The sequence below is a fragment of the Aquarana catesbeiana genome, linkage group LG01 (genome assembly GCF_042186555.1).
Source record: "Aquarana catesbeiana isolate 2022-GZ linkage group LG01, ASM4218655v1, whole genome shotgun sequence".
Classification (NCBI taxonomy): domain Eukaryota; kingdom Metazoa; phylum Chordata; class Amphibia; order Anura; family Ranidae; genus Aquarana; species Aquarana catesbeiana.
The window spans coordinates 290,062,456-290,134,544 of record NC_133324.1 but is presented as its reverse complement, the minus strand read 5'-3'; the positions used below and the strand labels follow the sequence as shown (position 1 = coordinate 290,134,544).

The 72,089-nt window shown below is 41.7% G+C and overlaps 1 protein-coding gene across 9 annotated transcripts; it reads right to left on the bottom strand.

Moving 5' to 3' along the window:
• Nucleotides 1-14,093: 14,093 nt before the first annotated feature.
• On the bottom strand, nt 14,094-65,632 carry MSI1 (musashi RNA binding protein 1). 9 transcript variants are annotated; one of them, XM_073629310.1, is made up of 16 exons: nt 65,573-65,632; nt 62,844-62,884; nt 62,546-62,627; nt 62,373-62,457; nt 49,125-49,166; nt 47,845-47,937; nt 44,189-44,237; nt 36,343-36,425; nt 31,684-31,801; nt 26,423-26,482; nt 25,858-25,938; nt 25,503-25,559; nt 18,419-18,475; nt 17,951-18,105; nt 17,383-17,444; nt 14,094-15,383 (listed from the first exon to the last, which is right to left on the bottom strand). In XM_073629310.1, the coding sequence occupies exons 1-15, from the start codon at nt 65,608-65,610 to the stop codon at nt 17,403-17,405; spliced, it is 1,083 nt and encodes a 360-aa protein (XP_073485411.1). In that variant the 5' UTR covers nt 65,611-65,632; the 3' UTR covers nt 14,094-15,383; nt 17,383-17,402. The 9 variants fall into 9 exon arrangements, with proteins under 9 accessions (XP_073485411.1, XP_073485405.1, XP_073485406.1 ...); XM_073629304.1 differs by lacking the exon at nt 65,573-65,632 and adding an exon at nt 65,188-65,342; XM_073629305.1 differs by lacking the exon at nt 65,573-65,632 and adding an exon at nt 65,188-65,342 and having other exon boundaries at nt 17,951-18,084.
• Between the last annotated feature and the right edge of the window lie 6,457 nt (nt 65,633-72,089).

The following is a 72,089-nucleotide window of genomic DNA, read 5'->3' as shown; positions in this document are numbered from 1 at the left end:
TCCTAGAAGACACATTTCGACTGTCAATGGGATCTGAATGGTAGTGACAGATAAAATAAATGTGATGACCTCATTCCAATTTTTTTTTTTATTCGGGGATAGTTCCAGAATACATGGATAAAGTCTGCTGAGGGTGAAGCACACCTCCAGCAGGAGGCTGGAAAAGATGGGTATATTTTGTGTAAACGCATGGGTGTGAAGTAGTAAGTTCTGTGCATAATTTTGAACTGAATTTGTCTTTAGTGGAAACCAGTTGTGAGAAAGAACACTCCCACATTTTTTCCCAATCTTCCATATCCAGTGTAGGGAAGTCTCCCACCCACTTGGCCTTGAGAGTAAGTTGGGTAATAATTCTTTATAGATGTTAGACAAAGGCTTGACCATAGACTCGTCTCTGAGCAGATCCTCCAGAGCCGAAGTACAGAAGTCACACGAGAACTCTCAAATTGAAAATGTAAAGCATATCTAAGCTGTAAAAATCTGAACAGGTAAGAGTTAGGCAAACCATAGTTCTGTTTTAACCCATCAAAGGTCTGCAGCCGCCCCCCAGTACATATCTGATTCACATATTTAATACTTTGAGTGCCCACACACTGGAATCAGGTATTGACATGAACTCTGACAGCTTCTGATTAAACCAAAAAGGATTTTGTGGTGAGATGTGCCTGGGAGGTATGGGGTGTAAAGAATTAGCTGTGGACCATGCTTTCAGAACAGTTTTCATGGCCATCGTCAGGGGGAAAGCTGTGTAGGGCCCACTAAGATTCCTTAGTGCTTCATAGGAGCCAAAACAAGCTGCCTTCAGAACCACTTATGCATTGGACTCGTCTGAAATTAGGCAGTTGTGTGCATGTGACAACTGGGCAGCCAAGAAAAATTTTACACTAGGGTCTCTATAACACCGTCGGCTTAAATCTTGACCTGGGCCCCAGAGAAGGGAGATCAAGATAGTTTTGATTAGGCGAAAAACTTTTTTAGGTATTGTCACGGAACGCCCCACACTCCGCTTGAGTGCTTCCGTCTGTATACCGCTTCCTAAGTTCTGGAACACGAGTCCAATGGAACTGGCTATAGAAACCCCAAGAACTAGACAACACCAGTCTTGGAGTACATCAGAACTGCCTTTTATTTTGAGATTTCACAGACCTTTATACAGCAGGGATGTCTCAAAGCTAACCTAATTAACATGAGCTAATTTACTACAAGATGTACCCAGACCAGATGACAGACTTGTAGGCACCGAGCTCTCTCAATTAACATAAACAACAATGGGTGAAAAGACTCTTAGAGCCACACTAAACACATTATAGCAGAATTGATGACATTAGCATTTAACAGTACGAGTCACCATTCTAATATGGCATATAAAGGGTTCCAGAGTCTGTGTGTTTTGGGGGGACATGGAGCTGAATCCATAGTAACATCAACCCCAGGGTCCCCAGGTATACAGCTCACAGAGAGCACCATTCCTCCAAATGCTAGGGCCCATAATCGGTGGGCAACAGGCTTGCATACAGTCCTCTCCAACAGCCTCTGTTCTGGCTCTGTCTATGACATTTCTCCCCTTTCGGCAGGAGACTAACACAGGAGGAGACCCCAGACGGGTTGACTCCGAAGTTAGTCCATAGTTCCAGTCCTCTACTGCCTGTACCCACACCGTACCCCAAATAAATTATTCCAAACAGAGTATCACTCACCCAGCCAACCTCTCTGTCATGCTGTTGGGGATCGGGGCCCACTGCCCAGCATCCCTGGGGTATACAGGAGGAGACTGAAGTCCCATCCACCTTCACAGGAAATCCATCCTCTGTTAGTTGAGGGCAGAGTCCAGCAGTCCTTGGCCCTGTTGCCAGCCCTTCTGCTGGAAACTCCACACCATCTGTTCCGGCTAACTGTTGGAGAGGGAGGCCGACTGCCCCGCCTCCCTGGAACTCTGTAGTTGTTGCTGGTGCTGGGCAGAGGTTGGTAGCACTCTGCCCTGTTGCCAGCACTTCTGCGGGGGACTCCGCATCCTCTGCTCCAGCTAACTGTTGGGGCAGGCAGCTGGCTTCCTCCCCTCCCAAACTGTGTAGCTGCCATTGGGGAGGTGAGCCGGCTGCTTCCTTTTCCATTCCCTCATCTGGCTGCTGGGACGACATGTCGATGGTACTGTCTCCCAGGTACACGGATCTTTGCTGGGGAGGAAAGCCCACTTCCTCCACCCTGGCCAACTGTTGGGGAGGGACAACACACACCTCCTCTCCCTTCTCCCCCTGTATCTGCTGCTGGGAAGTGATTGCCATCTTCTCACCCTGAGCCTCCACAATTGCTGCAGGTGTGGGGCAGAGGTCTTGGACCCTCTGTCCGGTTGCCAGCACTTCTGCTGGGGGTTTGCTAGGTGGTTCCTCCTCTACAGAAATGTCTATTAAATCCCCAGTCTCTGGAAGTGGTAAAAGTGTGGGACAGAGGTCTTGGACCCTCTGTTCAGTTACCAGATCTTCAGCTGGAGAAGTTTGTTTTAACTCCATAGATGCTGCTGGCAGAAAATCACATGTCCCTGTCAGTGTTGTGGGAGAAAGGCCGACTACCTCTTCTCTCAGGAAGGCCGAAGCCACTGTTGGTGCTGGGCAGAACACAGTGAACTTTGGCCCTGATAGCAGCTCTTCTGCTGGAGGCTCATCAGGTTGTTCTTCCTCAGCAGAAAAGTCTATCAAATCCCATGTCTCTGCAACCGATGTCTGGGAATAGAGGTTCACCATCTCCTGTCCATGGAACCCAGAAGATGTTATCATTTCTGGACAGAGGTTAGCAGAGCTCTGCCCTGTTGTCAGCACTTCAGGTTTGGGGACGGCAATCTCTGGATTTTCCACTGCCGATTCTCTGGCATGCTGCTGAACTTGTTCTAGCAGTTTCCTGTATGCCCTTTCCAGATGCTGTTCCTTCCTTAGCAAATGGTCCAGATCAGGTTTGAGCTCTGAGACCCCTGCAAGACCGAGCATAGACTCTCTATAGTCTCTCATGTCCTCAAGGTCAGGTTCCCCCTCATCGCCAAACATAAAAAGATCTGTAAGGTTCTCCCACAGCAATCCAGGGCCGCCAAAGTCATATCCCTCCGGAGAGCATTCTGTTGTCTCCCCTAAATATCCCTCCTCTGCGTGCCATTGCAGAGCCCGATAACGATTGTCCAGCTCTATCTCCTGCTGGACCAACCTGTCCAACTCAGTCACCCATTGCTCCTGGGGCTGCTCTCCCAGGAATGCCATCCGCAATGCCCGTTGGTCACTGGCCCGTTGCTCTTGGGTTGGAAAGCACTTGCCCTGTTTTATACCAGCGAGACGGAGGGCTGCATTCCAGAGCTCCACCCGAATCAGCTGCCTGAGCTCCAGGTATTCATCCTCAGACACAGTCCTGGTGTACGTTGAAAGGATGATCCGCAGCAGCCCCGGGAATTCTGATGCCAGGTCCATATCTCCGCTGGGGTGACTGAAGTCTGCTATGCTGATCTTGGATCCAGTTGGAGGTTTGGATGTCCCAGACTTCAGGAAGCTTTCCCGCTGCTTGCCACCAATGTCACGGAACGCCCCACACTCCGCTTGAGTGCTTCCGTCTGTATACCGCTTCCTAAGTTCTGGAACACGAGTCCAATGGATCTGGCTATAGAAACCCCAAGAACTAGACAACACCAGTCTTGGAGTACATCAGAACTGCCTTTTATTTTGAGATTTCACAGACCTTTATACAGCAGGGATGTCTCAAAGCTAACCTAATTAACATGAGCTAATTTACTACAAGATGTACCCAGACCAGATGACAGACTTGTAGGCACCGAGCTCTCTCAATTAACATAAACAACAATGGGTGAAAAGACTCTTAGAGCCACACTAAACACATTATAGCAGAATTGATGACATTAGCATTTAACAGTACGAGTCACCATTCTAATATGGCATATAAAGGGTTCCAGAGTCTGTGTGTTTTGGGGGGACATGGAGCTGAATCCATAGTAACATCAACCCCAGGGTCCCCAGGTATACAGCTCACAGAGAGCACCATTCCTCCAAATGCTAGGGCCCATAATCGGTGGGCAACAGGCTTGCATACAGTCCTCTCCAACAGCCTCTGTTCTGGCTCTGTCTATGACAGGTATCCACACTGGGGAGTGTCTAAGAATACAAAGGATTGCAGACAAGAGCGTCATCTTGAATAAATTGTTTTGCCCGATCAGGGAGGAGGGAGATGTGCCCAGGCTTTCAGCCTAGCCTTCATAGTTTGTATTACTGGAGCTAGATTTAGTGTATAATAGTTGGAGGTAAATAATGAAATGTAGATACCAAGAAGATTAATTTTGAAAGAAAGATTGGGGTCTATTAGAGATCTCGCTGCACTGTCAATTGGTAATATTTGGGATTTGTCTCAGTTAACTTTGAGTCCTGAGCAGTCAGTGAAACTGGAGAGAATGTTTAGGGTCTCTTTAGGAGAAGGCACCGGAGACTTTTAAGAAATTGATAAGGTCATCTGCGTACATGGCCAACTTTTCATTTATAGAACCAACTCGGAACCCCTTAACCAGGGGCAAACGGCTACATCACCAGGGCAAAACGAACTGGTGACAACGGGCAGTCTTTCCTCAAACCTCTTCTAACTGTGAAAAGGGACAAGAGAGCACCTCCCAGTTTAATCCGTGTTGTCAGGTATTTATATAAGATTTCAATCCACCTGCGAAATTCAATCCCAAAACCCATTACTTCTAGGACCGAGGACATATAGGGCCAGGCCACAGAATCAAATGCCTTCTCAATGTCTAACGCTACCAGCACCTTAGTGGAGGTCTCAGATGGAGGCCGTTGCACATGTGTAAAAACTCTGCGTAAATTAATATCAGTCGACTTCCCTGGTATAAATCCAGTTTGGTCAATGTTGACCAGAGATGGGAGGGTCGACTGCAGCCTGGTTGCCAAGATTTTATTCAAAATCTTGAAGTCATAATTTAGCAAAGAAATTGGCCTATAAGAGGCACATTGAAATTTATCTTTGCCAGGTTTAGGGATGAGGACAATATGGGCCTGGTACATAGAAGGGGGCAAGAACATTTGCTCTTTACAATTGAAATATACCTGCAAAAGTTTAGGTGCGATTAAGGCTGCATATATTCTATACCATTCGCCGGGAGACCGTCCGGGCCCGTCGCTTTGCTGCTGGGAAATGAGCGAATTGCCGCTTCAATTTCCTCAGCAGTAAAATCTTTATCTAAAAACACGAGATCATCCTTCGAGAGAGTGAGTGAGTGTAAGGATTTCAAGTACTCACTAAGCCGTTCATCTGGCCAACCAGGAACTGCTTTGTAAAGGTTTTCATAAAAGGTTCAAAACTCATTCAGGATTTGTTTTGAGTCAGAGACAACTGAGCAACAAATTTCAGACACCACCATTTGCATTTTGGAGTCAGCGACTAAATTCGCTAGGAGTTTGCTGTTTTTCTCCCCAGACTCGAAGATCCTTCCAGCCAATGAACTAAGATCTAAATGTGAAGCTGAAGTGAGATGTAGAGACTCGCATCAGCTAGTTGACTGCTAGTTGACTGAAATGATCCAGAGTCGGGAATCAGAAAAAGCCTCTGCCGCCCTGGATTCACTGTCTTCTAGCTGTTGCACTTGAGAGGACATCTCAGAGTAAGCCGCTTAAATAGTTGAGATGTATTCTCCCCTCGTTTCGGCCTAAAGGCCTCCCAGACCACGAGTCAAAGCCGTGCCTTCATTAAATTCCCAGTACTGTTGCAATTTAGGAGAAACCGTCTCCCCAACCTTGGGGTCTTGTAGTCACTTGACAACACCAATTTAATGTCTAGAGGTGCATGATCTGAGAGGCCCGCAGGTAAGTAGGAGACTTGGTCTGGTGCTTCCATCTCCAAATTTCAGTATAATTAAAGGCTTGCGCCCATTGAAGTAAATCATGGGTATAAACTCTATTGGTTAAAATCCCCAGCTATGCATAATCTGGAGAATTGTAAAGTGGCTAGTTTTCCATACACAGTGTACAAGACCCGCTGGCTAAAAGGAGGGGGAACACATACATTAACCAGAGCATACACAGTCGCTTTACTCTCAAGCAACAAAATAATGTATCTTCCTTCTGGGTCGGTTACAAGGTGTATGACCTTATATGCAATTGACTTGTTTAGTAGGCTGGCCACTCCCCTTGCATAACTGGAATAGGTTGCATGGAATAAATGTTGTACCCAGGGTCTATGAAGAGCAAGAATCTTGTTGCCCAGGAGATGAGTTTCCTGCTGGAACAAAATATGAGGCTTATGTTGATTCAAATACTTAAACATCAAAGTTCTTTTAATTTTGTCATTCAGACCCTGGACATCCCATGAAATAAGTTTTAGTTCCATAGCTATGGTAAGAAAAGAGCTAGGTAATACATAGCTGTGGGACTTCAGCCCACTTGATAACTGAGAGGGAATGCAATGCAAAGCAGCCCTGAGTAAGGTAGTTACCAAAATATTATAATAAAATAATCAATCTTCCAGTAGACATAGAGCGTACAAAACAAGAAAACAATAAACTGTAAACTCCTATACTGACCATGAGGTGCACCAACAATAACTAGGTCAGTATTATACCTGAAACCTGTTCACTAACTCTTCTTTGGTAGCGAGATCCTACCAGAATCAGTCATCTCCTGGGTAAAACACCTCCAAAGGTGGAAGGTGATGAGTTCTTTCGGTGTGTAAGAACAGTACAGTGTCACTGTGTGTTTACTGAACAATCAAAGATAACTTGGAAAAAATAATGAAGAAAAGTGAGCAGACTGACCACTGGCATAACTGGCAAGTAAAACTTCCGAAAAAATAGCATCAGACTGCTGGCAACAAAACAGTTTCTCCATGAGGACAGGCAGGTGACTCTCTTTACACAAGGGCGCCATTCAACAACAATAAGGCCCGTGAATAGACTGAGAGCCAGGTATCTGCTTCATCAGAGGTATCAAATAATTTTGTCGTACCTTCGCGCTGGACCCGCAGACGACTTGGATAAAGCATACTGTACTTCATGTTACGTTCATAAAGACATTGGCTGACATCATTGAAGGTCTTGCGCTTCTTCTGGAGCTCTTGTGAGAAATCTGGAAATAGCGTGACCTTTGTGACCAGCAAGAAAAACCCAAGTTACCACAGAAATCCACAGGATATGTTCAGGATGGCAGGAGCTCACCACAGGCACGTCTACTCAGGTCTTCATCCGGCCACGCCCCCCCCCTGCTGAATTTTAAAGCTCAGAGAGTTCAGAAAAAAGGGGGCAAAGAGCAGAAGTTACACTTTGCAGAAGTCAGTGAGAAAAGCTATGACAGCTGATTAAAGGGAAGGGACACACCCCCTTCATACAGCACACAGGAACAGAACCAAGGATGTCAATCAGCTGGAGATCCCTCCCTGTCACCATTTTTCTCTTTGTTTCAGGAAAACTTATCAGAAGTGATTCATGCTGAGAGTAGAGGTACAAAGCAGCAGACAAAAATGACACTTAGTGCTCTTAATTGAGGCAAGTGCACACTAAAGAGAGATATGGTTTGTTCATATTTAGGCCTTATGTACACTGGACGTATAATAAGGTTATAAAAACACCAGTAGCTTTTCAGTGAGTTTTTCAACGTTTTTGCAATAACGCTTTTAGAGTTTTTTAGCGCTAGCGTTTTTTTTTTTTTAATGGGGTCAAAATGTTAAAAAATGCTGGTGAGTTTTTAGACGTTTTTTGACATTAGAGCGTTTTTACATTTGAAAAACTCCTCTCAGAACCCACTAGTTAGTTTTTTGTTTTTTTACAGCCAAAAACAGTTGATAACAGCCTATGTGTGCATGAACACTTAGGATAACATGCTGGGGAGTTTATTGACTAGAAAAAAACACCTGAAGCCAAAAACTGCGGCTGTAAACACGTAAAAAAACGTCCAGTGTGCACGAGGCCTTAAAGCAGAGTTCCACTTTAAGCACTTCTTGCCCCTTTACATGCCACATTCGGCATGTAATTTTTTTTTGGGGGGGAGTGGGTACCTTCTTTTTCATGGGACTTTCTGTCCCACTTCCTCTTCTTGGCCGCCTAGGCGACTCCTCTCGCCCTAGGCAGCCCCTTCCTGCCAGCAATCTTCTGGGACACGTCACAGGTCCCAGAAAATTGCCTGGCCAATAGTTGAGGGCAGCGCAACTCGCACATGAAGCCATAAGCTGTCACGCCCGGATGCCCACAGTTGCTATGACAGCGCCGTGGAGAGGACCGTGAACCGTGGGACAGGTAAGTATCTGTTTATTAAAAGTCAGCAGCTACAATTTTTGTAGCTGCTGACTTTTAATATACTAAAAAATGGGTGGAACTCCACTTTAATGTCTGAGGTTTACAACTACTTTAAGTAGATACTAGAGGAATACACAAGACAATGAGGGGGCTGGAGCTAGGCCATATTAAGACAGCCACAGATACCAAAATTTTCATAGTTTTTTGGGACAACTTATCAGCATAAGTCAATATTTTCCTTACCAGGTTGTAATTTACTGCATCTTTCCATTATACAAATGATGCGGGAGTAGGTGCCATTCATTTCTGTGCAATTAATGTGCGGGCAAGAAAAAAGTTTGGGGACATTAGGTTGTCTAGTATAATGCTAAGAAGAGCTATTTTAGGTTCTAAAGGTAATTGAAGAGAACACAGAGCATTTAGTTATTACTTGAAAGAAAGAGGACCACTATCAAAATAACTTGGGGCAGCTCCATAGCTTACAGTGCCAAAAACCAAACACAACCAAAAACGTAAATGTATTTTGTTGGGACATTATGTAATAGACCAACACAAAGTGGCACATAATTGTGAAGTGGAAGGAAAATGATAAATGTTTTTCACTTTTTTTACAAATAAATATCTAAAAAGTGTGGCATGCATTTGTATTCAGCCCCCTTTACTCTGATACCTCTAACTAAAATATAGTGGAACCAATTGCCCTCAGAATGTCACCTAATTAGTAAATAGAGTCCACATATATAATTAGTAAAAGTCCACTTATGTAATTTAATCTCAGTATAAATATAGCTGTTCTGTGAAGCCTCCAGAGGTTTGTTAGAGAACCTTATGAACAAACAGCATCACAAAGGCCAAGGAACACACCAGACAGGTCAGGGATAAAGTTATGGGAAAGTTTGAAGCAGGGTTTTGTTCTAAAAAAATATCCCAAGCTTTGAACATCTCACAGAGCACTGTTCAATCCACCATCCGAAAATGGAGAGTATGGCACAACTGCAAACCTACCAAGACATGGCCGTCCACCTAAACTGACAGGTCGGGCAAGGAGAGCATTAATAAGAAAGCAGCCAAGAGGCCCATGGTAATTCTGGAGGAGCTGCAGGGTTCCACAGCTCAGGTGGGAGAATCTGTCCACATAACAACTATTAGTCGTGCATTCCACAAATCTGGCCTTTATGGAGGAGTTGCAAGAAGAAAGCCATAGCTGAGAGAAAGCCATAATAAGTTCTGTTTGCAGTTTGTGAGAAGCCATGTGGGGGACACAGCAAACATGTGGAAGTAGGTGCTCTGGTCAGATGGGACCAAAATTGAACTTTTTGGCCTAAAAGCAAAACATTATATGTGGTGGAAAACTAACACTGCACATCACCGTGAACACACCATCCCCACCATGAACCATGGTAGTGGCAGCATCATGTTGTGGGGATGCTTTTCTTCAGCAGGGACAGGGAAGCCGGTCAGAGTTGATTGGAAGATGGATGGAGTCAAATACAGGGCAATTTTAGAAGAAAACCTGTTAAAGTCTGCAAAAGACTTGAGACTGGGGCAGAGGTTAACCATCGAGCAGGACAACGACCCTAAACATACAGCCAGAGCTACAATGGTACGGTTTAGATCTAAGCATATTCATGTGTTAGAATTACCAAATCAATGTCCAGACCTAAATCCAATTTAGAATCTGTGGCAAGACTTCAAAATTGCTGTTCACAGATGCTCTCCATCCAATCTGACAGAGCTTGAGCTATTTTGCAAAGAAGAATGGGCAAAATTTCACTCTCTAGATTTGCAAAGCTGGTAGAGACATACTTAAAAAGACTTGCAGCTGTAATTGACTCAGGGGGGCTGAATACAAATGCACGCCACACTTTTCAAATATTTATTTGTAAAACATTTGGAAAACCATTTATTATTTTCCTTCCACTTCACAATTATGTGCCACTTTGTGTTGGTCTATCACATAAAATACCAATAAAATACATTTACATTTTTGATTGTAACATGACAAAATGTGGAAAATTTCAAGGGGCATGAATACTTTTTCAAGGCACTGTATGTATTAAGGTACCCATTTCTTTAGAGCACTTAGGGCAACAAATGGATACTGCCCAACCTTCCAGAAGTGTAGTTTTTATGGAGTAAGATAAACCCTATGAATTATAAATAACTGTGTAAGCTTTTGAGAAGGGGATAAAGAGACATTTAAGACAGTTTCCAAAGGCTCTGACCCTTTTCAATAGGTCCAGTGTCTCATCTCCACACTGTGGCTGTATCTTATAGCTGGTCGCTAAAAGAAGAGCAGAGTATAGATCTCCTATCAGACTTTTTTAAGTCAAATTAACAGAGGCCACCATTTTAAGAGTTGGAGAAAAGTTATATACTAAAGGGTTACTACGAGATTGTGCCTGTAAGGCATGACAAAGTTGTAAGTATTAGAAGAGCGAGTAGATTGTATTGTGTTGATGAGATTTGGTAAGGTATAAGAACATCATTGTGATACAGCTAGTGAAGAAAAAGTATTCCAGCTTTTTTCCAATTATCAAAACCATCCAATCTGGATAAATAAGGGAGAGACAAGTTACTCCAAATTGGTGTACAGTATATTGTGTATAATTATTATGTGCAGTAATTGTCTGAGTAGCCTCCCAGACTGGATGTATAAGAAGGAATGTGGGACATTGCTTTTTTGATTGGAAATGCCCAGCCTCTAAAAGAGGGAATAGGGGGGTCCTGAGGTAAAAGAGAGATGGTCAGCCTCTGGATAGGTTCTTTTAGATTCAAAACTTCCCACCCTGCAGCCTGCTGTAGCTGGCATGCTAGGAAGTAAAGCCTAGCATTAGGTAATACTAACCTACCTCCATCTATTGGGAGTTGCACAGTGTCAAGTCTACTTCTGGGTCGTTTCTGTTTCCAAATCAGATCTCTGAATAGGGTGTCCACTCGCTGGAAAACCCGTTATCCAAATTGGGGAATTATGAAGAACATATAACAGTTGAGGCATCCATATAATTTTCACCTAATTTGACCTTCCTATAACAGCCAGGGGTAATTTACATCAGGTCTTGGAATTTTTCATTAACTTCATCTATGTTCAAAGCAATATAGTCAGTGTGTATGTGAGAAACATTTATCCCTAAATATTTAAAGGCTACTAAAACAAATTAACCAACTACTGCAGGTAGGTTACCTGTAATGGGGTCAAGTGGCAAGTAGATTTGTTCAAGTTTACTGTGAAACATGAAAACTGACTATAGGTAGAGATTAAAGCCATAACAGATGTTAAAGACTGGGTGGTCCTCTAGAAATAGCAATGCATCATCTGCTTAACAATTTTGTCTTCTCCAGTAGCGCCCACAATGTCAGGTGATTGCCTTATGGCTGCAGCAAGAGGCTCTAAGGCTAGTGCAAACAAAAGGGGTGAGAGTGGACATTCCTGATGTGTTCCTTGAAAAAAGGGAGAGGGGACCTGAGAGGTTATTGTTCACCTGGACAGAGTATCTTAAGCCATTGAATAAAATGCAGGTCAAAGCCAGATTTTTGTATTGCCTGCCATAGATAATTCCATTCTATGCTCTCAAAGGCCTTGGCCTTGTTTAATGAGAGGATAGCCCTTTTGCCCAGGTCGTTTGGTGGGATAGTCTAATATTCATCGCTGTAGACCTAATAAGTATGAAACCCATCTAGTCAGGATGTATCACCTTGCCAAATATCTTAGATAATTTGTTAGCGAGAACTTTGGCAAGAAGCTTATTATCAGACATAAAAAGAGAAATTGGCAGTAGGATTCAGGTATAAGGTTTTTTTATTTTTTTATCAGGTTTCAAGAGCACAACAGTGAGTGTTTCATTCATAGACTGGGGGAGAGTACAAACCTCAAAAGCTTCATTAAGCACAACTAAGTGCTCTGTGAGGAGAACATTTTCATAAGTTTCTAAAAATTTCTATTGGCAAACCTTCTACACCTGGTATTTGACACCCATGGCAGATCGGCCGATTTTTTTCTTTAACCTCTATCTGTCGTATATGACAAAATTATTTTCAGTAATAATCCTATTGGATGAATAATTATACTGTAACAGAAAAGAAATGCAGAGAGCGATTATTGTGTTGACCCCTAATGTTAACAGCCAGTCTACAAGTGTTTGCTTACATTGGTGTTCGGTGGAAAATTGCTCCCTTGTATTGGTGGTCATTTTAGGTGGGAGATCTATTTAAACCACTGCACCCTACTCAAGGGACCCTTAGCAACCTCAGGAGGAACCCTAATTAAAAACGGCTTCTTGATAGTATTCCCCTTTGCCCCTCATCTGGCAGCTAGTTACTTCCAGAGAAGGGGGGGGGGGGTGATAGGGAAATTACTATTCTTCACATTTTCCAGCATGCTCAAAGGATCTTTTTTACATTGGTGACAGGATCTCTTTAATCTTTTCTGCATTCTATTACTGTTTTGTTTGTGTGTGTGTGAATGACCAACATTAGGCGCAGAGTATAACAAATAATATAGGGACTACCTTTGGACCTCAGGACCAACACTAGTTAAAGGGTCTACCTACAAATGCAGGGTCCACCACAAGACAAAATGACTGTTTCTGTACAGAATAAAACACAAAAGCTATCATTGTCCAAAAGAAATACCACCACCCCAAAGATTGACCACTGGTACATTAAGGGAACGATCACCTTTGGATGACAGAATTAAAGTAGTCTAACATTACCAAGCCTTAAAAATTGACCTTCCTCCCTTCCTGCCATCTATGCTGTCTAACCCGTGTGAAAAGATCTGTATACTTACCTATATTTTGGTCCAGTCATGCAATTCCTTGTGTCAGTCAGCAAGTGCTGCAGGGAGAGGAGAAAGCGCTTGACAATGGCTGGAAATTGCGTGAGCCGTGATGTCCCTCATAGGCTCCCGTGTCCCAGCTGTCAGTTCTCCCTACTCTCCCATGAAGCCGCCACTTACAGACACAGGGGAGTTGGAGCTGCAGATCACGTGACTGGTTCATAGCAGACTAAAAATAAAAGTAAGTAAGCAATAAAACCTGGAAGCTGATTGGTTTCTGTGCAAAGTTGCACCAAATTTTGCACCAATTAAATTAAATGTAACTGATTAAATACAAATAAAATATATACTACTATACACCTTGAAAGTTGTGTTCCCATTTGTCTCTCTTTAGCCTGGGTTCACACTATTGCGAACACAGACATCGCATGTGATTCGCACCGCATTGCTGTACAGATGACATGTGATGTCTGTACAGTGCAAATTCAGCCATACACTTTGTATGGCTGAACTCGCATTGGATTCGCACATAAATGCTGCAGGAATTTTTTTTTTCCCCGCTCTGGAATCGGATAGCATTGGGTGTTCACCAAGCGTTTCAATTCCTGTCCGAATTCACAGTTTGCACTGCAATCTGCGAACCGATCTGGGGGTGTAATTAACTTTCTATTGACACCCGCAGCGGTTTGCAGAGGGCAGTGTGAACTGCCTGCGGGAGAGATACGATGCGGGAACCGACACTGGAATCACGCTGGTTCCCGTGTCACACAAGTGTGAACCGGGGCTAAATGTCTGTCTGTTACCACTATGACTTTCTGTACACAATATACATATATAGAAAAGGGAAATGAGATGAAAGCCAAAATTTTTCCAAAATGAAAACAATAACACAGAGTAAAATTCAGAATTTATTTTTTGTTTTGTTTTTATTTTTCATTTTTTTTTTTGCTATCTTAAAAAAATTCCAGTTGCAGTAACAAACATTATTGCTTTGAACTTGCAATACAGCATTGTATGCGCTCCTGTTCACAATTAACTCTTTATGTACCATCACACATTTTCTCATGGAGGAGATAGTGACTACATATCCGGGATTTGGAATGTTTTTTTTTTCCCAACTGTAGGAATGTACCAGAGTGTTTGGATATCCTTGACACTGCAAGGATTCTACCTGACTGCAAATGTTGCCAGGATATATAAATATTAAAGTCTCTTTTAGACTATTGGGCTCATTTAAGGCAGAGTAAAAGCAATTGTGATGTGCAAAGTGCAGTGACACATACTAACCAATCAGATCTCCTTTTTTCTCTTAGTTTAGAAATAGTCAGAACAATAGGTAACAAACAATGGTTTTTGACTGGTTGCCATGGGTTACCGTACATCACTTTTTTCCTGGTTAAATCAGCCCACATATGTATTATATAACTAAAAGTCTAATGCATTGACAATGCTTATTATCACAGTCAACATTTTCTTCTGGTTTCCAAAAGAAACCTGTGCTATGTACGCTTGTCATAAAAACACATACCTTCCTCCGTATTACCAAGAAGGGTGGCACTCAAAGAGTTAAATTGTGCCAAGAATGTAGCTGGCGCTCAGCGATCTCCTGCGCTGATGACGCACCAGCTTATTCCAGTGGACAGAACTCAGTTGTAGCAAAAAAATTTATAAAAAAAAAACCTGTCAATCCATTCAGGTTTTAGGAAAATATTGCTAAAGTATGGACCCAAGTCGGCAAAGGAGAAGCCGGGGCCAGAAAAGACCTGGAGGTGGCAGAGCAATCAGTCTGCAATATTTACATATTTTACAGAGGAAAAAAAAAAAAAATCAAACCAGTTTTGAGAAAATTAAAATAATTTCTGTTCTACAAATAGTTTTTCATTTAGCAAAATATACATTTGTCTTGTTCTTGTGCATTGTCCACTTCATGTCATAAAAGCCGAAATTTACATAAAAAATATTTTTTTTTTCAGTTAAAAATAAATGAAACACATTCCCAGACAGCTGGACCATATAATCCCTTCCCTCCCTCCAGCATGTTGCACCGGAATTTCCCAGCAACCCACCAGAACAAAAATTACCTAGTTATGAAATATGTTTTCCTGACATCTATCATGGAAACACAAGACTAACAATGAGAAAAAGGAAAAAAAAATGACGAACAAGGAAAAAAAGGAGAAGAAAAAAAACATGAAATAAATAAAATGTTCTGGGGTGAAAGGAAAAAATATGCAGGAGGCACCAGTTACTCTGCATGAACACAAGGTGGCGAGTGGCCATCTGATAATCTGAGAGGAGAGGGACAGCCACAGACATGAAGAGCTTCCAATCTGAAACCTGTAGAGAGATATGGAGTCATAGTTACATTTTACATTCCTAATAAAAACACTACTAAAATTCACCCCAGATCCACCTAAACCTGTACTGGTCTGCCCAACATTTAAGACAAACTATATACCCTGTCCAGCTGGAGGTCTGATCTTCTGGAATGTCCACCAAAATCTAATCTATGACTAGGAGATTCATGACTGTGAGAGCTAGGAGTTATTGGTAAAGACTTTAAATCGATTACTTTGTCTAAGTCTGACTCTTCATTTGGGTCACAAGTCTCAGGATATCTGAAGTCTCACAATAAGGTCAAAACCAAGCTGTAGATTCAGACTCATACAAAGATAGTAAAACTAAACACCAAAACAAATATAACTCTTTCAAAGTAGATTTCTCAGTAAATTTTACACTGCCTCCTATTTTTTTTTTAACCATTTGAAGTCCAGGCCTATTCTGACACTTCTCTCTCACATATAAAAATCAGTATTTTTCTTTGCTAGAAAATTACTTAGAACCCCCAAACGTTATATATTTTTAAGCAGATGCTCTAGAGAATAATATGGTGGGTGTTGCAATTTTCTTTTCAAATAATTGTTTTTGAAAAAATAGACTTATTGAATGCACAGAAACACAATATAATACCCAATTGCTTGGTAAAATATAAAAGATGGTGTTATGCAGAGTAAATAGATACCTAACATGTCACACTTTAAAATTGCACACGCTTGTGGAATGGCGACAAACTACATACATTATATTATCGATAGGCAACACTTTAAAAGCCTTTACAGGTTACCACTTTAGATTAGATTAGGTTTGGTGCAAGAATTATTGCTATTGATCTGATGTTCACGTCGATATCTCACGTGTGTTGCGATCACTGTTTATGTACTGACGTGGGACCAACGCGTGCGTTTTCCTTTACACGTGAGCATTCTTAAAATGTATTTATTTTATTTACAGTTTTTTATTTTTACAGTTTCTTTACATTTTTTAATCACTTTTATTGATATCACAAGGAATGTAAATATCCCTTGTGATAGCAATAAAGCAAGACAGGTCCCCTTTACTGAGACATCTGGGGTCTTTTAGACCCCAGATCTCCCATCTGCCCTTAAAAGCATCTGATCAAACCAAAATCGGTTTAAGCAGATGATTAACCTATTCAAAAATGAATTGTTTACATTCCACCCAAACCGGAAGTGACAAAATACTCGTCGCTGCAAGTCTCTTAGACCATAGAGATGATCAGGGACGTTTCTGTCAACGATCAGCTCTATGATCAGCTAGCAGAATTGCTGACTTCAGTCCCGGGCTCACCGTTGGGATGGGAGGGCCCAGAGAGGCACCTGAGGATGTCAGGAGGGGTGTAAAAGCAGTCTAGCTGCTAATTAGCCACTCGCTTTTACATAGTAGGGCATCGCTGGCCCAAAAAAAAAGATACTGAGGTCATGACTGTAGCTGTATAACCACTCAAATTGCAGCAAAGTACCAGTATGTTGTTTGGCAGCAAGTGGTTAATAGATCACATTGCTAATCCAACCCAACCAGCTGAAAAAAGATTTTAGGGAGAACACTCTGTATTTTTTGCAATCTCAACAGCAGATCTTCCACCCTAAAGAGTGTGTATGCCAATATACATCATTACTTTGAAACTACAGTACTTGCAGAAGGGGATTAATCCACTATTCATATTGCTTGGGTTGAATAATAGTAGGAGATAAAGGAAGGCACGGTTATAAACTCTCCTGAAAACTAAAAATAACTAATACTTCTATGATTCATGGGGCAAATATTTTCATAGATATAGCTCAATTACTTTCCAGTATTTCTAAAGATGATTACTGGTAAAGGCCTATAATGAGCTTCATTTAGCTGAAAATGGCTGATTATGTAGCCCATTGTAGAGCAATAAACTGAGCAGAAAAGTTAAAAACAATATTAAATGTGTCTTTTTCTGTGTAGTTACTGTGTTCCTATGAGCATGGAATTATATGATCCTACTTACCTTCACTGTGACCCATAAATTCAATGATATCCATTAGTGAAAGCCGTGGCAATCAAAGGTCCCTGCACAATAAAAGCTCTTATTAAAAATCACATTATAAAACTATCAATCTAAAAAGTATATATTGAGTAAAATATGATACACATTACTGAGAGATATGACAGATATCATTAAAATATTAGAAACTCAATTCCAGACTTGGTTGGTACCATGTGCAATAATACATGGGTAGAACGTCCATGGTACACTAATCAGTGGGTCTGTTTGCTGGAAAAAAAAAATGTATATTCCAAGTCTTTCTACAGGAACATTTAGACTCTCGGATCTCCAAGATTTGACCACATCCCTGTACAGCCAAATCTGCAAGAGATCAGGACACCAAATCCGAGAAGCATCATGTATCCAAGTCTTGTCATGCATGTAATGTCTAGCTGATATTCAGGAAAAGTTATCTTTGAGTCCACCATGTTGCAACAACCACAGCATTACAAGGCCTAGACATTCTGAGAGCATTGTTTATATCCTTTCATGTTTATACCAGTTCACATAATAAATCAAATCCACTTACCCCAAGGCTGTGTCCAAAGCCAGTGCTAGGTGCTGGACTTGCTGCACTGATGTAGCTGCTGACTGCCGATTCTTGATTGGCTGCTCCATATAGTTCGGCCATTGGTCCTGGGCTGCTAGTTCCCAGAAAACCCCCTGTGCGGGTTGGAGTGGAGCCTTGTTTACAAAGTAAAAAAGTAGATCTTACAGAGAGCCCCCTACGCTCTGCCTCCTCCTCCCACGACTCTGTATACATTCCCCCAGAAACTGTGCTAAACCATAATTCTTGTTAGATGCTTTTTTATATATCTGCATTGCTATAGTACCTAGACCCATTGATACACATTTACAAAATCATTCATGGTCAGAATTAAAGTGTAACTTCTACAAAATGGATTATTTATGTATACAGTTCTGCTACTACCCAAAAGAGCCCTTATTTTACACAGTAAAGCTAAACTAATGAAATTGTCTTTAATAGGCTGATTACCTCTCACCACAGCTGCTGCTGCTGCCGCCACTGGTCCATATGCAGTCAGAGGGATGGCTGAAAAACAAAAGAAAACAGCACTTAGAGCAGAACAAGAGCAGGATCAGAGATTTAGCAAATCTTTATGCACATGCCTTAGATATAGAAAAATCTCTACATAACAGCATGCAAAAAAAAATAACAAACAACAAATGAGGAAACTAGTGGAGGATCTTCTATGAACAAACATGACAAAAGCATGCAGTAAAACATATTATATATATTCATAATTTACCTACAAAAAGACTACAGTTCCCCATGGTATGCAGGTTTAAAGACCGCTGAATTACTGTAAATTACTATGGGGATTGTGTCATCATATTGTGTCAAACCCTATGCTGTGACCCAAATAATTTAACCAGATGTTTTGTTTAACAGTATTCAAATTAACCACATCAATACTGGGCACTTTCGCCCCCTTCCTTCCCAGGCCAATTTTCAGCTTTCAGCATCTCGCGTTTTCAATGACAATTTTCTTTATTCTATTTTAAAAGAAATCCAATAAAATCGAATTTTGTCATAAATTTAAGCCAAAATGTATTCTGCTACATGTCTTTGGTAACAAAAATCCCGTTAAGTGTATAGTAATTGGTTCATGTGATCACGGACAGATGTACGCAATTGATCATGTACAGATGTGCGCAGGTGATCACGGACATGTGTGCAGATAATCATTGGGACATGTGATTTTACTGGGACATATGTGGGGGACAGGTGTTTTTACTATGTGGGAACGTGTTTTGGGACATTGTGTATTACACTGTTTGTTCCTATGCTGGTGATCAGTTTGTAAAAAGCTGTAAAAAACAACTCATACACACTGATCACCAGCCGGCTGCAGCGATCCGCTCTCCTCTCCTCACCAACAACTAATGTGTGAGGAGAGGAGAGCCGATCGCCTAGCAACTGGCTCTTTGTTTACATCACATGACAGCTGTGATTGGACACGGCCATCATGTGATCAGGAGGGCCAATCACAGAGCCCTCCTGTTGATCTGAGATGCGCCGTGTCCGGGTGACACAAGCGCATCACGCGAACCCCCTCCTTCTGAGGGACGTTCCTGAACGTCCACTCAGAAGGAGAGAGAGCCCACCCAGCCGTACATATGCAGTGGCCGGGTGGGAAGTGGTTAAAGGCATTTAAAATGTTTACCCTGGATTACAGCACATTTGTGCTGTTTATGGTCCATAAACCCTATTTAAAAAAAAAAAAACAGAATCCAAGATAAAGCTATGACCTTAAGCCAGACATAGACAAAACATATTTCTTTTCTGCCATCAGATAGAAAATCACTCAATTACCCCATTGACACTGTCAGTATCGATGGGGGAATCCCTCCCGTGAAGCCATTGTGTTCTCCCGGAGAATCAATCAGCCTGGCCATACATGGTTTGAATCTTGGCTGGATTCTGCTGAACTGGCCAAGATTCAAACCATCTATGGCCAGCTTTTTTGTGTTTTCACTTTCCACTGATTATCACATGCCACATTACAATTTGTGGTAGAAGTGAAGATAAAATAACTACCTACTGACCAGCACAGGTCACTTCCAAATAGTTGCCATCACATAACAGACTGGCAAGTCTGATTCCACTGTCAACTGAAGACCTGTTTTTTTTTTAAATTTTGGACAGAGTGAATAAATAGAACACCTGTCAGGTTTACTGTTCCTGTGTCCCTGTTAGGGAGATTTACCCTCTCTAATTTTCCCGGTGACCATTATCATGGTGAGTGAAAGTGAAAAAAAATCCCCAATTTTGAGTTGTTCCAATTACCATACAATAGTTCTGGTGACTACTCAGGATTTACCTCAGTTTGGAGGGTTTTTCTAACAGTACCTGTTGTGAGTATGGGACAGAAAGTGAAAGGAACCTGCCCAATTGTCAGGGTCTGGATTTTTAACCTGGGACCTCAGCTGTGTCAGGCAATGACTCTTCTCGCTGAGCTACCTGAGATGCTGGACAGCACCCTGTCTGATCCATTCAATAACCCTGCCTTGTTCCTTGACTTCTGCTGAACCTTGAACTCTTTGCTCCTCCCATGAACTTCCTGATTTAAGTCATGACTCTGTACTTCCTGTTTGCCAGATTATTGTGCTCTCTCTGGCCAATATCTCGCTCTTGCCTTCCCTGCTGCCATCCATATTTTTGCTACCACTCGTTACCGTCCTTTGGCTTGTTTACTATCTACGCTTCTACTACTGGACCCCTGCTTGCTCACCTCCTGGTGGGGCAATCCTGAGGACCATGACCTGGTATTAACACGCAGCAAAATCCATCTTCGCCATCAGGAGCTTTGGTGAACACCGGTTAGTACTCAGGCTCTGCATCTCAGGTGAGCTCGCATCATCTACCAGGGTGACCTGCTGGTTTATCTACCCTGCTGGTCGGTGGGAGTCCCTCTACTGCTATAGCTACTGGTTTCCGAGCCTGACCCCTGATTGTGACACCAATGGCACATTCAATGTGGGTTATAACCCTCCGTTACTCTATTTAAATTGAAAAAAAAACAAGTTTTTTCCTTTAGTTCTACTTTAACTCTACTGCAAAGAGCAGCAATTCCTAACATAGCAGCATTCATTCTTATGACAGTTAAAAATTAATCTCTAGTATACCCTGAAGATGTGCATGCACTCGAAATGCATTGGAAGGAGATACATGTTGAAAGTCACTCATCTGTCTGCTGCCTTTCTGATGCAGCTCAAAAGCTGGTGAGTGTGCAAAGGTGGTGGTTTGGAGCAACATATGGTGAAATATTTGGACTGTTGGATGAATACTACACACGGACAACTGTTGAAGGTATTATTTACCACTAAGAAGAGTCACATGTTGTGCACTTTTTAAGGTCATGCTTTTGTTGGTTATTTTTGTCATGAATATATTATTTACATTTTGGATATTGATTATACATTGTTATATTCATTCTTGATCACTTAGGTGCTGCACTTTTGTTTTCGCACTTTATTTTGTGGTTTGTACACTTACCTTACTTGCTAGCTGCCTATGTATTGCACTTGTCTGATTTCAGAAGCTAAGCAGGGTCAGTACTTGGATGGGAGACTACCTTACTTGCTAGCTGCATAAATATTCCCTTTTTCTCTAGCGCTGACTATTCCTTTTGAGTAAAAATAAATTGTGACTTCAGTTCTGCCTATAAAACAGGAAACAGGCAGCATTCCTGCACCTTTACTTTATTATTTTTGCTTTATTATGTCCTTCGCTCCCCTGACCCTCCATTCCAGAAACAAATAAAATGTCCAGTACTTCTAGGTATGGAGCATGTGACACACTCTCCTCCTCCCATGTGACAACAACGGTGCTTGGTAATTGGGCCAGTGCTGTAACATCGAGGCACTGGGACAGTTCTCAGTCCTGTGTAATCTCCAAGCAACTTGGAGTTCACACAATACTTTCTTGGTCCCAGCAACTGAACAGAGCAGCAGGGGAGAAAAAGGGAGGTATGTGCTGCTGAGGGACAACATTAAAGCAAACCTGTTGCTTTGCCATGCATGGTCAAATCAAAGGTACACTTTACAGCAGTCATTCTCAACCAGGGTTCTGTAGAACCCTAAGTTTTCTTCAGAGGATATAAAGGGGTTCCTTGAGCTGTGGCTAATTAACCTCCCATTTGACACCTACTGTACATATATCTGGGTCCAACGCTACTTGGCAGAGCCAACTTCATAACACCAGCGATCTTTAAGAGTGACATTTTGACCTCCACTGAAAGTGGGGCATTCTTACCATTGGCCACTTATGGAAGGGGCATTTTTTCCCATTAACCTCCAATAAATTGGTTTTAGCAGGGGTTCCCCAAGACAGTAAAATTATTTCAAGGATTCCTCTGGGGCAAAAAGGTTGAGAAAGACTGCGATGTAGGCTCCATCGGACATTTTCCATCGGAATTTCCGTCACACAAAATTTGAGATCTGGATCTCAAATTTTCCGACAACAAAATCCGTTGTCGTAAATTCCGATCGTGTGTACACAATTGTATACACGCACAAAGTTCCACGAATGCTCGGAACCAAGCAGAAGAGCCGCACTGGCTATTGAGCTTTCTCGGCTCGTCGTACATGTTGTACGTCACCGCGTTCTTGACGTTCGGAATTTCCGACAAGATTTGTGTGACCGTGTGTATGCAAGACAAGTTTGAGCCAACATCCGTCGGAAAAAATCCATGGATTTTGTTGTCGGAATGTCAGATCGTGTGTACGAGGCATTAGAGTGCAGTAAATTTTAACACGCAGTTTCTGCTATTAGAAAACCACATTGTATTGCATTTCCAGTACGACTGCTAGCTCTGCCACAATTACGTTTATTATCTAGCAAGCTTTAGCACACAGACAAGATGCTCTACCCAAATTTCAAGCACCATGTGTTGTGTGAAAACTGATATTGATTTTCTCATAAAAAAGGCATATGTACCTAAGACCTTAAAATAAATGGTACAACTTTAAATAGAGTATGTAACTAAATTGTCGAAAGAGTCTGCTTGGAGGCACTCAGCTGTGTGTAGATGTTATCTCCCACAAGGTCACTTGTGAGGAATGTATCCAAGCCTGCTTCCTTTAAAACAGTGAAAACATTACTTTTTTGAGGCTTGCCTTTCAGCTGACAATTTTGCACCTAGAGCATCCCACTAGTACATTAAAATTCTTATTTCCACACAACCCTATAAACCCAAGAACAAAAATGTAATGTATTGCAGAATACCAGTACCTAGCCCAGATGTGTTGGCTGCATTCTTTTCAAGCTTTTTATCCTTTGTTTTCATCTGGTGACCTTGCTAGTTAACACATATCCTGCCCTAGAGTATACCTTCTCAACCAGGATTCTGTGGAACCCCAGGGTGCCTCCAAAAATGGATAGTAGTTCCTGGAGCACTCAGCAATTTCCCTCTCTTAGATAAGTAACCGCTCCAACAAATGATATTTTTGGATCTCTATAAGGGGAGCTTTTTTCACATTGACCCTTCTCTCACTGACAACCAGTAAAAAAGAGTCTGTCGACCCCAATGGCCAACAATTTAAGAGGGTACTTTTCTACCTGAGTTCCAATCTAAGGGGGGCTCTTCTCCACTATTCCCCAATTTCTTATAGGATTTAAATGACCATCAATGTTAGGGGGCACTACAATGTCCCCTAACAAGAGGGGGCGCCTTTTTTTCACTAACCATCAAGATAATGGGGCCCTTCTCCATGTCACAAAACACTACAATTTTCATTCTGTGTTCCTTTTCTTGGTCACTGTTAATCAGTCCTTTTTTTTCTATAACTGGAAATAATTTTGTTGTATAGAATAGTCTTAGGTGGACAACAAGCAGACACACTCTTTGTTCCTTTATGCTTATATATTACATATATTCTTATATATTCTTCAAGCTAATGTACTGTGACCTGAAGATACAATAATTATTAACAGGGGTTTTCCTCTGAAAGTTTTTTTATGGGCATGCATGTTAAAAAGGTTGAGAAAGCCTGTCCCACAGTGAAGACGCTCACTCACCAAGCTGTATCTATGAAGGAGCATTAATGACACCCTAGAGCAGGAACTGTGTTAGGACTACAGGACACCTCTCCCTCACCTTATCTACATAATAAAGGGTAAAGATGTTCTGTAGTTCACAGACCTGTTCAGGAAGATAAATCTACTTGAAATAACACACAAGTGTACACAGGACAATGTTGGAGCTCTGGCAGAATCAACCGGTATTTTCATTTATTTTTTTGCACTTATTGAACTAATATAACCAAAAACTGTCAACTGTATATTTACCAGACCAAAGGGGACTTCAATATTGGGGTTTATATACACTTTAAAAATATCCATCATTATAATTTTTATTTTATAGTTCTGTCCCCTATGGCAGTGGTCATCAACCCTGTTCTCAGGGCCCACTAACAGGCCAGGTTTTATGTATTACTTTGGGGAGATGCAGACTAGAATACTGCAATTACTGAGCAGCAAATGATATCACCTGTGATGTATTTCAGATACCTTGCAAACCTGGCCTGTTAGTGGGCCCTGAGGACAGGGTTGATGACCACTACCCTATGGGACAACGTTCATGTAGTACTTTGTCCCATGTTTCTAAATGCTTTATATCCATAGTAATAAGTACCGATCTGCCCCCTTCCCTTTCTGCCACGGCTAATTTGACAACAGCTATGAAGGAGACAGTTGAGTCATAGCTATCGCTTGTCACTTTTCCGAGACAAACAATGGGGAGAGGAATGCCGAGTCTGACACACCCCCTTTCCCTTTGCATTCCTCTTGCCATTACAAGTGTTCACTTTATACAAGTTGCAGCTATGAATTACCTGGCTGTTGCTGAATCGGCTGTGGCAAGAGGAGGGCAGGTTGGTACTACCGTATCAATAAAAAGCACTTAGAAACATAGGACAAAATACCACATGGGCTTTGTCTCACGGGAAACCGAACTGCAAATTTAAAATTCTAATGAATGATCTTGAGTGGAGGTGAACAAGTTAATTAAAACAGGTGTAAGGTAAGGCTGGTTTATAAACAAGCTTTCAATAACCTCTATTCTAAAAACCAGTTGTCTGCTTATGGTTATGGACAATAGGAAGTTTTCAGATAATGGTCTAACATATGCCATTATCAAAGAAATATAAAAGATTATGGGACCTTAAAGTGAATGGCATGACATAAGAGGGGCACGGCAATGTCACATTTACAGGTAGCATTACGTTTAACAGTATAAAAATATGTTGCATTAGAAATGTTTTGCTGAAGCACAAAATACCACCAAAATTCCTACAGCAGAGATGGGGAAAGCATGTTTATGTACAAGCTTACATATTCTCAATCAGTAAACCATAAATCACTCCAGCATTGTAGAACGTTTGCCTTGTGGTACTTCAAAGTTCCAACACACAAGTACAGAATTCAGAAGACAATCCTGCTCAGAGGCCAGCAGTGATGTGGCAGATTCAGTCCCTCCACATGGCTGCCACCAAGCTCCTACTCTGCTCATCTTGTTCTCCTCAGCTGTGAGGTTTAGTAAATTAATGGGACTGACCTGTGAGTTCTGGGAGAACGGGGGTGCCCGGGAGTGGGGTTCTCTCTACCCGAAATTCTAAAACGAAATGTGAAACAGCTTAGGAGTGGCTAGATGTCCAGCCTACAGATGTGACTGGCAGTGAGTATGGAATAGCTGTTTAAAACCACCCACTGCCACTAAAATCCAAATAAATATATAGTATTGCTTACAAAACCATTCCACGAATGGACAAAGACTGAAGAGCAGAGAAGTTTTTAGGCTAATCTGCCACTAGGTTGACAACAATCCCAAGTTGCATCCCACCAAGGGAAGAAAGAGCATGCACATTATACAAATCTAATTACTGCTATATAATACTGTATTACTGAATTACCTGGAAACTGGTAAGTATAACCAGGCGCTATCCCTGTGTAGCTGCGACTGGCATATGTAGCTGCTTGGAAACCAGGATATCCTGAGAAAATACACCAAAGAAAACAATCGTTAAAAAGAGAAAACGGGTACCAGATCTTGATTTTTACTACAATAATGTAAATTGTCCAACTGATTACACTCTTTTGCTTGAGTTAGTTATTTCCTACAACTTCAGATTAAGCTAGACATAAATGTTCCCCAATCTACAGATGCCCAGAACACTTAAAGTGTTACTAAACCCAGGACCCTGCATTCACTATATCTGTTCTCCTATAGTACACAGAACATGGAAATGCAATTATTTTAGTAAACATAAGCTGCTAAATTACCTTTTCTCATCAGCAGTATATAGCAGACTTCTATCAGTGTCTGGTTAAAGCTTGTAGGAGTTTTCTTTCTCCTCTGACTGTCCTATGAGGCTGCAGGACCCCTGACTTTCTGTCTGGGCAGTGCTGATTGGCCCTGTGCTGATCACATGCACCCTCCCAAATAGAAAATAAAAAAAACCCTCTAGCAATACACACCAAACTGAGCATGTGCAGAGTGCCTCCAAGGCTCTGTTCTATCAGCAGATGGATTGGGGACTGTGGAAGAAGGGGAGGATCAGAGAAGACAGGATCAAATAGGCGTTTTACACAATGCAGAGGATTAACCCCTTAGGTTCCACAGTGAGTATAACAAGCATGCTTTACTGCATATACAGACTGATTTTACTGTTGTGGGTTTAGTAACACCTTAAGCTTAAAATGGTTGTAAATGCATGAAGGTAAAAAACTTTCAGTGTGCAGTTCCCCCCTCAGACCCCCTAATAAAACTTACCTAAGCCCGATCTCGATCCAGCGATGTGCACGAGACCTGAGGCTCTCCCGAGTTGCTCCCTCCTGATTGGCTGAGACGCAGCAGCAGGAGCCATTGGCTCCCGCTCCTGTCAGTCGCAGCCAATGATGCGGGAGAGGGGGTGGGGCTGAGCCACACTCTCTGGGTCTTATGGACGCAGAGAACCAGCTCGGGAGCGAGCATGCACAAGTGCCCCCAAGCAAGCGGCTTGCTATGGGGGCACTCGGCAACGGGGAGGGACCCGAGAAGAAGAGGTTTGTGACTGCTCGGTGCAAAACCACTGCACAGAGCCGGTAAGTATGACATGTTTGTTATTTTTTTAAATACATTTTTTCCTTTACAATCACTTTGAAGTCAAGCTCCATGCAAACAGCCCCTTCCTTTCCTGAATGAACACAGAAAGTAATAGGTACCAATCGCTCCTGTGTTCATTCATCACTGAAGCATAGTAAAGTGGGTTTACTATGCTTCAGTATGTGAATTACCAGGAAACCCCTCAGCATAGAGCACTTCCCATTCATTCACTATTCAGTGCAGCTTAGGCTGCAGAGAAAGGGACAGATGAAGCCCTGTCCTCAGTCCCTTCTCTGTCTCTATTTAGACCCCTGATATTTCACCAAAGGCCCCCCTACAGGGCAGTTTAAAGAAAAAAGTTAAAGGGCTCATGCACACAGGATGTTTTTACAGCTGCTGTTAGGGGCATCTGACGTTTTTTTAACTGCCTCTAAAAGCCTCTCCATGTTAGCCTATCTGTCCATGCACACATAAACTGTCAGAGGCGTTTGGAGGCACAAGCGTTTAGTGGCAGTAAAAAAAAAAAAAACAGCCAGCCTGTGCTTTCAGGAGCAGTTAAAACGAGCTGTAAAAATAAAAAACATCAAAAGACGTGTCTAAAAGCACCAAGCTGTGTTTAGCCGCCTTTGACGTTTTTACATTATAGAGAGTGTTTTTAATAAAAAACGTGCAAAAACGCCAACGTGGGAAAACGCGCAAAAACGCTAATGTAAAAATGAGCCTAAACGCTGCTGTTTTTAAAATGTCCCGTGTGCATGAGCCCAAAATATAAATAAAGAAAAACTAAAATTCCCCAAAAAATGTAAAAAAAAATTTAAATTCTAAAAAATAATTTAAAAAAATGAAGGGCGTGTTCAAATGTGCTTTGCTCTCCAAAGAACAGTCAGCATTTGGATCGCTCTCCAGAGAGCATTTGACAGGTGGTGAGGAAACATATTGCCTCCTCAATGCCTGCTTTACCACCACACTAGCATACCGCAAGCTTTGCATGCAGTTGTGGGGCGCTTGCAGAGCAGCGCTATTCAGTTGAATGCATCTTAAATCATGGGATATCATTTTTGCCATGGAGGCGAAGCATAGCATCGTGACCGTGGCATTTTAGCGAAAACAAAATCTGATATTTTCGCAGGGGGAGGTGGCACTCTCAAGTAGGCTGTGCGGGGGGCCTCATGATTTTTAACAGCAGCCTTACATATATGGGAGCTATTTTGCCCTCCAAAGGATTTGTATTTCTGTTCATCCAGTCCTGAGATTTTCACAGGTCTGCCCTACAACACAGCCCTATCTAGCAGGGGAGGAGAAGCAGTCTTTCCCTGCTGCAGGTTTATATTTATTTAGTCCTCTCCCCACCCTTTAACTGAACAGTGAAAGGATCAGAAGAATACTGTTTAATCCATTTCGCTGTGACCCTTGTGCTGCTTCTCCCACTCTTTCTCTGAGCTCTGCTGTGCATTAGACTGCAAGAGGCTAATACCAAGTCAAATTCGGGTATCACAAAAATGCATTACTTGCATTAAAAAAAATCTGTTTAATGATGTGCAGTGGAACCTCGGATTGGGGGTAACGTGGTTTACGAGCATTTCGCAATACGAGCTATTTTTTAAAAAAAAATCCTGACTCGATTTGCGAGCGTTGTCTCGCAAGACGAGCAGAATTCAAGCCGCTGGGGTGTGCAGTACCGCATTTGGTCAAAGGTGCGGGGGTGCCGGTGACGCTCAGAGAAACTCAGATCATGAGTGTCTCCGAGTGTGTCCGGTGCCCCCGCCCCTCTGGCCACATGTGGTACTGCATACACCAGCGCCCCCGCACCTCTGGCCACATGCGGTACTGCATACACCAGCGCCTCTGCACCTCTGGCCACATGCGGTACTGCATACACCAGTGCCCCCCGCGCCTCTGGCCACATGTGGTACTGCATACACCAGCGCCCCCGCACCTCTGGCCACATGCGGTACTGCATACACCAGCGCCCCCGCACCTCTGGCCACATGCGGTACTGCATACACCAGCGCCCCCGCACCTCTGGCCACATGCGGTACTGCATACACCAGCGCCTCTGCACCTCTGGCCACATGCGGTACTGCATACACCAGTGCCCCCCGCGCCTCTGGCCACATGTGGTACTGCATACACCAGCGCCCCCGCACCTCTGGCCACATGCGGTACTGCATACACCAGCGCCCCCGAACCTCTGGCGACATACAGTACTGCATAGACCAGCAGATGCTGTGGAAACAAATTTTCTGAGTTTCCATTATTTCCTATGGGGAAACTCGCTTTGATAAACGAGTGCTTTGGATTACAAGCATGCTTCTGTAACTCATTATGCTTGTAATCCAAGGTATTATTGTATTACTGATTACAGCGCTGCATTCATTCGTGCCTTTATCTGTAAGGAGTTCCAGTTAAAAAGGCCACACATTGTTACATTCTAATTGTAAAGTACATTGTACAAGTTTCCTTAGATTACCTAACAACCATGTAGATAAACGGCTTACCTAAAGAATCAACTCATTCGGTCAGGTAGGCCATTGCACAACATGGGTGTTAATACATCTAAAGGAGATTGTACAATCAGATTGCAATGTGTGTGTCTGACTTAGCTGATTAGAGTTGTACACGACCAGATCAGGGTATTTCTGCGGCACATATGGCCAGATGTTTCCAAGTAGCCAAGGACAATAAGTCTTTACAAATGAATGACAGACTGACATTGTCTGTGGCTGTCCGCATGTTATCACACACGGAGTGATTAGCTGCAGTTAGGGACATCCAGGGGCGCACATCTCTACCTAACCACAGGTAACTGCTTTGCGGACAATGTCAGCCTGCCACTGATTTGTACAGGCATTCTATCTGTGGCTGTACAGGAGCACCTGACTGTGCCCGCTGCAGAATTACACTGGTCTGGGAGGCGAACAGCCCTAATCAGCCATGTGCATGGGTCCTTATACCTCAGATCTGGGTGCCAGGTAGACAGTAGTATCAGCCCTGTAATTAGTACTACAAATCACTACACTAATGTCGGTAATGCTATAGGAAAGAACAGCATCCTGAAAGCCATAAGTTTACTGTAAACATTAAATGACGCTAGCAACACTTTAAAAAAAACGTAATTACGTGGATAGCTTTGACACAAAACAGTTTCTAGCAAGGCCGTAATTTCATTTCATTAAATATTGATGGCTTTAAATTAAAATCTAATATGCATGCACTTGGCAGATTCATATGTTAAAAAAAACTTCATATACAAAACATTTTATCATTCAGAATTTAACTATATAGTGGAGCCTGTAAACATAACCAAAGTTAATTTTCTTGTAATGCAATTTCATGTACACATTTGTAAACTCTCCCTTTAGAAAAGATATATCTGGGAATGTGGTCAGCCTTACTGCTGAGATAAGATCAGTTAGCAACATAGACAGACTATTGTTTTCATTCAGTCTGCCAGGGCTGACAGGTTTATGTATAACTAAGAAAAAAACTGGGACTGCATATATCAGTGGTTCTCAACTCCTGTCCTCAGGACCCGCTAACAGGCCAGATTTTATGTATTACGGGATGCAGACTAGAATACTGCAATCACTGAGCAGCAAATGATATCACCTGTGATGTATTTCAATTATCTTGCAAACCTGGCCTGTTGGTGGGTCCTGAGGACAGGGGTTGAGAACCACTGGCATATATAATACGAATATATGATTGAGATATATATATATATATATATATATATATATACGTTTTTCATCTAAAAGACAAAACATGTAAAAGGTTATAATTGGCCATACACTAATAGATTTCCCATTAATGCTAACACCACGGATAGATGAATCTCTCTGTCCAGGCTATTGTATTCTAATATCTGCAAAGGCCAGCTGTCAGAATACCTGAACAGTGCTTGCAGCTAATTTGCTGCAGGCACCGATCAGCTGAACATTTTTGGAGTGACACCTTTAACAAAAGTTGATTAAGTAAATGACTTCTGTCAAGCTGGCAGTGCCACGTGGGTGTGAGTCATAACAGTGTATGGTCAGCTTATGGATGCCCTTTATAAAATCTGTTTTGTTGTAATATTCAGCTGTGACCAGCAGGTGAAATCCTGGCTCCTGTTTTACAATTTAAAAAGTGTTACACCACTTTTACCTACAGGTAAGCCTATAATAGGGCTTACCTGTAGGTACCGTGAATATCTCCTAAACTTGCACCATTTGGGAGATATTCAATGTATCCACATGTTCAAACTTTATCGGCACATGCGTACTGAAGAAACGGCTCACTCGTGCCGTTTCTCAAGTAGCTGTGCCGTGACGTCATCACGTCTCCAGGCCAATCACAGCGTCGGAGTGTATGTGAACTGCTGTACTGCTTCGTTCTAAGGTAAGTATTTCATAATGAGTTAGTATGCGATGCATGCTAGCTCATTATACAAAAAAGACGCCACTTGCCCCCATCTATAGCTGGCTATCGCAGTAAGAAGCATTGGAAGGCTAACAACAGGTATAAAGAAGGCCAAGGATAAATCCACTGGATTTATCCTTGGCCTTGTTTATACTAGCACATTATGCCTTTATCTTGTAGGTTGTTTTTTCTTTTTTTTAGCAAGATTACAACCACATCAAAGACTACTACCCCAACCGCCTTTTACAATCACCTAGCATGCCGATGCCAAGCATGAAAGCATCCATTCCATATGGCATCACTCTGGAGCGTCCCCGTACAGAGCCTGTTGGAGACATCACCTCCTTAGGTTGTGCCTTCTTACATTCAACCTAAAGGAGGAAAACATACCATATATTAAAAACATATCAGTCACATATTTAAAGGATAGCACTTAAAAAAGGGTGACTGCAAAGTGTTAATAAACACACATCTATGCCCCTATTTCACCAGTCAGACCTCATACCAGTTTGGACACTTCTAGGCTTAATATCCTGCACTTTATTCTAGAAATTCCCCACTAAATGTTATGGATTCTGCACCAAACTGTATAATTGTTGAAAAATGTGCGATATTCACACATTACATACACCATTCCACCTATTAGCTCTTTGTGGTGTCACCCGTTAAAACCCGCACCACCCACTACAAAATAAGTTATTGAAACTTTTCATAAACAGTTCGGCATCGTAAAGGTCAATTAGTCATTACTATAGTGGAATTTTTATGGTGTTTTAGCATCATTAATGCATAGTGCGGTCACAAAGCTAATGAGAGATAGGACCTCAGACAATCAAATGTAGAACAGCAACCCCCACGAGTATAAGGAACATTAGGCTGAGATGAAGCAATGCATGTATTTTCATTAAGCCATTTTTTTAATATATATTGTTACCTTTAGACCCACTAAAAGCAAATGGACGCTGACAGCTCCTGCAGCTATTTGCAGATGCTCAATGTAATCGCTCTTGTAGTGGTCGTTTGCAAGTAATCTCTTTACGAGCGATTACCTGCAAACAGCTGCGATTAGCTGCAGGAGCTGTCAGCCTCTAACTGCTTCCACCTGCAGCTAATCGCCAGGAACCAACCCTGGGTCTCCTACATGTAATCCCTAACAGCTGCTTTCACAAATGTGAATGAGGCCTTACTAATTTACAGTAGTGGCCCTTGGAATAGCATGTATGTATGTACATAAATAAGTGTGGCACAAAAGAATGATACAAAAATCACAAATACTAGAAGAAAAGTGAAAAAAGTCCTGTCTCAAAGGGACCCTGTCACTTACTTAAATCATTAAGTTATAAATAAAGGCAAAACTTTTTCTTTTTGGATAGAGTGGTAAGGTATTAGAACACCTGTCAGGTTTTTATTGCTCTCTGTGCCCCTTTTAGGGAAATTCACCCTCTCTATTTATCCTGTTTACCAGTATCATGGAAAGTAAAAGAAAATCCCAAATTTTGGGTTGTCCCCAGAACAGGAATAGTGGAGATATCTTCTAATGGGGACACTGGTACTGGTGACCCTGGTGACAACCAGGGATTCCCTCACTTCCTCTTGTGGTTATGAGACAAGATGTGAAGGGATGTGAATGCTTAAAATCATTCAAAACAGCCAAAAGGCTGTTTTGAATGCTGTCGTTTTTTTTAAATTTGGCGCCTTTAAGTCTTCTGTAAACCGGAAGTGATGCATGACACGCCCCTTTCAGGTTACTAGATCCGAGACCCGATCGAAGCTAATTCTGTCTTCATTCGGATCTCCGGCCAGCCGGCAAATGTGCTGGCTGGTCACTGGGGCCTCGCGGTGGAACGGGAGAGCCGTGGAGGGGGGGGGGGGGGGGGGGGGAGTCCCCTTCCGCTGCTTGGGATAACAGCCGAGCGGCTTCTTAGCCACATTGGTTGTTATCCCAGGAAAGCAACCAGGGTTAAAATGTCCGCGGGCCAGGTGCACATGAAATCATCACGTGCACTGATGGGCCGGACATTTAGTGGTGGCGGGCCGTAGGTTACTGACTCCTGCTATAGTGACAAGTGACAGTTCTGAGTCAGCTAAGGCTGCTGACATCAAATACAACATGGTGGCGCCCAGGAGCAGCCTTAGATCTTTTGGATGTCTACACAAGGGGGACCTTTACAGGTCACGTGAAAATCTTATGGGAAGATTTTTGTTGAAATTAATAGTATGGTGACAGGATTTCTTTAAAGTGTAAAGCCAAAACTTTTTTGGGATTGTATAGAAAAGGTTTAAAAATCCTTATGAAATTATTTTTGCCTTTTGCTTTCATGACAACTCTAAAATGTTGGATTTCCCCTTGCTTTCTATCTCAGTGACAATGTCTACTAGGAGAAATAAAAAGACGAAACAATGTCTACTAGGACAAATAAAGAGGTGAACCAACCCAGTTGGTCAAAAACAGTAATAAACATTTGTAGAGGATCTAAACCAGGGGTAGGCAACCCGAGGCCCTCCAGCTGTTATGGAACTACATTTCCCATGAGGTATTGTAAGGCTGGCAGTTACAATTACTCCCAGGGGCATGATGGGACATGTAAGTCTGCAACAGCTGGAGGGCCCCAAGGTTGCCTACCCCTGATCTAAACCTTCCCCACTTTACCAAGAAAAAGTTTTTTACACACTATCTCACAAAAGTTGAGTACACCCCTCACATTTCTGTAAATATTTTATTATATCTTTTCATGTGACAACACTGAAGAAATGACACTTTGCTACAATGTAAAATAGTGAGTGTACAGCTTGTATAACAGTGTAAATGTACTGTCCCCTCAAAATAACTCAACACACAGCCATAAATGTCTATTCTGCTGGCAACAAAAGTGAGTAACCCCTAATTGAAAATGTCCAAATATGGTCCAAAGTGTCAATATTTAGTGTGGCCACCATTATTTCCAGCACTGTCTTAACCCTCTTAGGCATGGAGTTCAGCAGAGCTTCACAGGTTGCCACTGGAGTCCTCTTCCACTCCTCCATGATGACATCACAGAGCTGGTGGATGTTAGAGACCTTGCACTCCTCCACCTTTGAGGATGCCCCATAGGGTCTAGGTCTGGAGACATGCTTGGCCAGTCCACCACCTTTACCCTCAGCTTCTTTAGCAAGGCAGTGGTCATCTTGGATGCATGTTTGTGGTTGTTATCATGTTGGAATACTGCCCTGCAGTCTCTGAAGGGAGGGGACCATGCTCTGCTTCAGTATGTTACAGTACATGGTGGCATTCATGATTCCCTCAATGAACTGTAGCTCCCCAGTGCCAGCAGCACCCATGCAGCCCCAGACCATGACACTCCCACCACCAGGCTTGACTGTAGGCAAGACACACTTGTCTTTGTACTCCTCACCTGGTTGCCGCCACACACACTTGACACCATCTGCACCAAATAAGTTTATCTTGGTCTCATCAGACCACAGGACATGGGTGCAATATTCCATGTCCTTAGTCTGCTTGTCTTCAGCAAACTGTTTGCAGGCTTTCTTGTGCATCATCTTTAGAAGAGGCTTCCTTCTGGGACAGCAACCATGCAGACTGATTTGATGCAGTGCACGGTGTATGGTCTGAGCACTGACAGGCTGACCCCCCACCCCTTCGACATCTGCGGCAATGCTGGCAGCGCTCATACGTCGATTTCTGACAATCTCTGGATATGACGGTGAGTATGTGTACTCAACTTCTTTGGTCGACCATGGCAAGACCTGTTCTGAGTGGAACCTGTCCTGTTAAACTGCTGTATGGTCTTGGCCACCGTGCTGCAGCTCAGCTTCAGGGTCTTGGCAATCTTCTTATACCCTAGGCCATCTTTATGTAGAGCAACAATTATTTTTTTTCAGATCCTCAGAGAGTTCTTTGCCATGAGGTGCCATGCTGAACATCCAGTTACCAGCATGAGAGAGTGAGAGCGATAAAACCAAATTTAATACACCTGCTCCCCATTCACACCTGAGACCTTGTAACACTAACAAGTCACATGACAATGGGGAGGGAAAATGGCTAACTGGGCCCAATTTGGACATTTTTACTTAGGGGTATATTCACTTTTGTTGGCAGGGTTTAGGCATTAATGGCTGTGTGTTGAGTTATTTTGAGGGGACAGCAAATTTACACTGTTATACAAGCTGTACACTCACTACTTTACATTGTAGCAAAGTGTCATTTCTTCAGTGTTGTCACATCAAAAGATATAACATATTTACAAAAATATGAGGGGTGTACTCACTTTTGTGAGATACTGTACATTGCAATGAGATGGCAAACGTTTGACACAGCCAAGTAACTGTCAGAGCAGCTTGGAGCTTGCATACTTCAATATCCTTTTGTTTTGACACTTCTCTAAGCTACACTGTCCAACTTCTATATGTGATCATGCCTCCTGACCCCAGCAGACAACTCTGGCTAATCTCCTTTTTTATGTTTTTGGAGGAGGGGGATGATTGCTTAGAAAACCTTATCCAAATGCTATCTCTATCCTTATGAAAAGTCTATTCCAGAGGTGGTTCTCTAGCTCAATCCATTAGGTCCAGTCTAATGGACAAATGTCACAAATAAATGGGAAAGGTTGCACACATTTTCCCTGTATTTTCTCTACTTCTATGACTTCCTATGATCACTGCCTCCATCTAGTGACCAAAATGTTGCATATTTTCTAATTGAGGTATTTCAGAGAAATATACTGGATTCTGACCACTAGATGGAGCTGACGATCATACAAAGTCATAGCATTATGTAAAATTCAGGGAAAATTGGTGCATTCAGGGAATTGGTGCATTCAAAATTCAGGGAATGCTTGTCACGCTTGTCTAACAAATGTTTTTTTTATTTAATATAGACCCCTACCTGTTCATACACTTGGATATTTTTGCTTACCATCTTATTGTTGATCTCATGGAAGTGGATTTCACAGACTTTTTCCACAATATCTTCTCCTTCGAAGGTAACAAAGCCAAACCCTGCAATTATATAAATGAAAAGTGGAACTGAGCCATACTAATTTAAAAACAAAAGGAAATGGTGAACCTGGTGAGAACATCCTGGCTGGCAAAGGTAGGTGAGATTATAAATATTTGCAATATCCAGTGCATTTAGGAGCATTGGGCTATACAGTTGCATCTTTTATTTATTACCAACCTTGGTAATGTCAGGAAAGTTAGGGAAGCATGGAGGTGAATACATTTTTAATAAAAATGCACGAGGAGATAGTACAGAGGCTTACTCTATGGCCTCTTTCACACAGAGGCCGTGGGTGGAAAAATAGGCAGTTTATCCATGTTTTTGCAGCTCCCATGACTACCCACATAAACTGCACAGTGGTGGCCAAAGGGGGTAAAACATAATGCATGTATAATATGTATTACCTTCTCTGGCCACCATTGCACAGTTTAGGAGGGCAGTAAAAACGTGGATAACCCCCTGTTTTTATCACCCCTGGCCACTACAGATTCCTATTCAGAGGGGCAGTACAGAGTGTCACCCATGTGAAGAGTGAGGAAGGGTCCTAATTAAGGTCTTATAATCAACTAATAAAAATGCAAAGATCAAAAAATAAGAAATAATCATCTCAGCATTAACAGCACTAAAAAATAACTAGGAGTATTTAGGGCAATTAAAGCACAACCAAATTGTCACATATGAATTGATGTTTGTGTGTGGAGAGCCCAAATAAAGTCCTTAGGGAAGATGTGGTGCTCCGTGACCCCTCAGAATCTTAGGGAAGCCTCAAAGCCTGAATACCGTCACCAAAAGAAACCTTGTGCTCAAGTGGTCCCTGTTGGTAACGCACTTACCACAAAGGAGCTATAAAATTGCCTTGTATCTCCAAACACTATTAGGTGGGCTACTATACTGGAATCGAATCCTTCATGGACCAACACCAATGAGAAAGGCTAAAACCTGATGTCTCCTTATAGTATGGGATAAGCTCCTGTCATTGGGATAATATATTGAGAATTAGCGGTCAAATGGTAGCACTAATATCCTAAAAGTCCAGGCATGGCTTGGACACCCCACATAGCCCACATCGTCACGAGGTCGCCAAATCAGCAAGAGACAAAACACCAGAGATTTTTTTTTTTCTGAACTCTCAGACAAGCATAATAATTCTGCACTTTGCACAGATGTGGAGAAGAGAAGGCTGCAGATAAACAGCAGATTTCAAAGGAGGATTTCTTAAGTTTGGAGTGGTGCTGAGGAAAAGGTCACAGAACTGATTTTATCCTGCCCTGGACCTTTGGAAACTTTGCTCCCCTCTGTGACGTTCACCTCTCATACATGTGTGTGAAATCCATGCTGGTGTTTTGTCTCTTCCTGATTTGGTGACCTCGTGACGATGTGGGCTATGTGGGGTGTCCAAGCCATGCCTGGACTTTTAGGATATTAGTGCTACCATTTGACCGCTAATTCTCAATATGTTATCCCAGTTACAGGAGCTTATCCCATAATATAGGGAGACATCAGGTTTTAGCCTTTCTCATTGGTGTTGGTCCATGAAGGATTCGATTCCTGGATAGTAGCCCACCTAATAGTGTTTGGAGGCAATTTTATAGCTCCTTTGTGGTAAGTGCGTTACCAACAGGGACCACTTGAGCACAAGGTTTCTTTTGGTGACGGTATTCAGGCTTTGAGGCTTCCCTAAGATTCTGAGGGGTCACAGAGCACCACATCTTTCTTAAGGACTTTTTTTGGACTCTGTCATATGAATTGATGTTTGTGTGTGGAATTTGTTTGTCCTTTAATTGCACTAAATACTCCTTGTTATTTTTTAGCGCTCTTAATGCTGGGATGATTATTTCTTATTTTGATCTTTGCATTTTTATTATTTGTTCTATTTCTATAATAGCTGCTATAGTGCACCAACTCCATTTATCCGTTTGAGCGCTGGGATCAGCGATACGCAGTGTTACTGATACTTTTGATTAGTCTTATAATCAACTCTTTAACATTTAAAAAGTAATTTCAAGCAACGCAAAAGGCATCCTTTGATGAGCTACTGACGCTTTTATCTTACCACTGCAAATGAGCTAAAATAAGAAAGTCCATTTCTTATACCCTAATATAAGCTCTGCATAATATAAAACGGACAGATTTCACAGACCATCTAATAGGATTAATAAAAGGGCAGTAGGAGCATACTTCCTGACACTTGCGCTGTGTCATTTTCTCTCTCAGCTGTGTATCCTGTATCACCTAACACATTCAAATTTGTAAGGCTGGTTTAAAACTGTTTGGTGTCTCTGATCAGGTTGTTAGACCTATTTTTTTTTACTTCCAGTGCATGTTCCATCATCAGAAGCAGGCTTGCTCCACCAGATCACTGGCAATTGGGATGCAATTGGGATGTAGTGGTACTATAAAGAAATGCTTGTATGAAAAAGTACCAAGCAAACAGGCCATGTTCCTTGCATACATAACAAGGAATTATTTTTTGTTTTCACTGTAGCGTGCCTAAAACATGATCATATACACCAGTTTGGAAATATGTGTCACCTTACTGAAGTTATCCTAAAAGTTCCAAAATATGCGAAATAACGGTAGTTATACTAAAGCAGCCTTTCTCAACCAGGGTTCTGTGGAACCCTAGGGTTCCTCCAGAGGTTGCTAGGGCTTTCTTGAGCAATGAGCAACTTCTGCCTCTCAGATGAGTAACTGCTGACAACAATGATCTTTTTATCTATCTGTAAAGGAAAGGGGGATTATTCCCAATGGCCATGAAAGTAAGAAGCATTGTTACCAGTGAGCATCATATTAAGCTACTGTGAGCTGTAGATATAGTAATTATTGGCAAGGTTCCCTGAGCCTGAAAAGTTATTTTAGAGGTTCCTATGTGTTATAAGGTTGAGAAAGGCTGTTCTAAATGATCTAGATAGACAAGACAATGATTTTTCATGGCTTGGAGTCCCAAGGGAGCCGTGGCCATCTAACCAAAGCGATTTATCCTTTTTGCTCAACCACATTTATAGTACATATTTCATTTTTAAATGACAATATACTCAAATACTGCTGGCTGAAATCTGGCGCTCTATACCCCTTGGGGATCAATTATATTTTAAAGGAATATACATGCCAAGGTATTGAAAATAACTATGGATTATCCAGGAAGTATTTAATATTTGCTAAAACAGATGTAGGTAATGCCAGTGTACTGCGACCTCATATAAAATGTACTGTCTTCAACAGTTCTGCCATGAGATATGATTTAGCCCTTCTAATCGTACTGTAAGTTGGGCAAAAAAGACCTATCGATCTATACAGCAAGACTACCAGTAATGATTATCTTGGTGCTTACCCTGTTCAGTGACCAACAGACAACAAGACTCCTTCCCTTAGGGCTACCCTCTTTGCCCTGCCATGACAACCACCTAGGCTAGTAACAGTGTACAACCTCAGGACTACCTCCCAATGGGACTTGATTTTGGCCCGAGGGACCAAATAATCATCCTGCAGTAGGTGAATAAAGCCAGAATTAATGTTTAGCATTGTTAAGTCACCTCTATCATTGCCTGAACCGCTTTGGTTGATTATGCGCAGTGCCTACTGCTATTCTCACATCTCTAGTCCTTCTTTGCACAAATCTCCTGTATAATGAAAAATAGTGCATATTGATGGACATTATTATGGGAAAACCCTTTTACAGCCAGACTGCAGCATAGTAAAGCCCATGGTCATGAAGTCAGTGAAAAGCTGTCATTGGCCATATGCAATTATGTAACTGTACTCCAGTTTACAAAGGGCCATTAACAACTATCCCAATACTCTACTAGAAACTGAGTCAGAAATAATTAAATAAATACAGATTACAGTACTGCAGCAGGTCAGGGGAGTAGTATAGATATGTCCTATAGCCATAGCTATAAAGCACTCCCTTTGCCATTTTAAAATATTGTTAAAGTCAGGGTGCAAACAAGCAGATGGTTTGGAGATTTTGATGATCATAGGGTGATGTGCCGTGGCGGCACGTCCATTAGGAGCGCACGGGCGTCGCCCCCTCCCCCTATACATGCGTCCGGCCCCCTGATTTACATACAGGGCACCGGGCTCATGGATTCCAATGGCGGGGGTGTGTTTTTTTTAAGCACGTGATTAAAGTCAGAGGCTCTAATAGGCTTCAAAAAAGGGTAAGCTCGGGTCGCAGAGTTGTGTGACAATAGCGAATGAACATTCTCTATCACCACACTGATCCTCCTCCTAGCGAATCAGGAAACGGGTTATTGGCTGAAAGGACAGGCAATCCTATTGGACGCCTAGGAGGAGAAGGGAGGAGCCGCATGATGGAAGCTGCCGAAGCCAAGGAGAGGACACGGAGCTGCTGCCCACAACCCCCCCCCCACCACCTAGATGGGGTAAGTGGGGGGGGGGTATTGCCGCCAACCGACCAACGGGGAGGTGGTTGACGCCCCCCCCCTCCAAAAAAAAACACCAGACGCTACTGGTGATGTGTTAATAACAATTTATGGCCAACAGTAGAAATGTATCATTGGGTTTTTATCAACTGCCAATATTATAGGCTCTTCTTATATGGTGCTTATTTTTTTTTTTAACAAGAACATATATCACTATCTACTGGACACAAGTGTTTACTTTACACTGTGCCTACATCTTATAAATAATTCATGAAATTCAGGCTGTGTGGAGCCTGTGTCGTTACTACAGACGTCTCTCTGCATAATGCTGCTGTGATTGGAGAAGAGGCTGGTCACAGTTCAAGTGATTGGACTTTCCGCTTACTGGGGTGCTCCACCTGCTTTGAAGCCCAGGAAGCAAGCTGAGCACAATATACATCTGTAATGCACATTTGTGCTTTATAACAGTCATTTTTTTATGGTAATGCTTATAGATGGGGATCCATGAGTTCTTACTTTTAAAGCATGCATTTACTGGAACCTACACTTCAACATACACATGACATTCCTACTGAGCCCTAATACAGCCTGATCTGTGACAATTCACCTTCTATGGCATTGGGAAAACAGACACAGGAAGAAAGCATCCTTTAGCGCATGCATTTTGGTAACATAAGAAATGTATATAGGCAGCAATTAAGATTGATTGAATGCTTTTAAGGGCTTTAGGTTTTGTATTCACTAATAAGGCTATTGTCAATTACTTTTGAAAGGGTAGTAAAAACTTTGCATATGCATATGAAATGTATGTACTGTGTTTCAATTGCATTTCAGAGGCTTCCCTATTGACCCCAACTGAATAAAAAAACTGGGTGTGGAATGTGCTTGAATAGGATAAGCTGGGTTAACACAAACCAAGGTAAACCAAAATGCAAAAGAAGGAGTAGTGTGCCCTGCCCTGTTGGGGTCTATTGATATTGACAAATGAGTTTGAGAAGCTCCAAAACCATGCTTTTGAACATGTTTCCAAAGTGCAGACACCATTTAACACTAGGACATGCCACTTTGATACTGTACTCTGAGAGAATCAAGGCACATAAGAACTGATAATATGGATACAACAAAAATAGGATAAATTAATGGTAATTAATTAGTGCAAGGTGAGCTGTTCGAGTTTATATGAGAATACATTACAGATATTATAATGTTTACATATGAAACTTTTTAGCATTATTCCTACGAGTTTGTAGATTTTTGTTGCTTCTCAGTTTTTCTGTATAAAAAACAAATTTACATTAAAGTAGAACTATAGCCTAGCATTAAAAAATAATAATTTTAACATATTTAATATATTTTTATATGTAAACATAAATCTTTAATACTCTTAATTGCATCCAGCAGGTGGAGCTCTAGGCTATTTCTTGGACACATTTTTCCACATTACCCTTATCTGCTTTGCTGAATAAGCCTATTGTTTACAACACACAATAGCTCAAGCAGAAGTTTACACACAAGTGAACGGACCAGAGTTTTGACCCCCCTTTGCTTGCCTGTCAAGACTGATCTCTATGAAGTTTCTGTTTCAATAGTTTTTATTTGGTTATTACAAAAACATAACATGCAAAAGTTCCACTCATGCAGGGGCTAGCTTTGACAATTGTAACAAGGGTTAAGCCCCATACACATAGGGGGGCCAAATGTCGGGAGACAACAGCCGGTTTAAAAAAAAAAAAGGCTGACAGTCGGCCCGTGTGTATGTCGGTCTGTCCCGGACGTACATGCTAGAAAACCAGCAGCCGAGCGACTCCTGATCAGCACTCTCAGCCAATGGCGGAGAACACTGATCGGAGTGTTCTGGCAGTCCCCCTGTCAGAAAACAACAGCTCAGTGGGGAGATCGCTGAACTAACCTCGCATGGTTAGTACAGCGGCTCAGACTGGAGCTGTCAGTTTTTTTTGTGCAACCTGCTGAAATGCACGAAAAAAAACAAAACCGTAGTTTTTGAAGAAGAAGGCAAAAGAGACAGGATATGTAAAAAAAAAAACCCTCCTGAGAGTGGATATAACAGCAACAGATAGGCATGGTCCAGAGGCCATAATGACCAGGGGGTCCTAGGGAGGTTCCCAACAATAACGGGGCATGCCCTGGGCCCTGCAATAACCATGTAGTAGAATAGTATACATCTGGCATAAGTTCAATAAAGAAAGGAACAAGCAAAAGATCTCAATCTGGGAGAGAAAGACTGAAAGTAAACAGATCCTGCTGTACTCTGTCTCTCTATCAAAAACCCAGAGGCTTTTATACATGCACCTTTTAAATTGTTTTGGATCTCTATTTCTATTGTTTTATATATATGGGGTGTATGAGTGTGTATATATATATATATATATATATATATATATATATATATATAAACAACGGAACACGTTCTCCAATGCAAAGTGTATTTATATAGAATGCTCTTCAAGGCATAAAATTCGATACACATACATTTTGCATTGGAGAACGTGTCCTGTTGTTTTTTCTATTGGATATTGGTGGAATATTGGGAGTCCACCTTGACACTGATCTCTACGTTAAGAACCAGAGGAATATTTGAACTAACCCACCCAAATTTTTTCATTTGTATATATATATATATATATATATATATATATATATATATATATATATATATATATATATTTTTTTTTTTTTTTTTAAGTAAATAGTAAATAAATATAAATAAATAAATATTATATATTAAATATTAAAAGTGTTTTCAGAAATTAAAATAACATCTTCCCTCTAAAGCTGCAAAAAGAAAAGTCTTCTTTTATTTGTATTTACCTTAAAGTTACCTAAAGATGTTCCTACACATTCAAGTCAGTATGATCCATTCTAGGCAAAGCTTTTACTGCTCCAGGATTTATTAGCATCGACATCCTTGTTGTATATTAAAAGGCTTTCATATCAAATTTTACAGAAGAACAGATTCAATCAATGAACATTTCAGTGCTGTGTTCCAAGGTAGATAAACATCACCCGGATAAAATGGGTCAGGTTGACGTGTCTATACGCCATATATAATTGTGTGCTGTGAAAGTCACACAAGTGAGTCACTTATGAAGAACAGCTGCAGGGAGCAGAGGGAGGATGGACAGGTATTCTGTGTCAGGAAGGGAGAGAACAATGGAGCTGTGTCCAGATCTGCAGCTAGGCTCTTGCACTGACCACATGCTGAACACTCATCACCAGAAACTTGCATTTTTACACACACAAAACCCTCCGCAAAGAGGATTATCAAATCACACAAAGCAGATCTGTGGAGCCACATTTCTGAGAGCACTGACGTGGGCACGCACACACACAAACACACACAAACACGCGATACCTACCTCTGTGCCTGTTTGTTGTTTTATCAAACATTAGCATGGCATCATCAACCTGTATGAAAATGCAAAGAGAATGCAGTCAATTGGGAACTTAAAATAAAAATCAAACAAAAAAAAAAAAACAGCGTTTTTTTTTTTTTTTCTCTTTAAACAGCATAATATCATAATTGCTCGAATTCTGGGAATGCAAAAACAACACACTAAAAGTACTTCTAACTAAAATAATGCTGAATACTGAAAATGACACATGTGGAAGATGGAGGGGGAAAGAGTGCAGGAAAACAAGGAGGGGGGTGTGTACCGCTGCAGTGTAAAGAATAGGGAGTAGAGAAAAAAAGAAAGGGGCCACATAGTGACTCCAGATTGAAGGGGGAGGCATTGAAATGCATGAGGTGCCCAGAGATGACGGAGGGGAGGGGGGCGAGGGCAGGAGTGCAGGGAGATGTGGCCAATCTCGGGGGCTCCCTGTGTGTCCCGCTCGTTTTTTTTTTCAGCCTGCGAGATCTATGAGATATTTATTTACTCATCAGGTCAAACAGTTTCTTGCCTTTTTTCAAACAAAACCGTTTGGTTCTCTGGAGATTGAGCGGCTCTGGGAGTCCTGTCCTGTTACTATGACTGCAGCTTAGTATGTCCTGAGCCGCAGGGGAGAGGGAAAGAGGCAAAAGCTTTTGTGTGCAAACTGAAAAGATGGGGGGAGGGGAGAGGGCCCCACCAGATATCAGGGGGAGAGAGTGTGAAACACAAGTGAAGGACAGAGTGCTAGGAAGAGAGAAACAAAGGAAACACCCCCCCCCCCCCCAAAAAAAGTGAACGGATAAAATCATCGGCAAACAAGGGGAAAAAACGTTTATTTTCCGTGCATGAATTGTGCAGGTGACCTGCTGTCCACAGAGGCTTTCTGCAACACAGTGCGCTTAGGTCATCTATGCACAGTGCATAAATCCTCCCCCCACTCAGTGTACTGTGCTAGATAATCTGCTGCCGATGGCAGAGAAATCCGAGGCATCCAGAGATCTCTCCAACCTCCTAATTAAATGGGGATCTAATCACCTTATAGCAAGGGCTTGTTCGTCAGTGACTGCCATGGGTTTATGACGTGGCGGGGTCATCCTCAGGTGTTACGGATGGGACTCGGGAAGAAGGAGGGGGGCTGGGCTGTCATACTTTGTATTAATCTGATTATCTGTGTTTTAATATGTTTGACTCATCTAATAATCTGCACATCAAAGCAAATACACCCAGCACAATAAAAGAGCTGAAACATCTATTATTCTTGTGTTCAAGCAACCCCCCCCCCCCCACACACACACACACACCTGCATTCTACTGTTGAAATCTCCCCACGTGCTGGCCATTGACGTGGGTGAGAATGCTTTACCAGCTGTCATGGAGACCACAGGTCCCCCAGCAACTTAAAGTGACACTAAACAATATCTTTATTCTCCAATGAAAAAAAAAAAAACACACACATCCACCACTAAGGCTGGATTCACACCTATGCATTTTTAGTGCTTTTTGCATTTTGCAGATTTGCACTACAGAACTGGTTCCATAGGAAGCCATGTTAAATGGGTAGTGCAAATCTGCAAAAAGCACTAAAAATGCATAGGTGTGAATCCAGCCTTAGTCTGGATTCACACCTATGCAGCTTTAGTGCTTTTTGCATTTTGCAGATTTGCACTACAGTCCATTTAACATGGTTTCCTATGGGACACGTTCTGTAGCGCAAATCTGCAAAATGCAAAAAGCACTAAAACTGCATAGGTGTGAATCCAGCCTTAGGCCTGATTCACACTTGTGTAGGTTGCAGTTTGCAGGTGCATTTTGCCTTTTTTTTTTCAATACACATCTTTAAACCATTGAAGTCTATGGAACCAAAAACCAGAAAAAAAAAAACCCTGGCCCTTTCCATAAAATGCACAGGTGTGAACTACATCCATAGGAAACCATGTTAAATGGACTGTAATGTGTTTCTGCAAAACTAAAAAATGCATAGGTGTGAACCAGGCCTTAAAGGCCTTGTCATCTATTTTTTCATGATATCATTTCTTGCTGTGTTTTTCTGCCTTTTTGTAATGTCTTCTGTGAGCTCCCGAACCTCTCCTTTTCCCTTCCCAACACTTCTGTTTCTTTGGATCATTAGTTGTGGCTATGCACATCTTTAGATTGTAAGCTCCAAAAGCAGCCCCCCCTGTCCCTTCTGTATTAAACTGTATTGTAATTGTACTATCCCCACTCTACATTGTAAAGCGCTGCGCAAACTGTTGACGCTATATAAATCCTGCATCGTAATAATTCCAAATTCCATCATTCGTATTCTAGGAGCGAGCTATGTTCCTTTAAACAGTGGAAGAACTGAGAGAGATAGTAGCATGGTGGTTAAGTGGTTAGCACTTCCGCCTGGCAGCAGTAGGGTCATCAGTTCAAATCTCAACTACAGCACTACCTGCCTGGAGTTTGCACGTTCTCCCTGTGTTTGTGTGGGTTTCCTCTAGGCACTTTAGTTTCCTCCCACACTCCAAAGACATGCTGGTAAGTTAATTGGCTGTTGTCTAATTTGTGTATGTATGAATGTGGGGTTAGGGACTTTAGATTGTAAGTTTCTTAAGCGCAGGGATTAATGTGGATGTTCAATATATGTAAAGCGCTGCATAAAAATTGACGACACTATGTAAGTACCTGAAATAAATAAATGGCTACCCTCAAACAGAAAGTTGAACAAAATGGAATTTGGAGGAAGCTGAGAGCAGAAGAAAGCAAAAATTTTGAGTAAAAAAATACATACTTTATTTATTTAAGCCAGAGTTTAGTGTCACTTTGGGGGAGATTTACTAAAACTGGTGCACACAGATTCTGGAGCAGCCCTAGTAACCAATCAGTTTCTAGGTTTTAGCCCTGGTTCACACCAGTACGATTTTTGAGTTAACAATACATACTTTATTTATTTTTTTAAGCCAGAGTTTAGTGTCACTTTGCCGGAGAGTTACTAAAACCGGTGCACAAAGAACCTGGAGCAGCCTTAGTAACCAATCAGCTTCTACGTTTTAGCCCTGGTTCAGACCAGTACGATTTTTGAGTTAAGAACACATACTTTTTTTCTTTTTATAAGCCAGAGTTTAGTATCACTAAAACCGGTGCACACAGAATCTGGTGCAGTAACCAATCAGCTTCTAGGTTTTAGCCCTGGTTCCCACCAGTGCGATTTTGAAATTGCGCTACTTCAGCGCAATTTCAAAGCCACTGATCAGTGCGACTTTTTTGATGTGCCATTTCATTGCGACGTCATTGAACAGGCAAGTCGCAATGAAATCGCAAAAGGAAAAAAAAAAAAAGTTGTGCAGGAACCTGGACTTGAGTCGCAAGGATTTGAACGCTTCGTTTGCTGGCAGTAGGGTGCGACTTGTCATGCGATTTTGAACTGTCAAATCGCATCTGGTGTGTACCAGGGCTTTTTGTCAAAGTTTAATTGAACAAGCATAAGTCAGAAGCTGATTGGTTACTATGCACAGCTGCACCAGATTCTGTGTGCACCAGTTTTAGTAAAACCCTGGTAAATTCTGAAGCTTTCATCTAAAGTCAGTAGTGGGCTCGCAGCGTAAACTATTATTATCAGGCTCGGAACTACATCCGCCACACCTTAAAAACCGCACACTCACCTTTCCGAACTGCTCAAAATATTGTTTTACATCTTCGACAGTTGTATTCACAGAGAGACCGCCCACGAAAATCTTCTTTGTCCTTGTCACCATCTGTAATAATTAAGAGTAATCAGGTGACATGACTGAAGCACACACTGACCAGGAGACTACAGGCAGACAAGAACACAGGTGTTGTTCCTGCACATGACATAAGGGATTATTATTTATTTTTTTTTATTTTTTTTTTCGTTGTTTCACTAGGAGGCTGCGTGGTGCATTGAAAGTTATTATTATGCTGATGCTTGCAGAACAGTAAAATGAGTACTGTATGAGATTTTACAAAGGCAATAGTTCAAAAAAAAAAATCTGACAAAAGCAATCACAGCAATAAATAAAACGAGCCTTGGTTTGAGGGTCTCCCAGCTGCCCCTAATTACCCTGGCGCTAAGCTTCCTGGCTCTGACACCAAGATACCGTCTGTCAACAAACTACTTAAGGGAATTAACCCAATTCTGCCAGTGTTTGCAGGACCCAATTCTGATCCACCTGCTAGTTACTGGACTTAAGCCGATTGCTTTCCAATAGTTACATCTCCCCTCCCCATCTCCTCTCCCTGCTGCTTTAACTGCTTGGCATGACTACCTCTAATAAAACGCGTGTAGGAATATTTAGGCGCAAACGTGTTTACTCGTTTAACAAAGACCACTGAAACCAGACTTGGGAAACCTGTAGCCCTCTAGCTGTACGGAAACTGCAAGAACGCGGAGTGGCAAGGCACGGTGGGACTTGTAGTCCTTCAACTACAATAGTACGGAAACTGCAAGAACGCGGAGTGGCAAGGCATGGTGGGACTTGTAGTCCTTCAACTACAATAGTACGGAAACTGCAAGAACGCGGAGTGGCAAGGCATGGTTGGACTTGTAGTACTTCAACTACAATAGTACGGAAACTGCAAGGACACGGGGTGGCAAGGCATGGTGGGACTTGTAGTCCTTCAACTACAATAGTACCGAAACTGCAAGGACACGGGGTGGCAAGGCATGGTGGGACTTGTAGTCCTTCAACTACAATAGTACGGAAACTGTAAGCACGCGGCGTGGCAAGGCATGGTGGGACTTGTAGTCCTTCAACTACAATAGTACGGAAACTGCAAGAACGCGGAGTGGCAAGGCATGGTGGGACTTGTAGTCCTTCAACTACAATAGTACAGAAACTGTAAGCACGCGGCGTGGCAAGGCATGGTGGGACTTGTAGTCCTTCAACTACAATATGCTGGTCCCTGCGCTAAGACTCCTTACCTTGGGTTGAGCTCTGCGAGGAAATGCTACTTTAGGATCAATCTGAAAAAAAAAAAAAAAAAAAAACATATTACAAATATTTCAAATCTGTGGACAGATGTGAGAAAAAAAAATTACAACTGAACAAAAGAGTTCTACACAAAAATAACTACAACCTAAGAAACTGTTTAAAGGCAAAATCATAAACTCTAGTGAGTAACGCAAAAGATTTGCACACCCGGTAACACTGCACAAAGAACAGGAGGGCAGACCTCCAGAGTGATAATGCAGGCAAATACAAAGATTGTTATAGTGTGAGAACTGAAATCTACAAACTGGAACAAAACCTAGGATTGAAGTCCCAGAACTTGGCCCTGAAACTTTAAGCGACACACACAAAAAAAAAAATACAGCGCCACGACAGTCTACGGTGTATTAAGATCCTAGAAATCACAGATTTTGACAAGCTTTGATTAACACACATTTAAAAAATAAGTGCTAAAAAAATAAATAAAAAACAAAATCAACAGTATACACAGAACAGTGTAAACATTAAAGACAGCCATAAGTTTAAAAAAAAAAAAAAAAGAAAGAAAAAAGAAAAATAAGTGTCATGTGCAAAGTGTTTGTGTTGTCCATGGCAGATTTTGACAAGCCTTGATTAACACACATTTAAAAATTAGTGCTAAAAAAGTAAACAAAAAAACAAAAAAACAAAATCAACAGTATACACAGAACAGTGTAAACATTACAGCCATAAGATTTTTAAAAAAAAGAAAAATAAGTGCCATGTGCAAAGTGTTTGTGTTGTCCATGGCAACCAAAAACACTTTGAAAACACTGTAGGGCATTTTTGAACGCAAAAGGGAAAAATCTTAATTGTTTTTCAGCTTTGTGCCTTAATAAAATAAATAAATACTGTAATATAAGGATCATATGGATGTAATATAAAGATCATATATTGAAGTGCTAAAAATGTGATTGCTGCAAAAGTAAAAAAAAAAATTCTGCAGAAAATTGTAAATATAATATAAAAAAAATAAAAATTAAAAATCTCACAAGCACTAATGATACACAGGACTAGGACATATTTCAGTAGAAAATGTATGATAAAATACACTAATTTATTACGTTTTATAAATAAAATAAAAAAATACTAAAGTATTATATGCACTTTTATTGCGCTGGAGTGTTAATAATTACATTCTACAAACCAATGTGCTTAAGTTTAAACAGTATTGTACCAAAAAATAACTGAAAGTTAGGAACCATAAGGGATCCCTAATGGAGCCAGATGAGCAATCACTTTTTCTAGTTCTGACGAGGCCCTTCTCTTAGGAACGCATCTAAGGCTGATCCTATGTCAATGTAGCTGCACAGTAATGATCTGAAAAGTTACCATGACAACTGTAAACATACACTAGAAGAGTACCACTCGTTTCACAATTTATTGCTCAAGAAAAGACACACAGGTATGTGGAAAGCCAGTGAGGGCCATAGCGCCATGTGCACTGTTTAGGTGACCGAGTATCTACATTCGACCTAAACATTTGTTATAGTGCCTGACCTGTGTAGCATAATTGATCCAACTTTAAAAATCCTTAAATACAAAAATACATATTTCTAATAAAACAGAAGGTGGACTTCCTAACCAATCCTGAACCCAACTTCCACTAATCCTTGGCCAAAGCAGAATAAAACATTTTAATACGTCATGATTATATGCAAATATCCGTTTTTTTTTTTGTTTGTCTAAATGGTCATTTGTTGAAAAATTTCCAAAACATGTATTTGTCGCAATAAGCTCGAATCACAAAGTTTCAATACAAGAATACTGGTCTTTATTTTAGTAGCCATGTGACTGAAATTTTCAGCTCTCATTAAATGCAGTTAAAAAATAACTGTCACTTTTTTTTTTTTTTTTTGGAAAGCTAAAAAGATTTTCAGCCTGGTGTCTTAGCCAGTTCGCAAAGCTAATAGACCTGGAAAATGAGCTTTTAGTTTGAAAAAAGTGACAGTTATTTTCAGTTTTGTGTCCGGTGCCCAGTTTAAAAAAAAAAAAAAAAAAAAAGAGAAATCCCTGTATTGCAAGGCAGTTATTGTTCCCTCAAACAATTATGGATGGAGAAGTAGAGGCGATGGAATGGTAAACCCTTAACTAGTTCATGGATGATAGGATATTTTTCTACGGGACATGAGGCCTCCTGGTATGACAGAAGCAATCCAAGGGTCAGATTTGGCAGGGAGTATGCGCACCTCCCAGAGCAGACTTAAACCAGGGAATGTTTGTGCTCCTGGGCATCAAGGGAAAGAAATCAAAACAGGAGATAGAATATCCCAACAATACCCCCTTGTCATGACATTCCTTTGTGCTATTTCAGCAAAGGCCAGGAAGATGCTATTAACCGAGAAAACTGCAGCACTGAGCAGGGGGGAATGCACCAATTTCACATCACTAAATAGAAGTCACTATTGTTACAGGTAAATGGCACAGACACCTGTAGCATTCAGTAGCCCAGGAAAAGGACAGACGGAGACAGACAGTATAAGAATCCATTATAGGAAAAAAAAAATATTTTTTTTAAGTCTTTATTCCCAAATGGGTACACTTACACAGATGTGTTGTTCACACAATGGCAGCAAGTTGCCAATGGCGATGACATTCAAACATTAAAAATAGGGCAATAGAGTGTTAGATGAGTCTTAATGTGAAAAGCTTGTAGTTCAAACTTTGCACATTAAGACTCATCTAACACTCTATTGCCCTTTTTTTAATCACAGAATACAGCTTTCAATGGCCCCTTTTTACTAAATCTCTGAAAATCAGTATTCATCTGATAGCTCTACAGGTGACATTATCAAGACTACACTGAGAAGACTAATGGCCCGTACACACGATCCGAATATCGTATGACCTTTTTCGCTTAATAGTCGCAAGTAGAAATTGAATAGGTAAATAAAGTCACGAAAATTCTCGTACGACAGAAAAAAAAAAAATCGGAAGTGATGTCATTTGTTGTAATGTATTTGTATTGTATTTTCGGACGACAACTATACTGACTAAACGAAAATCGTACGATCTGGAATCGTATGAGGTAAATTTTCATGCATGTCCGATCGAATAATATTGGATGAACTGTCACGATCGGCTGTCGAAAGTAGTGTACACACGAAAATCGTACGATTCTTCCCCGGACGACAGTTTTCGTACGATATTCAGATCGTGTGTACAGGGCCATAAGGCTCCATGCACACTGAAGTTCATAAACAGCCGCTTTTGGGAGTTTGGGCGTTTTTTTTTTTTTTAACAGCCCATAAACTCCTCTCTATGTTATCCTATGTGTCCATGCACACATGGACGTTTTTCAAAGTTTATCAGCAGTGCAGTTTATTAACTGTTTTCTGAACGCCATAAAATCGCATTCAGGAGTCGTTTTTCTGACCACAAAAAAAGGTCAAACGCTCATAAGCGCTGATGAACGTCGATAAACGCCCAAAAACGTGGCTCACCAGCGTTTAACCTTTTCTACAGGTGACATTATCAAGACTACACTGAGAAGACTAATGGCCCGTACACACGATCCGAATATCGTATGACCTTTTTCGCTTAATAGTCGCAAGTATAGCTCTACATATAGCTTTTGATCCATTGAAAAGAAAACGCTAACGCGGAAAAACGCTAATAAACGCTAGAGCTGCACAATTAATCGTTAAAAAATTGTGATCTCGATTCAACCCCCCTGATGGATCTCTATTGCAGAGTTTGCCAATTCTTTTATATAACAAGTGGAGAGACTTATCTGCTCACTCAGCTGTCAAAAGAAAACATCCTGGCAGTCTGCCAAGTTCTTAAAATGAAACATTGTAACTAACTCTTCCTTCTTAGATCAAAGGGATAAACTTCTGTGTGTAAAGAAAAAATCCAGGCAGTCTGCCAAGTTCTTAAAATGAAACATTGTAACTAACTCTTCCTTCTTAGATCAAAGGGATAAACTTCTGTGTGTAAAGAAAAAATCCAGGCAGTCTGCCTAGTTTTTAACAATGTGTAGGAAGTTTAACCGCTTAAAGTCTAAGTCTTTTTCTGACACTTGTTTCTTAAGTTAAAATCAATATTTTTTGCTAGAAAATTACTTGGAACCCCCAAACATTATATATATTTTAGCAGAGACCCTAGGGAATAAAATGGCAATTGCTGCAATATTTTATGTCACACTGTATTTGCCCAGCGGTCTTTCAAACGCATTTTTTTGGGAAAAAATACACGTCAATGAATAAAAGAAAACGAAACGGTAAAGTTAGCCCATTTTTTTTGTTTTAATGTGAAAGATGATGTTACGCCGTGAGAATCGTGATCTTCTAAGCAAAAAAATCGTGATTCTCAATTTAGCCAGGATCCGGCAGCTCTAATAAACGCTACTGCAAAAACGTTAAAAGACTCACTGCAAAGCTACTGCCGTTTTTATAAAGTTATTTTAACGTCCAATGTGCACGGAGCCTAAAAGGTGCTTCCTTTTGCTATTTTTTTTTTTGCAATGTAACATAGGGGTTCATTTACCTAAAGCAAATAGACTGTTCAGTTTGCAAAATAATTTTCCCCAGAGCTTATTGAATGAGGTGAAGCTCTACTGACATGCGTCATCCAATCATGTGCAAGCAAAATGCTATTTTGTTTTACGGTCCATGGCATGTGATTGGGTATTTTTTTGCACATTTACCAAGCTAAGGGGAAAATACAACTTCACTTGCAAAGTGAACAGCCAATTTGCCTTTAGTAAATCTACCACCTAGTTACATAATAGATATGGCTGGAAATAGAAACAGGTCCCGTAGAAAAATATCCGATCCTCCAAGAACTAGTTAAGGGTTTACCATACAAAAGGGAACTTTAAAAAGCTGGCTATAGATGGGTCGAATTTCAAATAAAAATTGTTAGGAAAAGAAGGTTCTAAGAAAGTTTGCTCATTTTTCTAAATAAATGGGTCAATTCGACATTCCTTTTTCGACCACAGTGACGGGAACATTCAAACAAGCAGGATGGAAAACTTTTCTCGAATTAGCAAATTTCTAAGTATCCAAAATCAAATATTAAAAGCAAAAAAAATGTTTCAAAAGACAAACAAATGTTCAGAAGTGTTTTCCTAAGATTCTTCGTTCTAAATACTATCCCATCTATGGCCAGCTTAAGACTGGAGCAGCTGTGCATGGCAGCCAACCAGCTTCTACCTTTCATTTTCAGAGCTTAACTGAACAAGCTGAAGCTAGAAGCTGATTGGTGCCTATGCACAGCTGCTCCAGATTTTGTTTGCTCCAGTTTTAGTAAATTCCCCCCCCATATTATGTGTGTGCGTGCTCCAATTTGAGTCTATGAATACTTATACCCCTGTAGAATGGGCTCATTATAAAGTTTTTTGAATTTGTCAACACTTCTAGCTGTTACCACTATCTGGGGAAGGGAGTTTTCTCTCCACATTCTTTACTGCTCTAAGCGTAAAGAACCCTTTACTCCATTTCAAGTTATAATTCCAACTTCGTCAGGGACTTTGGGTTAAACTACAGTCACCATTGATTAATTTGTAGATAGCGGTCATACTCTATTTCAAGTTATAAATTCAACTTTGTCAGGGTCTTTGGGTTAAACTACAGTCACCATTGATTAATTTGTAGATAGCGGTCATACTCTATTTCAAGTTATAATTCCAACTTCGTCAGGGACTTTGGGTTAAACTACAGTCACCATTGATTAATTTGTAGATAGTGGTCATATTGGTTACATGGTAGATAAGGATTTGACGCTGTACTTGTCCATCTATTGTTCTATTTAATATCATGTTTTTGATACTTTTTTAAACTAATATACCTTTATCAAGGATCCCTTGGTAGAACTGGCTATTAACGTCACTAAAAAAAATAACCTAACATCCCATGTAGTCTTTTGAACGAAGAAAGCTTGTACAACTTAATCAACACTTTTAGTGTGTTTCTCTCCACAGTTTTACTGCTCTAAGCGTAAAGAACCCTCTACTCCATTTCAAGTTATAATTCCAACTTCGTCAGGGACTTTGGGTTAAACTACAGTCACCATGGATTAATTTGTAGATAGTGGTCATATTGGTTACATGGTAGATAAGGATTTGATGCTGTACTTGTCCATCTATTGTTCTATTTAATACCACATTTTTGATACTTTTTTAAACTAATATACCTTTATTAAGGATCCCTTGGTAGAATTGGCTACCAACGTCATTAAAAAAAAGAACCTAACATCCCATGTAGTCTTTGAACGAAGAAACCTTGTACAACTTAATCAACACTTTTAGTCTAGCAGCAAACTCGCCATTTGCAATCCAAACAATTTATTGACCAAGAAGTGTATATCCAACAATCGCTGAGAGCAACTCATGTTCATTTCAAACAAAGCTCCCTCGAACTCCCTGAGATCTATTAACATAACCTTCTATCCCTTCCATCTACAGTTAAATTATAATGAAGACTCCACAGCGGATCCCTTCTGCTTTCAACTGCTCTTTGTATGAAACACACACTTGTCCCCTCCCAGGCAACAAAAGAAACTTCCCATCCGAGGAGCTGGGGACAGCAGCATGTGCAGCACTGCTCCCCTCCCCCTGTGTCTGCAGAGACACCGTCCCCAGAGCCCAGCAGCTCACACTGATAAACAAGGGCCCACCGACTGGGACGTGCCGCACTCAGCTCAACGCAGCCACTTTACACATGGCTTCTTAAAGGGAAATCAGTGCTGATCAGTTCATGTTTACAATAAAAAAAAGATGTGATTTTTCCATTTCTCCTTTATATTACTTTAAAGAGCGAGTTACACTCTGACCATACAATCTTTGTGCTATAAATTGTACTCAAACTATGTCATATGAGCACCTACCTTATCTAAAGCTGACCATCCACTATACAACCTGATTGTACAATCTCTTTTAAACCTAAACAATCCATTCAATTAGTTTTAAAGTGGAACTAAAGTGGAAAAAAAATGTGAGCAGGCAAGCTCTTTAGTGCAGAAAAGATTTGCAATGAGGGTTGATTTACTAAAACTGGAGAGTGCCAAATCTGATACAGCTGTGCATGGTAGCCAATCTGCTTCCAACTTCAGCTTGTTCAGTGAGGCCTGATTCACACTAATGGCCCGTACACACGATCCGAAAATCGGACGGCAGATCGTCCAACTTGTTTCGCTTAATAGTCGCAAGTAGAAATTGATTAGGTTACTAAAGTCACGAAAATTCTCGTACGACAGAAAGAAAAAAATCAGAAGTGATGTCATGTGTTGTAATGTATTTGTATTGTATTTTCAGATGACAACTGTACTGACTAAACGAAAATCGTACGATCTGGTATCGAACGAGGAAAATTTTTGCGCTTGTCCGATCGAATAATATCAGATGAATTGTCGTGATCGGCTCTTGAAAGCTCTGTAATAACGATCTGATTATCGTACGATCGCATCGAAAGCGGTATTTTTCGTCTGATTTTAAGATCGTGTGTACGGGCCGTAATGCAGGTTGCTGTTTGCATATTGCAGGTGCATTTTGTATTTTCCAATACATGCTTTTCATCCATTGAAGTCTATGGAACCAAAAAACAGAAAAAAGTCCCTGACCCTTTCCATAAAATGCACAGATGTGAACTACAGCCATAGAAAATCATATTATTCGGACTGTAGTGTTTTTCTCCAAAACTTAAAATGCGCTAAATATGCATAGGTGTGAACCAGGCCTTAGTGCTTTTTGCAAATTTGCACTACAGTCCATTTAGTTGCAGTTTGCATATTCCAGGTGCATTTTGCGTTTTTCAATACAGGTTTTTCATCCATTGAAGTCTATGGAACCAAAAGCCAAAAAAAAAATTCCTGTCCCTTTCCATAAAATGCACAGATGTGAACGTGACCCATAGGAAACCATGTTAAATGGACTGTAGTGTGTTTCTGCAAAACTGAAAACACTTCGAAACGCGTCAGCCAGCAGTGGTTCACACGTCCTCTCTTCAGGACCTGGAGACTGCTATCAATGGACGGACTGTCACAAGTCAAAGATTGTTACAAGCGTGATTTTCTTTCTACCTTTGTGAGTAGTTTTTAATAATGTTTTTTCTTAATAAATGTATCAAAGGATAATTCACAAGGCTTGTGCGCCCTCTCTTTTCTGTTTTCCCATTTGATTGCTAGGATATCCCTATCCTGGAGGGCAGCAAAGCCGCTAGCTATTGTCCATCCTGAACTTTGGACTGCCTGGCTAACACATTCGTGCGCAAGAGTATTTTGTTTAGCTGTATTGAAGATGCCGGTGTCGGCGAAGGACCTTAAATCAGGCACTACAGTGTTTATGGTAGATCTAAAGGAGAATATACAATTTAATTGTATAGTGCTCTCTAGCTCCCTTGTTACCTCCTCCCACACTCTCCTCCAGGACTTATCTAGAACCTCTCTCATCCTCTGGAACTCCCTAACCCTGTATGTTCCGGTCAGCTCCTATCCTGTCCGCACTTAGGCGATCCGTGAAAACTCATTTATTCAGGGAAGCCTATCCCACCTCCACCTAAGAATTGTACTTGAGTCACCTCCATCAGAACATCCCATTACCTTTTGTACCACCTCCCTCTTCCTTTAGATTGCAAGCTCCATGAGCAGGGCCCTCTTATTTCTTCTGTATTGTAATCCTACTGTCCCCCTTTATATTGTAAAGCACTGCATACACTATTGGTGCTATATAACAGTGGTCATCAACCCTGTCCTCGGGGCCCACTAACAGGCCAGGTTTTATGTTTTACCTTGGGGAGATGCAGACTAGAATACTACAATCACTGAGCAGCAAATTATATCACCTGTGATGTATTTCAGTTATCTTGGGCCCTGAGGACAGGGTTGATGACCACTGCTATATAAGTCCTGTATAATGATATAATGCAGGGATCTTCAAACTACGGCCCTCCAGCTGTTCCGGAACTACACGTCCCGCAAGGCATTGTAAAACTCTGACACTCACAGACATGACTAGGCATGATGGGAATTGTAGTTCCTGAACAACTGGAGGGCCAGTTTGGAGACCCCTGTAGGATGGTTAGCCTAACCAATCAATCGGTATCCAATCAAACAGGCCCTTGCAGTTTTTGGTAGCTCTAAGGCTGCATTCACTTCTGAGCGTATCGTTTTCAGGCATTTTTGCGGGCGTTTTGAGGTCTAAAGGTCACAATGTAAAAAGCAGTAAAACACCTGTAACCTGCCTAAAAAGAAGTTCAAGTACTTTTTTGAGCTTCAAGGCATTTTGCTTCAGGCGACAGAAGGCTCAGATGTGAACAGGGGCCATTTAAATGAATGGGATTTTGCTAGTTGGGCGTTTTGGAACTTTTGAGATGAGCGTTTATCGAGCTGAAAACACTGAGGTGTGAATGCAGCCTAAAGGAGATAGTACAAATTGTAACATGTGTAGTGAAAGAAAAAAAAAAAAACACTTGTAAAGCGGTCATGTGATTCTGTAAAGCGTCTACACGATTGATTGGCAGATGAGAAGGAACACTTGCAGCGAATAAGATCACATCACCTGTACATGATGTGTAACACACAGACAGCTATTACATGCTCATGTACAGAATTAGTCCTTCTCAGGATGAAGATACATGTAAAGCCTCAAGGGAGAAGGACTAAGCCTGATGACAACCTGACGAAAGCTAATCCTGACACCTGAAAATGTTTTGCACAAACTGGCCTCCGAGTTTTGCAACAAACTAGATCTGACATCAACGTTGACAGTTTCATTGAGTTATTTGTAACCGCTGACATTTGTTTACTATGTGTAATTCAGACACAGTTGTTGTCCCTATTTGTAATATCAATCAGGAGCACCTAAACCTTGGCTTCTAAAATAAAATACTGTAACAAATCATTTCCTTTACTTTCTTCCTGACCCTCATTTAACCCTTTACAAGAGGGATCCTCAAACTACGGCCCTCCAGCTGTTACGGAACTTCACATCCCAGGAGGCATTGTAAAACTCTGACATTCACAGACATGGCTAGGCATGATGGGAATTGTAGTTTATGAACAACTGGAGGACCATAGTTTGAAGACCCTTCTTTACAAGGACTGACTTATTTAACAAAAGCATATGACGCAGTGGGGGGGGATTTACTAAAACTGCAGAGTGCAAAATCTGGTGCGGTTCTGCATAGAAACCAATCAGCTTCTAACTTCAACTTGTTCAACTAAGCTTTGACAAAAAAAAAAGGAAGCTGATTGGTTTCTATGCAGATCTGCACCAGAGTTTGCACTCCCTAGTTTTAGTAAATTAACCTCAGTGGGGTTGATTTACTAGCTGGAGAGTGCAAAATCTGGTGCGGTTCTGCATACAAACCAATCAGCTTCAGGGCCAGTTCACACCACATGCAGTCCAGTGAATTTTATTTTTCTTCATCAAAAACGAATGAAAAGTGGGTTATATGATTTTGGCATAGTTCACACCAGTGCGTTCCAGTTTCAGAAAAAAAAGTAGAACATGCTGCATTTTTCCTGCACTGGAACGCTATAAAACGCATCAAAAACACACTGGAACACACCAAAAACACACTGGAACACACATGTCATTGCTCCATGCACGCTAGCATTTTTTTAAGCTCCTAAAAGCTGTGATTAACATTTTTTTTTGCTCCTAGAAGCTAAATAGTGTTACCCTATGGGGTTGATTTACTAAAGAAAAATCAACTGTGCACTTTGCAAAATGCAGTTGCACTCTGCAAGAGCAGTTGCTCCAGAGCTTAGTAAATAAGCAGACGCTTTGGTGACTTTCATCAGCCAATCATGTGCACTAAAAATGCTGTTTTTTTTTTTTCGTTTTTTCCTTTGCATGTGATTGGGTGTTCTTTGGAAAGTGAGGCCTCACCTCATTTACTAAGCTCTGAAACAACTGCCCTTGTAGAGTGCAACTGCACTTTGCAAAGTGCACAGTCTAATTGTCTTTAGTAAATCCACCCCTCTGTGTCCATGCACACTACTTTAGGCTATTAGCATTTTCTTAAATATTTTTTTTAGCATTTTTTTGAGCTTCAGCGTCTAGGAGCAGAAAAAAAATTGTTTTTGTAAGGTTTTTTGGAGCGTTTTTCCAGCAGAAAAAATCGTTAAGTGCTCCTAACTGCTTCTAAAAGCTACTAAAATGCTACGAACAACTTTTTTTTTAGCTTTTCTTTTTCCTTCATGTACTTCAAAAATGCTAATAAAATGCTAATGCTCCTAAAAGCTACCAAAATGCTACTAGAAGCTGGGACAAAATTGCTATTATCGGCATTTTTCATCCAGCATTTTTTTCTAGCTTTTTATGAGCTTATGAAAAATGCTAGTGTGCATGGAGCCTTAAGGTTAAGAAAAAAAAGAGGGGGGGGGGGGGGGGGGTTGTTGTTGTGCACTGGACTGCATTAAAAATGCGTCAAAAATGTGCATGCAGAAAAGCATCTGGAACGAATCTGGACTGTGTTTCTATGGTGTGAACTGGCCCTTAATGTTATTTTGTCAAAGTTTAATTGAACTTTTTGTTATTTTTATTTGATGAGTTCTACTATTTAGCAGTTTGTGTTATCTGTATCTGTTAGTTGTTCTGTACCTATATAAATAATCTTCAACAAAAATACATTTGAAAAAAAAAAAGCTTAATTGAACAAGCTGAAGTTAGAAGCTGATTGGCTACCAAGCACAGATACACCAGATTTTGTACTCTCCATTTTTAGTAAATCAACCCCAGTGAGCTTTTACCCCAAGCAACCAATCAGAAGCTAGCAAAATGACAGCTGAAGTATGACAGGATACCATTGGGAAACACCTCCTCTTTCTTTGGCTCTTTTATTATATTAGGATTCATTATAAGCCTAATGTGGTCATTACTTTATATAATACTTGTACTGTCACTGATGCATAAAAACTCTGCTCTATTGGCTAAATCAAAAAGGTTTTATACAAAAAAACACGCAAACATAACTGTGCAGTACTTGTATGTTATCAGTTAACTTTACTGTTTGCTATATATATGTCTTAATTCAATTTACTCAGCAAATTAAAAAAATAAACCCACTAACAAGGTAAGTCCGGATCAATGTTTTCAGCAGTGATAATTTGCACACAATATATGAACTTCATTTGCCATGCTGGAAATAACAAATCCGACCATATAAAACGAGGCAAAAGAAAAAAACATGCATATAGCTATTTAGACCTTTTGACGACCCACTTATTCAAAAGCAAACTGATAAGCGCTAAGTATCATGGGCAATGTAGTTTACAGATGCAAGAGTATAGTGATATCTGCCTCCAGAGGATGTGAATATATCGGTGAACCCAACGTATTACCAAATAAAGAATTCATTTAACCATAATCAACCTTGTTCTTCATAAAATGACGTATCCTTATGGAGAGTTCAAAGGCATAACAAAAAGTTACGTCACTTGTCTGTACCTGTTGCCGATCTAGGTTTTCTTATATATTTTCTTTAAAATAGAAAGCACAGATACTAATCGGCAAAAAGATCACAAACTACCAGAAATCACTTTTAATAAACAAATAATTTTGTGTCGAAAAAAAAAAAAAATCATAAAGCAAACACACAAACATACAAATCTTAGGAGGAAAAAAATGATAGAATAAATAACTAAAAAGCTAACAGACATTAATGGATATGTGACAAAAAAAGCATTTGTACAAACTGACGACCTTCTAACATCTGGTCTCCAGTAATCAACACAGCAGTCTATCTAGATTCTGTTTAGTAAACTAAAGTGTGGCATCACTAATGGGAATGACAAAACCTATACAACACAGTATCATACCTGCTTTCCCCCACATGCTGTCTAATATGCTTGCCTGCTAAATAAAAAAGATACTTTACTTTTCAAACACATCACCAGCAAGTCGGCATTATCTACAGCAGTTGACATCACAGGGCCTCTAACGCTGTAGTTCTCCTCTAACACTCGCACTGAGTGCGCTATAAGTAAAGTTGGCTTAAAAAGATCAAACTGTTCTTTTCGCGCGTGCCCCTGCGATTTTTCTCCAAACGTCGTGGCAGCCTCCTTTTTTTTTTTTTTTTTTTTTTGGTAGTAGACCCTAACTTCAATATTTGAATAATTAATCATTTAACAAAAGCAGGACAATCCGATAAAAAGTACAGTTGACCCACTTCAGGTTGCACTTTCAATACAAAAATCTTATCCTCCACATGCAGCAGCTAACAGATTCTTGATGATCAAGGAAAAGATGAGTGTCTTACCGTCTTGGAGTCAAGTTCGTGCCTCGATTGTGCCAAAACTTTGTCTACCCCGGCCTGGTCCATGAATGTGACAAACCCAAATCCCCTGGTGAGGAGCAAACAAATAAAATAAGGCTTGCCGATCGAATATGCAATTCAAAACGCATTGTAGTATATGTGATATCAAACCTCACCTGGATCTTTTGGTCAATGGGTCTCTCATAACAAGACACTCCTTCACGTCTCCGAATTGACTGAAATACTCCCGCAGGCCCTCTAGAAAAATAAGAAGCAGCCTATCACAACCAAGCAGGGCAGACAGATCCCAGAATGCAATAGAAAATCCAATCCCTTCATGTCCAAGCGGGAGGAAAGGGAGAGAGAAAGAGATGGATGGAGGATGCACAGATGAAGGAGGAAGGACAGCAAAGGGTGGAGAACGTGATGGGGAAATGGAGTGCGACGCTTCTCCAATACAATCACTGTGCTCACCTTGTGTAGTCTGCCAGCTCAATCCCCCGATGAACATTTTACTGAAAAGCCAAGAAAATGGAGAAAAAAAAAAATCAGCAAAAACAAACAAAAGCCACGTGCTCTTCTATAAGAACATACAGTAGGAATACATGCAGTACATATAAATAAATATTTAGATAGAGAGATACTGGAAGGTCATCAAACAAGCGACATATCTAGCTGTAGCAAGAAACTTCAACAGCTCGTCTATGCCATAAGCTTATTACGGCCTTCAAATTCAATACCAATTTTCCAAGACAAATAGGAATTCAATTGTGTATAACAAATGTCAATGCAATTTATATTTCTAAGATATATGCCATTTCAGTCCACTGCCCCCACAATGTCATCCAACGAGTGTGCAAGGTGATTTCAGCAAAAACACTTTAAATGAAGACAAAACTTTAAGAGACGTGTAAGGGTCACCATCTGGATTCCCTGTACAATCAACTTTAGATTTCCCAACACTATGTAATATGAGGACCTAGCTCATCCATCCAGTCAATTTGTATCCAATCAGGCAGGGCCTTACACTACATAGTTGTTGGTAGATCTACAGGAGAGTATAATGTGTGGGGTGAGATAAATTGAGGCTTCAATATATATATATTTTTTTTATAGTAACCCCCCCCCCCCCCCATCTAGCTCATGCATTTTTTTAAGCACAAGAATTCTTGTTAAAAATGAGATGATACAAGACGCAACCAGATGTGTGTTTTATGATGAGCCCAATCATCTAATACAAGTACAGCATTAAAAAAAAACTGCATAATAATGGATAATATATTGTTGTCACCGAGCCACCAAATAACTTAAAAGGAGTCCTAAAACATCATATATATTAATAAATACTAAGCATACACTATATAGCCTAATTGTACAATCTCTGTTAGATCTACCATCAACTATGTAGTGCAGGATACTACCTGATTGGATATAAATTGAATGGATTGTTTTAGGTTTGCCCTCCGATTACATCGTTTTGGTAACTTTAAAGAACATTGTACATAGCTTGTATAGTGAATGGCCAGCCTAACTCCGGTCCTAAGCTCACAATCTGATTGCATGCTGTCCTTTAGACCTACCAACAACTATGAAGTACAAGATACTACCTGATTGGATACTAACTGAATGAATTGTTTTAGGTTTGTCCTTTGATTACATAATTTTGGTAACTCTAAAGAAAATTGTACAGAGCTTGTGTAGTGAATGGTCAGCCTAACTCATCACAATCTGATTGCACCTTTAGACCTACCAACATGTAGACCCACCACCTCTAGACCTATCAAACTTTAGACCAACCAACTTTAGACCTACCAACCCTTAGACCCACAACCTTTAGACCTACCAATCTTTAGACCCACCACATTTAGACCCACCACTTTTAAACCTACCAATCTTTAGACACACCACCTTGAGACCTACCAACCTTTAGACCTGCCAACCTTTAGACCCACCACCTTAAGACCCACCACATTTAGAACAACCACCTATAGATCTACCGACCTTTAGACCTACCAACTTTAGAGTAACAATTTTTAGACCTACCAACTTTAACTCCCCACCACTTTTAGACCTACCAACCTTTAGACCAACCACCTATAGATCTACCAACCTTTAGACCTACCAACAACTATGTAGTACAAATACCTGCCTAATTTTATATAAACGGAATGGATGGTTGAGTTCGGTCCAGCTATTAAAAGGATTTGGTAAATGTAAAGTTGATTGTGTGTCCAGATTGTAACCGGTGATTGTACGGTGAGATGATAAGGTGCCCTTTAGGGGTGCAGAAAGTTTGGAGTTGAGGTGATCCCCACGATGTATCAGAGATGGGGATGATTTGGCTCCCTGGTTCAGGCTCCATAGTGGAGATCCCATGATGTGTGGACAGTTATTTCCAGCACATGGAATGTAAAATCTCAGATCTATGAAATTGGAGCAAAGCTCAGGTCATCAGACCCCTGATCCAGCCCATGGAAGGTGTGGGTACCATGGATCCGGTAAGAGGGGAGGGGGCCCAGAAAGTGGTCCAGGGGACACGATGGTGACAAAGGCACAGTGACTTCTCCCGATCGGTCAGAGAAAGTTCACCATGGGGGGGAGTCCAGCGACCTGGAACTCTCCATCCCTCACCTCCCCCCCACCACCGACCGCCAGGCTCCCAATGTGCACCTACACACGGCCAGGCCCCCCTCCAAACTTGCACGGAGGCTGTGCCCAGGTACCTCCCCATCTGATGCCCTTGTGAAGCCCACCCTGGCATAAAAGAACATGGAGGGAAGGCGGGCACATGGCCGAAGAGGGGGACGGAGCGCCTTACCAAGGATCGTGCGCAGAGTCCGGGGGCGACAGTCCGGGCTGGGGCGCTTCTGTCTCCATTCGGTCTCTGGCGGCTCCTGAGAACGGAGGCAGCTCCCGGGACAAGAGGATGGAAGGGGGTGTGTTCTCCCCGCCTACTCCCGCCCACCCACTGATCATCCGAAGACCTCACCGTGCTCAAGCTCCACCTCCCCGCCCCTCCCCTTGCCCTGGAACCCGCCCTGACACCTGCCCCCACTCTCCCCCCCCCCACTGAGCCAGCTTGCCACTGACTGTCCCTAAAGCCACTGGAAATGCGGTGGGGGTGGGGAGGACATTCCACCCGGACCTGCATATAAAGCAATTACTGGGAATCAGAACGGCTATAAAAAGGATAACCTTCTCACCATGATGAGCGATCATCTACATAGGAAATCACAGGCATAGGCGGGAGGCAGATATATGACATCACCTATTGATGGCAAACTAATGACAAGAAAATGGGGAGAGAGCTGGGCAAGATCAGGATGGTGTACACAGTACTCTGCACTGGAGACAGGGGGAGGGGGGATAATGATGGCCACTGGGGGGGTTCACTAAATCACTACACTCACTGGGGGATTTACTAAATCTGGAGCAGCTGTCTATGGCAACCAATCAGCTTCTAGCTTCACATTGTTCAGCTAAGCTTTGACAATGAAAGCTAGAAGCTGATTGGTTGCCATACACAGCTGCCCCGGATTCGTGACCAGGCCATTTTTTTGCTTTATTTTAACTGACAATTGCGCAGTTGTGCAAAACTGTACCCAAATAAAATTGACGTCCTTTTTTTCCCTACAAATAGAGCTTTCTTTTGGTGTTATTTGATCACCTCTGCGGTTTTAATTTTTTTGTGCTATAAACAAAAAAAGACTGACAATTTAGAAAAAAAAAAATTCTTTCTGCTATAAAACACCCAATAAAAACATTTAAAAAATCGAATTTCTTTATACATTTAGGCCAATATGTATTCTGCTACATATTTTTGGTAAACAAAATCCCAATAATTGAATATTGATTGGTTTGCGCAAAAGTTATAGCGTCTACAACTATGGGAATGATTTATGGAATTTCTATTTATTTTTAATTTTTTTTTACTGGTAACGGTGGCGATCAGCGACTTATAGCGGGACTGCGACATTGCGGCGGACAAACCGCACACTAAGTGACGCTTTTGACACTTTTTTGGGAACCAGTGACACTAATACAGTGATCAGTGCTAAAAATATGCACTGTCACTAGGGGTTAACATCAGCGGTGATCGAAGGGTTAAATGTATGCTTAACCCGTGCTTGGTTACTGTGGGGGAGGTGCTTGTATTATGGGAAGGCAGAGATCCCTGTTCCTGCTTTGCAGAAACACAGGATCACTATCTTCCCTACTGACAGAACAGCAGTCTGCCTTATTTACATAGGCAGACCGCCGTTCTGCTTGTGTCTCGAAAGATTGGCGGGTCCCGGCGGACATCGAGTCCTCCAGAGCTGCTGATTGGCTCCTGCTGTGTCCAATCACAACGGGAGCGGGTCACCAGTGGCATGCGTGCGCGCCCCAGACCCAGAAGTGCAAGATAACATACTAGGTACGTGATCCTGCGCAGGAGAGCTGCATTGCCGCCGTATATATATATATATATATATATATATATATATCGGAAAACGTTTACAGTGGAACTTTCATTTAAAAATATTGCTAACAGGCAGGATTTTTAATACAGGAGAGACATACTGGGGTTGATTTACTAAAGGCAAATAAACTTTACTTTTCAAGAGAAATTGCACTTTGCAAGAGAATGTTCCCCAGAGCTTATTGAAGGAGGTGAAGCTCACTTCCATCATCCAATTGTATGTAGGCAAAATTGATTGTTTTTGCTTTCCTTGCTTGTGATTGGGTATTCTTTCCAAATGAATTCCCACCATGTTCACTAAGCCCTGGGGAAGATTCTGTTGCAAAGTGCTACTTTCCTTGCAAGAGGAACAGCCTATTTGCCTTTAGTAAATCAATCCCACTATGTCTCTTCTGCATTAGTCCCCCTTCGCAACGGGTGTGACTTGTCGTCAGATTTGACAGGTCAAACCGCATGACAAATTGCACCCTATTGTCGGCAATAGAGCTGTGCAAATCAGTGCGACTCTGACTTTATGGTACAAGTACATATTTGGGGGCACACTATACAATGCGTTTAAATTCAAGATGGTGCTGCTATAAGACCTACAAACAGTACAAAATATTTTACAGCGCACACATACAAGAATGACATTTCCTGCAAGGCTTTAGGGTGCCACACCGATATGAAAAAGCAGTTCCTGCACTACTTTTGGCGATTTCCGGTGTGACTTGCATAGACATCTGTGCATGAAATCGCACAGATGCCAGCCAAGTCGCACCTGAAGTCACACTGACATGCGGGTTTGAATTCGTGCAACTTCAAGTGAAGTCGCACAATTTCAAAGCTGCATTCAGTGTGAACCTAGACTTAACCACTTGCCATCCGCGCTATGGACGAATGACGACCACCCGAATTCCCGGGAGGCCGTCATATGACGGCCTTCCCTAAGCATGCGCAGGGCGCGCGCGGAGCGCGCTGTGATCACCTGGTCACTGAGACTCGGCTGATCACCGTTCGGAGTAAGGGGCCGAGTAACCGGTCCCAGCCCCTTACCATGTGATCAGCTGTCAGCCAATGACAGCTGATCACATGATGTAAACAAAAGATCGGTAATCGTTTTTTTTTCTACTCACGCTGATAGCGTGAGTAGAAAAAAAAACGATCACCGGCTCAGATGAGAGGGACAAAGGTCCCGAAGTGGAAGAGGCACATCTGCCTCATCTTTGCCAGCTAACAGTGCCACCTAACAGTGCCCACAGTGCCACCTAACAGAGCCCACAAGTGCCACCGAACAATGCCCACAAGTGCCAGCTATCAATGCCCACCAGTAGTGCCAATCAGTGCCACCTAGCAGTGCTGCCTATCAGTGTAACAGATTAGTGCCCATTATTGCCACCGATCAGTGCCCATCACTGCCTCTCATCAGTGCCCATCACTGCCGCCTATCAGTGCCCATCAGTGCTGCCTCATCAGCGTACATCAATGAAGGAGAAAAATGACCTGTTTTAATTTTTTTATAACAAAATATTAAAAAAAAAAATATTTTTTTTTTTTAAATTCACTCTTTTTACATTTTTTTAACAAAAAATAAAAACCGCAGAGGTGATCAAATACCACCAAAAGAAAGCTCTATTTGTGGGGAAAAAATGATAAAAATTTCATTTGGGTACAGTGTTGTATGACTGCGCAATTGTCATTCAAAGTGCGTCAGCGCTGAAAGCTGAAAATTGGTCTGGATAGGAGGGGGGTTTAAGTGCCCAGTAAGCAAGTGGTTAAAGTGGTTCTAAAGTCAAAACATTTTTTACCCTAAAGTGTTACTAAACCCAGGAGCCTGCATTCACTATATCTGGTCTCCCACAGTACACATAACATGGAAATGCAATAAGTTTAGTAAATACAAACTGCTAAATACCTTTTCTCATCAGCAGTATATAGCAGCCTTGTGGTTTCTATCAGTGTCTGGTTAAAGCTTGTGGGAGGAGTTTTCACTCTACTTTGACTGTCCTATGAGACTGCAGGGCTCCTGACCCTCTGTCTGGACAGTGCTGATTGGCCATGTGCTGATCACATGCACCCTCCCCAAAAAAATATATACACACCAAACTGAGCATGTGCAGCTTACCCCCAAGGCTCTGTTTTATCAGGAGATGGTTTGGGGACAGTCAAAAAAGGGGAGGATCAGAGAAGACAGGATCAAACAGCTTTTTTACACATTGCAGAAGATTAACCCCTTAATGAGTAAACAAGCATGCTTCACTGCATATATAGACTGTTTTTACTGTTGTGGGTTTAATAACACTTCATTGCTTTCCCTGGATTAAGGTAAAAAATGTCCCAGTGGTAGTATTGCCCTTCCACTGCCATAAATACTTACAGAATCCTATTTCGATCCAGTGCTGTGCCTGTCTTCAGTAGCAATCTTTTCTCTCCCTGCTCTCACAGGACACAGAGGCAGCAGAGGGAGCCATTGGCTCCTGCTGCTGTCAATTAAATCCAGTGAGCAGGGGGCGGGGCTGTGGGCACATACAACCCAGCTGGGAAGTAGGCCTCTATGTGTGCCCCCATAGCACACAGCTTGCTATAGAGGCACACTCAGAAGAGGAGGAGCAGAGAGCGCCGGCGGGGGGGGGGGATCCCAGAAGAGGAGGGTTCGGGGTCGGCAGGTAAGTATAACATGTTTATTATTTTAGGAAGAAAGAAATAACTTTGGAACCACCTTAAAGTTTCTTACCTGCTTTTCCGCCCTGTAGGCTGAGCATGCACAGTTCAGTGTACAACTTCAGATTGTGCTAAGATGAATAAACTCCTGCGTATGTGTGTGAGTGACATCATCTTGGCTCAGCCAATGAAAACAGCCGGAGATCGGTACCCGTAAGTGGACCAGCCGAAGCTTTCAGCGGCCAGCAGGGAGCACTGGGGACCACTACGCTGGAAAGAAGGTGAATATAGTTTCACTTCAAGCTGGCCATGCACTAGTAGAATTTCACTAGAAATATTGAGGTTTAAGAATGTTCAACTTTCTAATCGATTGTGAGGTCAAATCATTGTTCATTTTCAACCATTGTGATAAGAAAATTTGAAGGCGCAGGATAGGAAATTTTTCCTGAACCAACGCATTTCTAACAGCATATGTCGCTTTTGTTTGGGAAAGTCGATTCATTCCAAAATTGATTGTTAAAGGGGTTGTAAACTCTCATGGTTTTTCACCTTAATGCATTCTATGCATTCTATGCATTAAGGTGAAAAACCTTTTGTAGTGCAGCAGCCCCCCAGTGCCCCCGCTTTACTTACCTGAACCCGGTTTTCTTCTTCCCGGAGTCTCGTGTCCTGATTGGATAGATTGATAGCAGCGCAGCCATTGGCTCCCGCTGCTGTCAATCAAATCCAATGACCCGGGGGGCGGGGCCGAGTCCAGCTTTGTGGGTCTATGGATGCAAAAGCTGGACTTGCACGGGTACCCCCAAGGAGATCCCTTCTCCTAGGTGGTTTCCCGATGCGGGGAAGAGTTACCAGCGCCGTTGAGGGACCACAGAAGAGGAGGATCGGGGCCACTCTGAGCAAAATGAAGTGCACAGTGGAGGTAAGTATGACATGTTTGTTATTTTTTTTTTTTTTAAACAGGAGGGTTTAGTAATGCTTTAAAAGCAAGCATAATTCTGAAGTACTTTTCAACAATATTTGCCAAGCCATTGAATGTACTGAAAATTTTTGTAAAAAAATCTACTAGTGTAGGGCCAGCTTTAGTAAATTCCCCTGGATGTATAATAATAGGTGCAAGGTACAGTAACCTATAGCACACATTCAGGATCTCTCCATCTATGGGGGCACAGAAAATTAAAATCTGCCTCGATGGGATGGATCTAGGTCAGGGGTGCTCAATCTTTTGAAGAACGAGGGCATAGGATGCATTAAGGTGCGAGGGCATAGGATGCACTTAAAGGGGTTGTAAACCCTCGTGTTTTTTTCACCTTAATGCATTCTACGCATTAAGGTGAAAAAACACCTGGCAGTCACCGGACCCCCAGCCCCCTCGTTTTACTTACCTGAGCCCCTTCATCTCTTCGGTGGGGATGTGCTGTCCCTCTCTCCACGGGGTCCCAGCTCTTGATTGGATATATTGATAGCAGCGCAGCCATTGGCTCCTGCTGCTGTCAATCAAATCCAATGACGTGGGCACCGGGGCCGAGTCCGGCATTCGTCTGTGAATGCAAATGCTGGACTCAGGAGCGCACCTGCAAGGTAACCCCCTTGGGAAAGCACTTCACCTAGGGGGTTATCTGATGCGGGGAGGAGCCGCAAGAGCCGCCGAGGGACCCCAGAAGAGGATGTTTGGGGCCACTCTGTGCAAAATGAGCTGCACAGTGGAGGTAAGTATGACATGTTTGTTATTTTAAAAAAATTAAAAACGATCCTTTAGGCCTCTTTCACATGAACGATCCAATCAGGTCCGCCTGTCACAGTGTGCAGCGACGGACCTGTCATCTGCCTGCTCAGTGGGGATCCACGGAGCGATCCCCGCTGAGCAAGCGGATGTTCACGGGGCGGATCATCACGGATCCGCCTTGTGTGAAAGAGCCCTTACAATCACTTTGAATGATTTTGGTAACCACTCACAGGCCACAGTGAATTATGGTGTTTTGCCACCCTCCAAACCTCAAATGTAAACAAGCCCTTACTGTCCTGAGCCCCCTATAAGGCTGCTTTCGCACTGATGCATTGTGGTTTACCTGCACCGCGGATGCAATGCAGTGCACCTGTGGCTTTCCTGCGGGTTAGCTGCACTGAGCTATAGACTTCTGTTACATCTTGCGGGTGTGGCGCACTTTCTGAAAGCGCACCAAACCCGCAGGATATAACAGAAGTCTAAGGCTTAGTGCAGCTAACCCCCAGGAAAGCAGCACCTGCGGATCAGTGTGAACGCAGACAAATAACCATTTTTTATAAGTGCTAATATGCCTTTTACTCTTCCAGCTTCTGCTGGCATCGCTCTCCAGGCTGCTAGAAAGGTATCAGGCGAAGTGCACTTGGTATTACTCCACCTGGGACAGGAGTTGGCACTACAGAGGAAACATCAGCTTATGCAGCTCCTGCTCTCTCCGCAACCGCTAGTTTGTTCCTCTGCCAGCTGATGCACTCTGATGCTCTGGAATGATGGGTCGGCCACCCGTTAATCACGATCTGGGCTTGCCCACCCGTCATCCCGGAGCATGAGCATGCGCTTCCCTGGTTTGAGGTCGCAGGCCACATCAGAGGGCTCCAGGTTGAGCACCCCTGATCTA

Bases quoted from the DNA above. Each gene is read 5' to 3' on its own strand.
- MSI1 (XM_073629304.1), bottom strand. From the start codon at position 65,246: ATGGAGACAGAAGCGCCCCAGCCCGGACTGTCGCCCCCGGACTCTGCG. The intron at 25,560-25,857 runs GTAATTCAGTAA...ATTTCGTTTTAG, and splicing joins TTATACTTACCAGTTTCCAG to AATTTCGGGTAGAGAGAACC. The intron at 18,106-18,418 runs GTAATCAGCCTA...TTTGTAAACAAG, and splicing joins AGCAGCAGCTGTGGTGAGAG to GCTCCACTCCAACCCGCACA.